The 61,210-nt window shown below is 34.0% G+C and overlaps 2 protein-coding genes across 3 annotated transcripts; both read left to right on the top strand.

Annotated features, from left to right (window-relative positions):
• Nucleotides 1-1,313: 1,313 nt before the first annotated feature.
• Nucleotides 1,314-18,490, top strand: LOC117125053 (dymeclin-like). 2 transcript variants are annotated; one of them, XM_033271422.1, is made up of 15 exons: nucleotides 1,314-1,781; nucleotides 1,898-2,115; nucleotides 2,429-2,522; nucleotides 3,230-3,439; nucleotides 3,814-3,939; nucleotides 4,527-4,660; nucleotides 5,087-5,263; nucleotides 6,614-6,798; nucleotides 7,932-8,057; nucleotides 8,323-8,436; nucleotides 9,115-9,209; nucleotides 9,630-9,729; nucleotides 10,757-10,939; nucleotides 11,933-12,052; nucleotides 15,317-18,490. In XM_033271422.1, the coding sequence occupies exons 2-15, from the start codon at nucleotides 1,923-1,925 to the stop codon at nucleotides 15,461-15,463; spliced, it is 2,004 nt and encodes a 667-aa protein (XP_033127313.1). In that variant the 5' UTR covers nucleotides 1,314-1,781; nucleotides 1,898-1,922; the 3' UTR covers nucleotides 15,464-18,490. The 2 variants fall into 2 exon arrangements, with proteins under 2 accessions (XP_033127313.1, XP_033127312.1); XM_033271421.1 differs by having other exon boundaries at nucleotides 1,314-2,115.
• Nucleotides 18,491-25,673: 7,183 nt separating this feature from the next.
• LOC117125033 (mothers against decapentaplegic homolog 6-like) lies at nucleotides 25,674-56,330 on the top strand. Its single transcript, XM_033271390.1, has 4 exons — nucleotides 25,674-26,740; nucleotides 39,878-39,943; nucleotides 41,038-41,115; nucleotides 51,168-56,330. Exons 1-4 carry the CDS (start codon nucleotides 26,299-26,301, stop codon nucleotides 51,707-51,709), a joined length of 1,128 nt encoding a protein of 375 aa, XP_033127281.1. The 5' UTR covers nucleotides 25,674-26,298; the 3' UTR covers nucleotides 51,710-56,330.
• The last annotated feature ends 4,880 nt before the right edge of the window (nucleotides 56,331-61,210 follow it).

Here is a 61,210-nt window from a genome sequence, read left to right on the forward strand (position 1 = left end):
ATATTTTCTGTGGGGGGGGGGGCTAAGTTGTCCGACAGTGCAGACTTGAGCTCGTAGGCTCGAGCTGGAGGAAGGGGATTTTTTTTTAAAGAATATCAACGTTTGGATGGCCGAAAATGGCACTCTCAGACTGTGACAGTCTTGACTTGCCCGGTGGGGGGCTTAAGCCACCCCGCTGGCGCCGCCACTGGCTGCAAGGCCTAACCATTTTATACAATAAATAAATAAATAAATAAACCCCTCCCTCATATTTATTTTCTCAACCCGGCCTTTTCAGTAATTAACGGCGCCCCGGGGCGTGGGAACGGGCGCCGCCACGGCATTTAAATAGGTTATAGTTTAAATTAAACCTCTAGATGCTGGGGATAAGTCGAGACTATTTGCATGGGTGGCCTACTATAATAAACTAAAAAAATCAACGATATAATCACCTGTGTGCCAGGTCTATGCTTATAAAAACTTAAAAACAAATACATGATTTTTTTAAATTGTTCCTGTTGAAACTTGAATGAAACATTTGTAAAACATTCCTCCACAATATAGACGTAATCAGGATATGTTTTCGTATACAAATCAGCGTAGGCCTATATAAAATAGCGTGCGTATAGGCCTATTTTTGGTACGGTAAATCAGGGAAAAAAAAAAAAAAAAAAAAAATAGGCTACTTGTTTTGATCTGTGTTTTGGAGGCTCCTCAAAATCACTTTTCAGCAATACACTCTCCGGGGTGGGGATCCACCTCTGGCGCCGCCTCTGCATTTGATGTCTATAGTTACAAAAATTAAACCCCCCTAGAAGATGCTGAGGGTAATATCTTTCGTCGAGACTATACAGAGGCTTTTATTTATCGTCTGTGAAATGCTAATTAAACTTTTAAAATAAATCAATCAATTTTTTCTTAGTTCCTGTTGAAAATTTCAATGATAAAACATTTCCTCCACAGTTAAATAGACGTATAGCCTAAATACAGTTCCTATATTTTTGCAGACTCTTAAATTTTGCTGTTAATTAAATTTTGTAAATCAGCAAAAAAAAATATATACAGTGTTTACAGTACTTGGTTAGCGTACGTGACGTTTTACTGGATGTATATATAAACAAGCTATTTAATATTGTAATTGAATTGTTGAGGTTTCCGATTTTGTGATAGACAGTTTTATCTTTAAAATGTGCATAAACACGTAGCCAAGACACGATTTATGTATAAAAATATTCATAATAGGACGTGGCGATACTCAAAATAGAGCCAAATTGCAAATTGTATGATGCATAGAAAATATATCGGTACGGTGGCGCACTCTATCTCTGGAGTAGTAAATTAGCGAATGTTTACGTTGCGTATGTCTGCTTTCGGTGGAAGATGGAAAGGCGAAGGCCTGGCTTTGGCCATAATATGTGATTCAACAAGTATTGAACTTAAAACGTGTAAATTTTCTAGTTTAACTGTATTCGAATTAAGACCTGCAACTACTTGGAACCATAACAGATAGATTTGTTGCTGGGAATAGTAATAGTATTTCATTAAATTCTAGGCCTATGCCTACTACCACCAGCAGTAGAACCACCACCACCAGCAGTAGGCTATCTCTTCACCAGTTCAGAAGCCCGAGGAACACATCAAGCTAGTGCCTTTGAATCAAGTTTTATTATGGCCCTGACCCTAGGCCTAGGCTAGCGTACAAGCAGGCCTGGGTTATTTCATGTGCATCAGATCAGCCTAGAAAGAACCAAAATACTATTGTTTTTTCAGCATAATTCGTGGATTTTGTTTTGGCTTTGACTGTAAGTGTTCTTACTGTTAGCACCATCATTATACAGTAATTATTCCATTCATTCTGCTTGTATTTTGTATGAAAATCATACAAAAGTGAGTTTCTTGACTTGTCTATATAATCTAGTTACCTCATAGACTTGCTTTCTAAGATGGGTGTGAATAGTAGCAGTATTGGTGAACTGTCTTCAAATGAAAGTTTAAAGACTCTTGCAGGGAGTAAAATAATAACAGAAGATGACCCTTTTTGGAACCAACTCTTGTCCTTCAAATTCTTGCCACCGCAAACATGCTCTGATGCGCGCCTTTTAGAGGAAGCCACAAGTTCAATTTGTAAACAGCTAGGTAAGTATATTTCTAATTATATAACATGTATAATTGTAAAAGAGTATGCTGTTTTTTTTCCCTGTTTCACAAAATATTATGTTGTGCTTGCACAAGGATGTATTATTACAAAGCTGAAAGCTTGTACTGAAAAATGCACTCAACTATATGAAACATTCATAATAGTAAATTGATACAATATTTTGGTAAAATCGTGGAAAGGATGCTGAAACGTTTATGCAAAATTTATATTTTATATTATATTTATTTTTGTTGATAACTTTAATTGTCTTTTTTAGTTAGCAATAATCTTCATTATGTTTTTTTCTTTCAGTTAACAATAATCTTCAGACTGGGAATTTCTGTGCATTAGTAAAAGTATTCTTGAGGCGAGCAAATGAATTGAAGACATCTACACAGTGCAATGAGTAAGGCAGATGTCTTAGCACCCTATATCTATATTTCAGTAGTCAGTGTAAAACTCTAGCAACACTATAACATTTTATGTGACAAATTTGTGTCTATGTGCCCATATACAGGCTCGTAGCGTGACTTAATTTGTGGGAAGTTCGTTTCAGTGGAAAGCGGACCCTTTGGCTTGTGTGATATCCGATACTCTGGAGAACATTGTAAATATACTATATCTACGAATATAAATTTTTCGTTTTTAACAGTTTTTGGACAGTTCGTTGTAACCCTCTTAACCCCCCTCCCCTCTACGGACCTCCATGTACCAGACTGATAGTAAGGCCTGTGCGGGGAATATATCTGCCGCGCACAAATTTGGCACAGATATCTGTCCACGCATTTCGAAAAATAACGGCTGATCAAAGCCGAAAATTAGGCTTTGACCAAATCTTAATATATAACCAATGCAATTATGCAACAATTACGACTCCGCACATCTAATTCCTGCGCAAATTTGTGTAGATTTTTTAGATATCCTCCGCGCAATTAAGAAACTTTACAGTTTAGCCAATATAGTCCATAGGGTCATGCTGATGTCATTACACCCAAATATGGGCATATCACAGTTAATTGTCACATAAAATTTTATATTGTAGACAAAGCTTTCAGTGAACTAGGTTATATGATGAATAAATACTTACCATATAATTTGGTTTTTTTTCCCCAGCTTTTTATTCACTTGGCAAACTTACAATGCGTTATTCATCATACGCTGTGTTTGCAAGTACATGCTAGAAAACATATCAGAGGGTCGAATCAAACAGCAATTCAGCGTTGTACAGCAAGAGGGCGCTGCCAGGCCTGATGGCAAATCAAATTACGTACTTGAAGACTTCCTAAATGCAGTTGTTAAAATTCTTATAGAAGTACCGGTGTTGTAAGTATGAATTAATTGTAATGTATGTTGTCGTTTTATTGCAATAATAAAATAATAACAAGTGGTTAATTATATTGCGATGGTATCAGGGGCGGATCCAGAGATGTCCAGTAGTGGGGCCCGAAAGTGGGGCCTATTGGGATAACACCACCCTAGGGGGTCCAGGAGCTTTCCCCCGTGAAGATTTTGTTTTCTAGACGCCCAAAAATAACATCTGAAGCATTTTGGGCTAGACAGTGGCTGTAGGCCTATCTAATCTATGCCTAGAACTCACGATACAATATTTTCAGCTACTGTATGGTATTCCCCTCGTGAATAAAATTTAGGCCGCCTGTAATATATGTAATCAGTTGTTAAACATTTTTTCTTTGCAGGGACTTTACATACATGCTTCATCTGGAAGGGGTGACGTTGTTGTTGATCATGCTGTCTGTCCAGATGTTTATTCCGCGTGTATCGCATGAAAGCATCATATTCCAGCTGTTGATGTCATCATCTTGGTTAGTACCTATCTGCTTCCTTTATAATGTAGCAAGAGGACTTTCCTAACATTGGGTATAAAGAAGGGTTGAGGTGTGGCTGTTATTTTATTTACCACCACTCTTATCACAATGGAAATTACCCTTGTACCAATAATTACAGATTTAATTAATTTATAGCCTATTAGATTACTTACTACCACCGCATGATAGCTTTACATGCCTGCTGATGATGAAATGAATTAAATTTTTAAAGTATGTCAACAAATATTTTACCTGTCACAAATAATACCAGAACAATTTTATTGAAACAAGAGTTTCAATATCAAAAACATCCCATTCTCATCGTATCCTATTTCATCTTATCAACATCCTTTCATATTTTCATATCATTTCATCTCATACTAGCTCACATCACATACATGTCATCCAATCCTTTCTCATCTTTTCTAATCACATCTCAGCTTATTTCATTTCATCTCATTCTATTCCATGTCATCAAATTGTATGGCATTACTGGTTCCCTTTATCTGTTTATCATGATTGTTTTGATGAGGTCAATAAAAGTTATTGCTATATCTACAGCAGCAATGTGTTGTTCTTTATAGTTCAAAGGATGCACATGTTTTGATCAAAACTTTGCTGGACCATTTCATTGAGCAAAAACTTTGTCCAGAAGCTCCATTTGGCTCTGGCCAATCAGGAGGCAGCTTCCTGTATGGAGTGACATCTGCTGTTGCAAGTAAGACACAATTGAATTCATGATTTTAAGTAAGATGAACTGAGAGTAGTTACTTGCTTGTCTTAAACAAGCTTTTTGAGTGGACTTGTTAATAACGATAATTTCAATTTGCCTAATTGGAAGGTGGAAGGTGGGTAGTGGGAGGACTAACTTGGTAATGATTAGAAAGGAAAAGAGACTTAAAATGTATATAGTACTAGTAGTGCAATACAAATTTGTAAGAAGACTGATCTGCTTTTTAATTTGTGTCGTAATTATTGAGTTAATCTACTTAATGCTATATTTTCACTTTGACTGTAGGTCAATCATAATTTTGTATTTTGTAGTAGGACATTTTACGGTAACTCGATATTGTTGTTTTCTTTAATGTATTTACTAAGGTGTCACAGAAGGCTGTACTAAGTTTTAAATTGTTTTGTTTTTAAGCTGGTCTCTGGACAGTAATGACATTGGGGTATGGTGCACCAGCAGTCCAGGAGGAAAGCAAACCTCTGCTAGCCAATCAGAGTCTACTATTGCTGCTGGTTTTGGGTAACCATGACGTCCACCGTGGCGCCCAGAACCCATATCGTCAGGCGTTGTGCACTTTTTCAAACTCACAAGGTAAGTGAGAAGATAATTAGTAGGTGTAATGTAGTAGGGAGTTAGAGGAAGATAGACTCCTAAACAGTGAAATGATAAGCTACTTTGATTTCATCCTTTAATTAAAGGGAATGTCTTGCTACTCAAAAAGAAAGCAATTAGAATTCGAGTTTTAAGCCAGGCACTCACTACAACGTATGGTGAATCCATCTCCGCTAACTGTGTGCGCTTGACAATGCGATGCTGTCTGCTGATTGTCAACGAATTGTTGTTAAAAAACAATCCATTGTGCGTACCTTATAATTTTGTCACCTGACAATTGTCGGCATAATGTGTGCCCATCTTTAGAGTAGAAAGCTTTGTCTACACTATCAAATTTTATGTGTGAGAGTTGGATGGCTGAGCAGTTAAGTCAGAGGCGCAGCAACCTAGAGTCATAGTATTAGTATTGGCGCGTAGGCCCAGTGTACATACTTTGGCTTGGCTTATGTGCATTTAAAAGAACCCAGTACATCTTTCGAGACAAGTAGAGGGTTAACCCGGTGTACTGGTCCATACAGACCGTGTTGTGGACAGACAAAAGTAGCTGGTTTACTGGGTAGCTCAGACATGAAGAGACACTTAGGGGAGAAGCAAGCTACTATAAGAGCTAGTCAACACCTTGAGCACTTTGAGATCGTTTTGGTATAAAGTGCTATATAAATCTTACTACATTGCGTAATGTGATGAATTTGTATACTGTAAAACCTCGAATTGAAGACCTGTGCTTATTTTTTTTTTGCGAACTTTGGATGGGCTTCTTTTCGAGGCTACTTTTGCAAAGTAAAGACGTGGAGGGGGCCTTCTTTTCAAAATGATTGCTGTAAATTTTGTGAATTTGTTCTATAAAACAATAAATAAGGCCACTGTAAAATCAATCTGTATCATGGAGTGCATTTAACTGGCATTAAGCTTATTTTTAATTTATTTTGTTTTTTGAAATTCATGTTCTGTGTACTGTATGTACTGTACTATCTCAAAAAGAAGCCTATGCTATCCTAAAAAGAAGCCCATGAGCTTTTTTTCAAGGCTAATTTTGCAAACTGAAAAGTGGGAAGGGGGATTCAATGGAATTCATCTCGATATTAAGCCAATTGGGCTTCAATTCAAGGTTTTACGGTATTGCATCCAAATATGGGCATATCATATATATTTTTCACATAAAATTGGATAGTGTGGACACAAATTTAGATAAGTTAGAAAGGGGTTAGGCCTACTGTAGTTGAGGTTGAAAGGATTATTCTGTTGTAAGGAAGAAATACCATACAGTAGATCTTATTGTTGGAGAATGTAAAAGAGATTCATGAAAACAAATAATTTTTGGTTTTTCAGATGGGGGATCAGCTAACAGTCTTACTGGTCAGCTTCCACCATTCAAACTCAACTTTTCCAACCTGTACGAAGCATTTTGTCATCATTTTGAAAGTGATCAAACGACCCTGCTATTTTATTTGCTGTTACACAGAAACACAAACTTCAGACAGTGTGTGCTATCAAAAACCAATATTGATAACCTGGTAAGTAATACAGAGCTTAAATTTGTTTTAAAATACAAAGAAATTTAACTCAATTTACATTTTTTTAAATGTAAATAGATGTAGCACAATGATGCTTTGGGCATTAAATCTAATTTTACTATAAAATCCTAAATCTATAGTGTTTAGTCATGAGAAAATTTCAATGGCAGTGGCTATTGTTACACCATTCTTGAATGAATCCCTAATTCTGATTGGATATGATTGTCCTAATACAATCCTTACTACAATAACATGCCAATTAATTAAAATTAGGGATTTCTTTAAAACTGGTATAAAGGCCTGGTCACACTTCAACGATAACGATAATGATAAAAAAGATAAAAAACGATTGTTCATGTAGAAACCAAAAGAAATAAGAAAAGTTTTTACATTAGAACGATGCGATAATGATTTATCAGTTATGCGATACCCACATATTTGGAAAAATCAAATCAGATGATGTCATAATCATGGAAAACATTAAAATCGTCGTAGTAGCAACGATTTTATCATTTGTCCATGCTTATGACGTCATCTAATTTAATATGTTAAAATATTTTGTTATTGTATACATGATAAATTGTTATCGAATCGTCCTAGTGTATAAACTTCTCTTATTTCTTTTGTTTTCTATATGAACAATCGCTTTTCAGCTTTTTTATCGTTATCGTTATCGTTATCGTTGAAGTGTGACCAGGCCTTAACAGTAGCTACTGCCTTTTTAAATACATGGGCTGCCAAGGTTCAGTTAGGGTGCTAAGCTGTTGCATCAAAATCTCTCGAAACATAGCACTTTTTTATTCCTTGTAAATTCACTGGCAGTGGTCCCAAAATATGTATTATTGCCCGAGCAGTACAGAGAAGAAATTGAAAGCAATAATCTAAAAATACATGCCATTTGTCGGTTGATGTTCCATTGATGAGAATGATGCTCATAGTGATGGCACCTTTATCCCTTGACATATTGCCAACAGCTAGAAAAAAGGCTTCTTGGCAGCCAATATGAAGGATATGAACCCAATACTCTAGGATTAGAAGACTAGTACCATAGCTATCACTACCATGATACTTTGTAGATAAAATTTCATTATTGGCATTCTGTTTTTTAAATCTTCTCATTTTTATTTTTTCAGGTCCTTCCTCTTTTAAAAATTCTGTACAATGCACCAGATAGTAACTCACATCATATTTACATGGCATTGATAGTTCTTCTTATACTCAGCGAGGATGATGCATTCAACAAATCTATTCATGAAGTAGTAAGTATATACTTTTATCAAGTAGGCATTTGAGGACCAAAGGGGGTGGAACTTATAATTGAGAGAGGAAGTGAAGATAAAGAGCTAGCCAGATCTGAAAATGATGCTAAAATAGAGTACTATAGATAAACGCGGATAATACTTAGAGATAATGCATGTCTTAATAAATCATCTTTGTGCCCCAAAACATAATCCATAATTGTAATTAAGTAAAGTATATTGCATTAAATAATGTGACTGTATTTGACTTGTTTATTTATTGCAGTCTGTGAAGACAGTTACATGGTACACAGAACGATCCATTTCAGAGATGACACTTGGAGGACTGATTGTTCTTGTGGTTATACGCACTATTCAATACAATATGACAAGAATGAGGGTAAATATTATATCAGTAATAATAGATACAGAAATATAAGAGAATGTTCCATGGGCTCAAGAGATTCCAGATTGATTTATCCACATTGCCTATAACCTAGGCCCCGGGTATTCAACCTTTTTAAGCTGGTGGCCATGGTCAAACTGTTGGGTCCAGTGACTGGCCTCATTGATATTGTCGGCAGGCCGGAATAGGCCTGTGGGTCATGGGTTGAATACCGGAGTCTAGGCCTAGTCTAGTTAGGCTCAATGCAAGCCTGGTCCATGTCATTCAAGGCAACAAAGAGACAGTTATTGGCTTACAAAGTAGTAGATCATTTTCTTATGTCATATTTTCCATAATCCTTTTTTGTTAATCATCTTGTGGTCCAAACAAAAACTTGGAAAGATGCAACAATATGATATTTTCCCAATACTACATTTACCTAAAATAATTGAATATTATACCTTCGAAAAGTTGTAGAATATGGTAAAATTGACAGATATAGTAATGTAGTTATAGTTTAAAGATGGTACAATATATTTCTCTGCCACCCCTAATTTATAAAATGATGATGTCACAATTGACTTATAAAACACAATAATTACATAAACATACTAGAATGTTTGTTAGCTGTTATATAGGCATGATGGTGGATCAGTTTTTCTATTTGTATTCTGATTTTTTTTTTATTTCCAGGACAAATACTTGCACACAAATTGTTTGGCAGCTTTGGCAAATATGTCCTCCCAATTCCACTCCCTGCATCCTTACGTAACGCAACGAATTGTAAGGTAAGCTATAAGTTTAATATTATGTAACAGGATGTCTATATATGTTTTGTGTCCATTTCATGAATACTTAACCTAGAAAAAGGAACTACATTATTGTGTTGCCATTGTTCTTTTATATTAACAGCCCTTCAAAGAAAATGGTATCATCCATTCCTAGACACTACATGACCACCCCCAATACTCGTGTACTTTTCATCATTCCTAGGAGACTGAAACCCGTACTTTTTATATGTTTTGAATTTGTTAAAAGATACAAAAAATGTATTGTCCTCATAAATGCAAATAATTCTATTATACACAGAATTCTGTAAATCATCATTATTATTATTATTGCCATTTATTATTTTTATTATTATTACAGTATTATTTTTATTTTTATTTATTATTTTAATTGTTATTGTTTTCCTTTATCTTCTGTAGTTTGTTTGAGTTGCTTAGCAGAAAACATGGCAAGATAATAGAACAGCTCTCACATGGCTCCTCAACAGTTGCCAACAGCCACATGGATGAGCAAGATTATGTAAGTACAGAAATAATGATATATGCGAGAGATGAGATATAATTTTTTCAGCATTGCGTAAAAATGTAGGTCTTTCCCTGTCTGTCGAAAGTTGAACGGCGTTCTATTTCATCCCTTTAAACTTTGCTTTTATATTGAATTTGTATTTGTTTCCATAAAATTAATAATTCATCATCTTTTCCGGTACTGTGCAGAAACCTCTATTTGTGGCAGTGCCAAGCCAAAAGAGGGATAAGTCAAACAGGCAGTTTTCCAATAATTGCACAAACGTAAAATTGGTCATTTTTTTCGATTATTTTTTATCTCAAAAACATACATATTAAACATTTAACTTTTACCTTTCTCTGATTTATAATTGATAAATGCTCTAAAAATGGTATTTAAGAGAGCTTGTCCCAGCTTACAGGCATAAAATCCTGAAATATCTAGTGTCAAGATCTCAGAGAACAGCCATTTTTCGTAGCGTTTTCTATTTCCGAAATTGCAAAAGTAGATGCTCGTCTCAGTTTGATGAAAAAATATTAATAGAACTTAATTTTGACTACAGATGCTTGCTGTAAGTCAAGGTTAGTTTTATTTAATTTATAAAAAAAAAATGGATCCAAATTTGGAATAAATACACTAATATAACAAATAAACAGTTGTGCCAAGTTTTCAACCAATTCTGTGTAGAATAAATACCCGTTGCTAAGGACAGATGTACAGGCACCTTCAAAGAACGCGATTTTTCACAGTAAACTGATAAGCGATTTTCAAAGCCAGTTTTCTCAAAATACACTTACCAAGTATCCTAAATTTGATTGCCCATAACTTTGCCATAAACTATCATATCAAAGTGATTTTTTTTGCATTTTGAAGATAATAATGTCTAGTTTCATATATGTACAAAACTCAAAAAAAAAAAAAAAAATTGAAAGTTTCGACTTATCCCTCCTTTGGCTTGGCTCTGCCACATTTATAGAGTATACTCGCACATTGTATGTATTGTTTTGTATCAATTGTAACAAATGATGTGGTTGTTTTTTAGATGGCAGATTTGGCTGTCCTAGAGGAGGTGCTGCGTATGGTACTGGAAATTATCAATTCATGTCTTACGAACACCATTCACCACAACCCTAACTTAGTATATACGCTTCTTTACAAGAAACATTTATTCATCAGCTTTAAAAGCAATTCCAAGTTTCAAGATATTATACAGAATATTGACACGGTAAGTCTTGTAAAGCCTTGTCCTCACTATCACATTTTATGTGACATTTTCATGTATTTATTGGCAAAAACAGCCCAGGGACCTGCGTCAGCAACAGCAGGCCATGAAATCACAAGTGGTGCCCGAAACCCCTGGAACAAAATATGTGGTACACTAAAACTTACTATATTAAAATCCTTACAATCTGTGTCCATATTTGGGTGTAATATGGCATTTTTATGCCCATGGGCACATCACACAAATTTGTCACATTCCACAAATTTGTCACGTCACACAAATTTGCCACGTCACACAAATTTGCCACTTCACACAAATTTGCCACGTCACACAAATTTGCCACGTCACACAAATTTGCCACGTCACCAAATTTGTCACGTCACCAAATTTGCCACGTCACACAAATTTGCCACTTCACACAAATTTGCCACGTCACACAAATTTGCCACGTCACACAAATTTGCCACGTCACCAAATTTGTCACATCACCAAATTTGCCACGTCACACAAATTTGCCACTTCACACAAATTTGCCACGTCACACAAATTTGCCACGTCACACAAATTTGCCACGTCACACAAATTTGTCACGTCACACAAATTTGTCACGTCACACAAATTTGTCACTTCACACAAATTTGTCACGTCACACAAATTTGTCACGTCACACAAATTTGTCCCATACAATTTGATAGTGTGAACAGAGCTAAAATAATATTTAAAAAAAAATTTGGTTAACAAACTTTTATATTTAAAAAGATCTTCAAAGGAGGGTGGAAAAAGAATAAGGAAAAATTGTTCTTATATATCAAAATGGTTCTATGAAAACCCCCAAGGCAGGGTGAAAATAAAAATATATGATTTTTTTACTTGAAAATAAGCAGCTTTTTGCCCTTGCTTGAGATACTATCGCCTTTTAATTTAAAGAGTGCTTTGTTGCGATGTAATAAGACTGATAAATGATGTGTATTTTTATTAAAATTGCTACAATTTCAGGTGTTGTCATACTTTTCCGCTCGTTTGGATCAGCATTCAGAAGGTAAAAACCTTTCTGTTGAGGAGGTCTTGGAAATAATAAGGCAAGGAATGATGCTGTGGAACAAAGAAAGTTTGCGGGTAAGATATTTGTTTATCAAGATTTTTTCCTTCATTATTAAATTATGTATAATATAATATTTGTAATTTTTAAAAATATTTAATATTTATTCATACAGAAATAGTATATTAAACTATTTCTATATGACTATAATGTAAAAAATAGCAATAATAATAAATAGAAAATAACTAAATATTAATGGCAAACAAGAGATTACCATTAAAGTTTGATTCCCAAAAAAGACTTTTATATTCAACTAACAATAGATAGTACAGTAGAACCCCTCATTTACGTACGGCAATGGCCCAGAGCCGTTCGTAAATGCGGGTATTCGTAAAATCGGGGTTGACCCAAATTCCTATATATTTGCACTGGTACTATTTACACTGGCATAAACTAGGCCTAGGCTAGCCTACAGGCCTACACAGCTAAGTCTGAGGGGGCCTAGGCTTACAGTAGGCAGCTTCTAAGAATTCTGATCCCACTCAGGACCTACACAAATTTGTTTTTATCGGATGTTTTTACCTTCTTAAATACCTAGATTATGGATTTTACTCCAACACAACTTCCATAGATACAATTGTTTATTATATATATTGATCTTTCAATAAAACAATCAAGCACTATGTTGACTTTTAAAGCTGAAAATGATGTTTGAAAGAGAACACTGACTTTGGAGAGGGCTGTTAGAGGGCCTCCTTCACTTGAGAATTACATAGTACTGTATAGTATGGTGTGTTGTATTGTATGCATGCTAATAACAATTACAATTCGAGTGGATTTTTTTTTTTTAATCTTTCACTTAAATTTTTTATGACGTCATCACCTTTATTTTACGTTCGTAAAATCAGGAATTCGTTAAATCGGGGTTCGTAATTGAGGATTTCTACTGTATATACATTATCACTATAAAGGTAAATCATTACCGAGCCACTAAGGCTTATGACTGAAACATATTTTTGTAGCGTAAAGGGAAAGAAAGTGTGAAGCTCCCCCTGGATGGGATGCTAGTCCATCGCAGGTACTCCCAGTAATTTGCTGGTACCTATTGATAAAGCTGGATAGACTGAAGCAAATGTAGATAAAGTGCCTTGCTCAAGCACAGTGAGGGATTGAAACCCCCGGCCTAAAAGGTTGAGAAACCAAACTGTTCACATTGCGCCAAACTTATTTTATAACATAGAATAAATTATTGAAAGATCGAATGATGTTGATTAGAATTGCTGTTAAAAATCAAATACATTATTCAATAATGTCTATTCAAATAATTAAACAAAGGTTATTATGTGTACATGAACCACCAACATACATCGCATTGCAAGTTCACTTGTACTTATATGTCTATTGTGTAAAGACAGTGTACTTTAGAATAAATTTAAATTTTGTAGAATAAATTAAATTTATGAAACTTTGTAATTATGCCTTTCGGTAATGTGCTTTGCCCTAAGGGCAGGTTTATGCTCATGGTAATGTAACATGTTCAATTCATTTATTAAACAAAATTTCAATTGATCTTCATTCATGTGAGTCCTGAAAATCAAGCAAAGAAAAAAATCACTTGGAAAATAGCCCATCTCTCTGAAATTCATGATTTTTGCATGTTTTCAATATTAATGTATTATCTATTGTCTCCCGATAAGTAATCACCATACGCTCCACAAAAAATATTAGATGTGTTAAGAAGGTTGATCTAAACAGAAATTTTAATAATTCACATTTTAATAATTCATTCATGTGAGTCCTGAAAATCAAGCAAAGAAAAAAATCACTTGGAAAATAGCTATCTCTCTGAAATTCATGATTTTTGCATGTTTTCAATATTAATGTATTATCTATTGTCTCCCGATAAGTAATCACCATACGCTCCAAAAAAATATTAGATGTGTTAAGAAAGTTGATTTAATAGAAATTTTAATAATTCACATTTGAATAATTCATTCATGTGAGTCCTGGAAATCAAGCAAAGCAAAAAATATCTTGGAAAATAGCCCATCTCTCTGAAATTCATGATTTTTTCATGTTTTCAATATTAATGTATTATCTATTGTCTCCCGATAAGTAATCACCATACGCTCCAAAAAAATATTAGATGTGTTAAGAAAGTTGATTTAAACAGAAATGTTAATAATTCACATTTGAATAATTCATTCATGTGAGTCCTGGAAATCAAGCAAAGCAAAAAATCTCTTGGAAAATGGCCATCTCTCTGAAATTCATGATTTTTGCATGTTTTCAATATTAATGTATTATCTATTGTCTCCCGATAAGTAATCATCATACGCTCCAAAAATATATTAGATGTGTTAAGAAAGTTGATTTAAACAGAAATTTTAATAATTCACATAATGATTTGTAAATATTTAATCTGTAAATTATAAAAATAAATAATTGATTTGTAGATATGATGCATAAAACTTTTACTCGTTACAAATCTTCAATATTTTTTTATCTTGTTTTTGTTTTACTCTGGCTTTTCCTTTTAATATGTGATAGAAATAGATTTGTTAATATTAACTCCTGTGAGTGGCTTTTCCAACTTGAGATCCCATTCCCATAGCTTGAGCCATCCATTCAGCATCATCTATCTATAAATGAATCCATAAAAACGGGTCTGTACCATTGTGTGCGATCGTGGGCCGGCTGCATGCGATCGTGGGCCGCATGTTGCCATATTCTTGTATTTGCATTTGATATTTGGCAATAAAAGTGAATGAAATGAAATTATATATCTACATTGTCTTTTTTTTCTATTTATTACTCTACTACTTTATTCAATTCATGCTTTAAGAGTCTATGTATACTTGCGTGCCTTTGATCATTTATTGATAATGAATGTTTGTTTAATATTATTGATATTATGGCAATTTTTAATTGAATTAAAAACCATGTGGGTGGGGCCCTATTTATATTCTTTATCTAGAAAATCCCCTTTTTGTTTAGGGCACAGGTGGGCAAGGTGAAGCTTTTGGGCCAAAAGTGGCCAGGTGGCAATTTTGTTGTGGCACGCAAAAATAAATTAAAAACCCTATGTGTATGACTCGTCTACCTTAAGGCCTGACACAGTAAATCTGTAGAAAGTAATTATTAAAATGTATAAAGCAATATGACAAGTATATAAAGGTTTTTCAAGCACATTGTAAACTTCAAATTTTCATCATAAATTTGCTTGCGGCCCTCAGTGTTAAATCAAAAATTAATTCTGTTTGCAGGCCAATTGGTTACTTATCAATAATCTTGGAAATATTTCATTTATTTTCCTTCTGTTTTAAAAAAAATTTAAACAGAAATTTCCAGATTTAAAGTTTAAATACGTGGAGGAAGAGGAACCAGAGGAATTCTTTTTGCCGTATGTCTGGTCGTTGGTGTATCATTCCTCCAACTTGTACTGGGATGCCGATCGCATTGAGCTATTCAATCTCAACTCGCAGTGATAGAAAGTTAGGCGGCAGTATTATCTAATTTGCATACCAGTATTTAAAGAACAATGTTTAAGCTCCACCAACAAGAAATGTCAACATGTTTTTTTGGAATTCGCCAATTCAGCGTCATGGGTTTTATCACGTAGTGCATTGTTTACTGCGGAGGAGGTGAGTCGGCACAAAATTAACTGTTGCGACTTTGTTTTTCAATTTCTAAATTGGATTGGTTGAAGGATAAACAGTAAACAGACTGACTGTGACACAGCATGCTTGAAACAAGACCACTGTTAAGATCTATCCGGACTATCAAATCTTATTTGACAAAACCATGTGACATGCCTGAATATCACATCATGACCATATATAGGCACATCATGACTATATATAGGCACATCATGACCATATATAGGCACATCATGACTATATATAGGCACATCATGACCATATATAGGCACATCATGACTATATATGGGCATGCAATAATTGTCAAAGTAATCTGATAGTTTGGACAGAGCATACAAAAAAAAAAAAAGTCCAGAATTTTAGATAGCATACTATAACCAATTGATATTTTTGGAAAAAAATTGTATTTGTAATTTGATTTAATCATAAATGACTAATTTATTTGAATCCATTTAAACAGATCTTATGGATTTGTAACACTTTGAATGAAATAGATAAGAAATTTTAAAATGATTTTAAGAATAAATCTCTCATAGTTGTTTCACATTTCTATGGTTTCTTATAGATAATTATTTTTATTATTTAAATATGAAAATGCATTTTACTCAATGGTAAACAGGGATTTTAATTAAGTTGATAGTTAATAAAAGTATGAAATATTAATTTTTTTGTTTTTAATCTTATTGTGATAGATATGCTTAATTATTTATATAGTGTCTTTTGCATTTCAAAGATTGTGTCAAAGTGCTTGAAACATATCACCCAGGCCCGAAACTGACTGTCCCACTCCTTGCATTGAAAATAATCAAAATGATGAATATATATAACATTTATATGCTTATTTCAACTCCCAGGCCCTCTGATCTCCCCACAGCTCTTTTTATGGACTACACCAGGGGGCCTAAGCCCTCCCTGGACACATGGCTGTCAGTAGAACCCACTTTTTAAAGATTGCTGGTTATGGGCCCCTGAATGCCTATGTCACTGAATCCATACTGACAAAGTTAGTTCAGAATCCTCCGCTTTTACCCACCGATTAATTAATCAAAATACATTTCAGCAGAAAATTGAAATGTTCAAATGTTGTAATGATTTTAGTGTGGCTAACACGAGATGTTGAATTATTTAAACAAATGTGACAGTTAAAATAATAGTGATTAACTGAGATATTGGCTCATTATGGGTTTATATGTATTTAGAATAGTCTTTAGTCGGTATTGAAGAATATGTTGATAATTAATCAAGAGAGTAAGTAATTCTTTAAGAAATATATATTTTCAGCATTTGCAACCTAGACACTCTGCTCATCGTTTAGTCGTTGAAACAACTAAATTTTGGGACAAAGTTCATTATACTCCTTTTCTACCGAAAGCACACATTTTCTTTAAAAGGTACACCGCAGAATGATTCTCCTGGTTACAAAATCAAAAATTGAGTTTATATTATATTTAGGTAAATCACATTATAAGCTTTATTTGGTCAGTGAATGGCTACCCTGGGATAAGTAAATCCGTAGATGTGAGTATTTAAAATTTAGGTGTATGAGAACCATGTCTTGAGAGAATCGGCCTCAAAGATAAACTAACCTGTACAAATAATAGGACTAGAATCATAGAATATGTGCAGAGGACATTGTTTTAACTTTTAGTATGAAAATTCACTTAAAAGTATGCAATCATAAAATATAAGTATCAAGTTATTCAAAAACATTAGAATCAAAATTTTGTAAAACTTTTTACCTTGACCTATTTTTGATGAATATCTTTATAATATGACTTCACCTCACATATGACATCATCATGCCTATATATATATGGGTGCGATATGACATCATTCAAGCTCATATATTGGTATGATATGACATGATCATGCCCATATATATGTTTGTATATGACATGATCATGCCCATATATATTTGTATGATATGACATCGTGCCCATATATGGGTGTGATATGACATGATCATGCCCATATACTGGCCATTCAGTGCATCAAATTGTAAATTATATATCTTTTTGGCCAATGTTCATTCAGATTTGAGTACAGTATGTGAACAGGTTGATACTGGAACTGTTACTCCATGGAGTGCATACCTTCGCCCTGCACCTGAATACTGAATAATACATGCAGGGCGTTTAAGGATGAGGCAGGTGGTTCCCTTATTTCTTTTTATATGTGAGGTTTGCGTTGCAAAGAATATTTTGAATTCAATCACCTCTTCCTTAGATCCAGTATGCACCACTCCACTAAACTAATTCATTAGTGCTTTTTTTTGTATAATCCTGCTTAGTAACAGCGCTGAATACATAATCTAATTGGTGGAAGTAAAAAAGAGAATGTATCATCAATTAATTAGTCCTCATTGAGTGGCTAGGGAATTTACGCAGGAGTCCCGCACCAGCCTCAGTGCTCTCAAAGAATTTGTTACTTTTGTGCCGCATGGAGCACTGGAAATATTTTTTAGGGAAAGTAGGAGAAACATATTAGCTTGTAGTAACATTATCTTGTAGTAAGCCTATGTTTTTAAATATGAATTAGAAAGTGTAATTAGAAAAACAAACTATGGGATTGTCTATTGCCAATTTTTCAAATAACTTATTTGCAAAAAAAATGTTTGTATAAACATTTTTATAAGAATGGTAATTAGGTGTTGATTGTTATTAAGATAGATTTCCTTCAGCTGGTTATAGTTTAACAATGCATCAGATATACATAAACTCATAAATATTATATGGTATATGTTATTCAGCTGTTTGTCATGGTTGGAGTTTGTAAAGTTCCAAAGAGGAATAAATGGAAGATGTCCACATACATAATGTTGAATATTATCAGAAAATAAAATTTGGTAAAATATAATGCTGTTTATTATTGTACATATATTTGTACTGTTCACATATGAGGCATGTCATGGCGAAATTGGTTAAGGCCAGTATTGAGTAAATGAGCTATAAAATATGGGAGCTCAAAAAATTGCCTAAAAATCCAAATTTGTTTTTCACTATAGATCAATAGTTTAATGTCTTAGTAATCATGTCCCAAAGTATTAGTTCTGGAAGTGGTCAACAAATCGTTTATTTAACGTTACTTTGATAGTTAATTCTATTAAACAGTGTATGCACAAATAACTTTGAAAGGCAATTACTCAAAATCATGTTTATCTTGACTCTAAGAGTGCTGTATTTCACTTTACAATAATTAAGGCTTGAAATGTCCAATTTCAATGAATGGCCCCTCATTTTAAAGATCACATACACTGGTATCTGAAAATGTCAATAACTTGAATTTCAATTTTTGCTAAAACAACCATTTTGCCACATGCCTCATAGATTAGTCCCTTCACCATCTGTTGAATTCATTCATTTTTGTATTCATATGAGATGACTAGTTGTCCCCTTAAATTCTTAGTAATCGGCACTTGGTGTTTGAACCTACTTACTGACAGTGGCGTATCTAGAAGTCTTGAAATGAGGGTGCTGATGGGGGGGGGGGAGATTGATGATCAGTTGAGGGGTGATTTTAGGTGATTTTTAAATATTTGCAAGTGATCTATATATCTGATATATATATACCTTCGCTCATAATACTCACTTTTCCATATACTGTACCGTCTCTCTTCTGTATTGTACCTTCCCTTTATGTTTTTCCCTATAGTCTGTTTTCTTTATTGTACCATCCGTAGTGTCTTTAATTTCCCTTCATGCTGTATGTTCTCCATTTTGGGATTCCACCCTTTCCTCAAATAACAATCCAACTGCAATGTCATACTACAGATGTGACGAATTTCGAACTCGCAGAGGAACTGTGGGAATGAGTTTGTTTTGAAGATGACAGTGATGCAAGTGAAAGTTTAAAAAAATGATACGAAACACATTGGTTAGCGTTTGTGTAACAGATAATTTGAAAGTTCCTCTGGGAGACGAACATGTGGTTAGAGGACGTGCTAAATTGTACTTCCTATGTTGCTTTACTAAAAACCGTTTAGAATCGAAATATATTTCAATCAGATAATATAATACGGTAATGATAATGGTAATTAAAATCATAATGATAATGATATTTGCAATATATTAAACAAAAGCCCGTATTATTATAGCTTGCTATTATAGGCGCCAGTCCGAAAAGAATGTTTATTTGTTGTTCCTCACGATCGCATTTTATATAAAGGTATACCATCTGCCTATAGCTCTATCCAGTTTATAACTTTTCTTGGACAAAAAAAAAAACAAAAAACAAACAAACAAATAACAAAAAAAAAAAAAAAAAAGCGGCTGTATGCCCAAAAAAAAAAAAAAAAAAAAAAAAAAAAAAAAAGCGGCTGTATGCCCATATTATACCGGTAGTCATGATATCATCATGACCATATTTGGGCATGACACTTTTTTAAAAACTCATCTATTTTCATCCATTTAGTTCATATCTACATTGTCTTTTTACGTTTCTATTTGATCTCCACTAATTCATGCTCTACGTAAAAAGACAATGTAGATATTGTCTTTTAACGTTTCTATTTCATCTTTACTAATTCATGCTCTACGTATACTTTCGCGCCTTTGATAATTAATTTTGAAATTGGCGCATAACAAATATTTGTTTAGTATTATTATTATTGTCAAATAGAATTATGATAGTCTGGACTGGACTTTAAATAAACACCTCGATAAACACCTCGTGAAAAAGTCATTGAAAGTTTGAATAGCTTGTTTAAAAAAGGGGGTAAAAATATGTTATTAACTTATAACTTAACCAAATAACTTTTCACTGAGTTACTGAATTTTTACGAAAAAAAGCCATAAGTTGGTTACCAGTCTATGCATTATTATTTGTACGTCTGCTGTAAGGGGGTGGGGATCTAAAGGGAGGGAAACGGTGGAATGTTAACCCACCGGTCTTGCCACTGGCGTCTGTTTTTTAACAGAGAAAATACAAAGAGGCATACTCTAAATTTTACAATATTTCATAAAAGCATATCGTACTGAATACGACTCATATTATTAGTGGATATACTTCTTTTTTTTTTCTTTTTTTACCTCCCAAAAGGGGGGCCGGGGCCGGGCCGGCCCCCCCCTAAATCCGCCCCTGTTTATTAATGAAGATTATATACAGTACTTAGCAACGTACACAAATATAAAGGATAGTATAAGCAATTTGATTGTTGTTTATAGGCCTATGCTTTTACCTTCACTAAAGTCACGCGCAGTTGGAATCACGAGGAAGTATTATTTGCGCGTACAGTATTATTATTGAATGTCTTCCAGCAGAATACACTATCAAGTAACTAAATGCAAAATGCTGTATAAAATGTTTTTCTTCAGCTAGCGGAAACGGGCAACTACGCCCTCTGTTGTTCAAAAAGTTTTCCATTTGTTGGCTGAGGTACCGTACCGTACATGTTCTACGTGAAATATTCTTGTGATAAGTTATCAATATTTTATCATCGAGTTATTGCTCTTATTCTAGACACTGGAATAATTGCTAAAACTAATGAAGTCTGATCATTTCAGAGTCGTTAATGTAAAATAAATGTTGCATCAAGTTAATCGGATTATCTAATCAGACGTTAAATTTATGTTGACGACACAAGAATATATATAATGCATTTACCTTATCCCGAATTTATCTGTAATTGAAATAAAACCGAATATCACTTTGAAATCAGTTGCGCTAATGGCAACATCAATTTCACATCTGAATAATGGTTCTCCCAGTCTATAAAAATTAGCCATTCGTATGTTTTCCTTACCATGTGCTTTTCTCCCCCACCCCCGTTATAAATATAGGTTTATGATTCAGTGCTGTGTACTTCCGCATTTGTGACGACTCAATTCTTGAAGTTGAGTTGAGTATATTTAAATTTTTGGCACTGTATTATCGCGTGGTTTTCTTATGATGTGTTATATACCTACCTCTTCGATGATTTAACAACTTGCTCACGTCATATCATCCTTATATAATTGTATGTATAATTGTATGAATTAAAAAATACCCTTTTCAAAACGCCTTAACCGATCGATTGAGAATGACAGAAAACGCGCCATATCCGTTTCTCGGCTGTTCACAATGTCTGGTATTTCAATTGTTCAATTATGATTTGTGTCAGATGATAATTAATGCTTCATTTTGCCTTCATGAAATACTAAGAATATATTCATTTATAGGCCGTTAAAAAAGACATGAAGTTAGCTTTTGAATACCGGATCAAAGACTTGAATGAAAAAATGGAGGATGAGAGAAAACCCGGCGCGAACGATGGGAAGCGAGGCGCCTGGTGGACTACGAGTCGTCCTTGAGTTCAAGCTAAACGCTCTTATAACTTGACTCATTCATTAACCATTAACAGTAAGCAACTAGCTGTTGTTATTATTTCTAATTCCCGACCAACTTGAGGCCTTTGTTAGTGGCGCCGTAACTGTGTAACACGGTAGCCCGCTGCGATACACGTTTCATTCGACCGGAACACAAATCGTCAAGTCTTTTCACAAAGATTCAAAGCCTATGCGCGCGTCAACAACACTTTATGCAAATGATGTTGGATTTCAATTAAATGTCCAAAACAAAACGACTGTTGTTGGTGAAATCAAATTTGATAATCAGACTCACCCTAATGTATGGTCAGTCTGGCAACGTGGAAACCGATAAGCTATTAGTTATTAGAATAAAAACCGTGGTGCCATTACATTTACAGCAAAGAGACTGTCTTAATACTTTCATTAATTGGCAAGTAACAGATTATCAAAACATGTTTCTGGGAGTATTAATTAGGTTGGGTACCCGCAAGGCAATTTTAGTTATTGATTTTTGTCATTACGTTTTGCATTTTAATACGCCTTGATTGGTATTGTAACTTTTGATAAAGGAGAATGATATAAACTTACGATAATGATACGACAACGTTTATTGCAATTTTTATTAAAACTATAATCAAATGCATTTAAGCTCTTGAAAATATACTACCTTCTTTGATGAGCTAAAGGATCTTGAACAAATATAATTCAAAATAAAAATGTAGCTCGGACACGAACAACAATCATCACCACTACGAATAGTAAACACGCCACCACGTACAGGCAGACGACCATGAGTGTGAACGGTCTTTCAAGAATTAGTGTTAGGCGCTCTCCTGTCACACAGGCGCAATTATATTGGTCATATATTTGGCTCCCCTCTCTGGCCATTTTAAAGATTTTTCTTATGTGTGCCGAATATAGTACAGTACATAAATAGATAAAAATAAATTTTGTCAAGAAACTAAGTTTCTAAAGTAAATTCATTTGGATCAGATGTATTATTTTTATTTTTGTTTCACCATTATCATTGGACTGATGCCTTACGTTCGATGGGATAAATGAACATGTAGTTGGAATAATTTTCCCCCAAACCCAAGCACACAATTTAAGAACCCTCAAGTCCCCGTTACTCCTCTCATGATCCTATCCCCATTGATATAAATACGTTTGTGACCATGACCATTGTATTTGATCGGCTTTCGAGTCGAGTCAGCTTTGTGATAAATGAAAGACTCTCCCTGTATGCCTATGCATTTCCATTGAGTCTCTTGGCTTTACCTCATTGAAATTCATTTTTTGTACCTGACAACATATATTTTTTATCAGGAAAGTATAATCATAGAGAAAATAGAACAGTGTGTGTTCTATTTTCTCTATGGTATAATATTCCTATTTGAATATTAATTCCTTCTACAATAGACACGGATATTTAAATCAATTTTTTAAAATTTTATTTTAAATATGTATAGGCCTATATTCGTACCTAATTCTTCTTTAGTTAACCAATTGGAAAGATTTGTATAGTTCACTGTACTGTATTAATTTTTCATCCCGGGGAGGGTAAGGGACAGCATAAGCCCTGGTCCTCCTGCAGATCCCAGCAAAAAATAACAGACAGAGAAATATTTACGTCAAAACCAAAATGGGAGTAGGCGTAGGGTCCTTCGATTATAACTGCTACTTACTATATTTAATCTAACCTTCTGGTTTATGGTCAATCAAAAATAATATAAGTTCAACTAAGTTTTATCTGCTGACCAAGGAGGCGCTTCGTTGACTATTAATATTGTGTGAATTTGGCAAGTTATCAATTTTGTATTATCAGCGAGGCGCTATCCTGGTTCTATCAAAAGCAGAACGTGAGAAAGTTCCGAGACCAAGACTGAAACTGTTTCGTCGTATGTATCGCGGGTATAGATACATTTTCGCCGCAAAAAACAATCGGCAAAAGTCTACTCGACTCCTCCTTTTCAGAATCACAAAAGAGCGTTATGGAACTTGGGCTTTGCACTCCGACAACTGACTCCATTTGGATATTTAGCACAGAAGGGGCAAGGGTCAAAAGTTAAGCAAGCTATTTACCTACTGTTTGCCAAAGTATTTGTCATTGTGTACGATTGCGTTGCGGCCAATAATTGTCGTATGCCAGGCGCCAATGTTCTGCATACCAACAATAGCCGGGGGATTTGTCCGCTATCTGGCTTCGTTGCTTGTGACGTCATGGCGCTAGTTTGGATTGGCATCCTCCATTATTGAACGGGGGTAACTTTTGCTATATTGATGTAAACCGAATTTGCATTATTTACGTTTTTCAGACGCTTTGGCTTTAGGCCATGGGGTGAAGCTCAAAAGACGTCTAGAAAACGAATTCCGTTCCGATTTTTTCATTATAAAAAATTTAGGCCTACAATAGTTAAGTAATATGTCTTAAATCAAATATAAAAAGTTCGACAAAAATATCTTCTGCAATTTTAAGATAATTACCGTTTTATTACGTTCCTAGGCTGCTGGTCGTCGGAAAACACACCGCGAACGTATTCTGCTCACAACGAATGAAGTTGAAGTATAATTAAATTTTTAGCCAGTAGCAGTAAACAATGTTATCATCATTATAATCACGCTACCTCATTGACATTATTTTAACAGAGTATTGATTTTATTTTTTTTAATTATTCTTATTAGGCCTATTCATTATTATTATTATTATTATTAGTAGTAGTAATTATATATAATTTATCATAGGGCTATAAGCCTGTATATAGGCTAAATATACTACCTATAGGCCTATCGTTATATTATTATTTTTCCATTATTATAATTATTATTATTGGGTGATAGGCATGTAAATTGATTGATTGATTTAAATAATTGTATCAGGTGTATTGTAAAGTTTTATTACGAATAATATAATTAATATGAATTTAAATTGAAAAGCGTTTTGATTTGAAATAATGATGAGGGTTGATAATGCTACACAAGATAATATTTTTTTCATTTTTAGCGAATCGTAATCAATGTCATTAACCGTAGGCCTATTCGAAAGGAAACTAGTTTCTAATCTGATTAAAAAAGATGGGCTGCGAAACTCGATAAAAATAAGCGACTGTATATATGTAGTTTAGTGTTTAAGAAATAAAACGCCAAATGAGGAATAAGACCCTCTAATGCCGACGCACTGTCCAGTAATTCGGAGACGTGGAAATTGCTAACCCTACTCCAATAAGTAATGGCTTGTCAGTATAATATCAATTACTAAATGATTCATTATAGCGATAGCCTTGCTGACTGGATTCCGCGAAGAAACGTTCTATCCTTTGCATCTCTTACAGGAAGCCAGGCGCTAGCGCCAATTCACCCGACCATCGCAGAGTGTAAAGTGGCGAGCCAGTGTGGCGGGTCTTCCATAAAGCGGGCTCCGTGTCATTTACGCGTAATTTGATCCTTATAATGTGTAGGTCGAGTTTCCTCTGATCGCCTATCTCGGCCAATGAGAACTTCGCTAGAGGACTGTTACATTTACCACCAGCTACCATTTAAGTACTTCATAACAAATAAAAATAACTTTCAGTAAAATATTGTTTTGGAAATTTATTTTATACTGAATCTCTTTGATATAAATTATGCACTTAAAAAGAATCTTATATACGTTTATTACCTTTATAGTAATAGTCATTTTACAAATTATTTTTGCTTTAGAGGGGGTGATCTACACAAGATGTAAGAGTCCATCGTATTTCGTGAACAATCGTTTTAGATCGAGCCGCGCCACGGTGTCTAGACGGGCACATGACCAACAATCGACCAATGAATGGCTAGGAAAATCTAAGCAAGCTGATGAATGTTGTGATGGTTGTGAATTGAAAAATCGCGAGCTCTTCTAGGCTAGGCAGCATATAGCAAGTTCGGAGGGGTTATATTGCCGTTTTACTTATTTATTTAATAAGGAAACATTACCATATTGCAAAATTGTTGAATTGTTTTTGTATTTTTATCCATATCCAAGGATTTACAGCGAAAGTCGGCTTAAGTGTCAACTTAAATAGAAAATTGGTTCGGATGCTTAAGCCTTCAAACACACATGCTACCGTGGAATCTTTGATTTTTCAAGCGGGGATGTACACATACTTAGGGCCTAGCCGTGAGTACGAAGAAAATTCGTAAGCCAGGAATCTTTATATTTTAGTTTGTTGTGGTGAATAGTGCCAGTTGTGCCTTAATATTGCAATCCTGAATACTACACGGGATTTTGCGTGCATTTCCTGTGCCGAATGCGATAGTCTAAGTGCATACTCCGAAGCCCAGCCTGCGTCAGCCGTGTTATCATCAGCTGGCGTCGAGTATGCGGAGTTAATCTATGGGCGTTTGTGCAGTAAATGTCGCATGTTCAGGTCGAAGCGTACTAACTATGTCCGTCGCCTTTGGCGAAATCGTGCTACATCTTCTACGGATAGTGAGGAGCAAAGACCATCTAAATTAGTTGATACTCAAAGTAGTGATTTTGAACGGGATTTGAGAGCAGCTTCACATGTATTTTTAAAAAGGTTAAAAGAAAAGCAATTGGAATTACTTTTAGAAGCAGTGGAGAGTAAAGGCGGCGCGGCCACGGCCTGTGCTCTTTTACCCCGTGGCGAACTTAAAATCGGTCATACAACATTATCGCCGGAAATTTTATGTTGTTTACTTTTCCGCTGGCCAGATTTGCAAAATGGCTCGGAATTACGAAGACTTACACATACATGCAAATTCAACAAAGACTCGCCGGAATCGGCAGGGTATGTGTGCTGTAACCCATATCACCTTAGCAGACTTGCCAAAACACCAGGTAAGCAACAAATATTGTGCAAATAATAATCCTATTTTTGTTTGATATTTTAACACAACAATAGCCTTTATTTAAAAAAAAATTATTTAGCAAGCTTTATTGTAATCGATACATTAGCTTACTGTCATGCATAGAATTGACAAATGGTAAGTGACAACATAATAATGTCATCTTATTGTAATCTTATTGCGCTCAATGTTTTAATGATGAATTAATTGATATTTATGATGGTCAATATATCGTAAACAACAATGTAAGTATGCATCACTCCGATGTCGTATTAATTATTGATAAGTAAATAAACGAGTATTGTCATTCTAACACAAGTTCTAATAATAGTACAGTAAGTACTGTGTGGGTTGCACATACACGCAAGTTTTACTGATATTGGGGATCTCCCTTAGCCGTGAGTCGTGCGTGAGGAGTAACCGGGATATTGGTATGGTTTCCTCACTTTCGTAAGCAAGCAAAAATACCCACAAGAAAGTAAAAATCAAGTAAGTAAACAACAAGAGGGTGGGGTGGGTACAGTTTTAACATTTTGCAGGAAAAACTAACAAACTCATTCGGTTTCCCTGCTGTTGAACCACTGAAACTGGCTATTCTTGAACAGCTTCAAAACAACCAATCACTTCATAAAACATTAAAGTTATTTGTTTTTTTTCCTTAAAGATATTTGCCTGTTTTTTAACCAGAAAATAATTACTGCATACTGGTACTTTTGTTTAATTTTATTTTTCCGTATTTATTCAATTGAGGGTAGTTCAAAAACTGGATCATTTTAGACCTTCAGATACGATGATTATACTCCACTTCTTAATTATGAAATATACAATCCAATTTTACTGGTTCTCCATAAAAAAATATATGGAACAAAATTTATGAAAAGAAAAAAAAAATATATGTAAAATATAAAATTACTTAAACAAAGTTAATACTCTCCAAGACGAAAATAAGATGGACATTATGATCGGGTACAAAGGACGTTGAACTAGTGAGTGTAATCCGGGCAATCAATGCGACATATATTTGGAGAGCCCACAGGCAAACTCCAGTACTGTTGCATTAATATGCATGTGCATGCACGTAGACATTGTACTTGGTGATGGGCATACACTTAAAAGCAATCGTTATTTTTGACCACTTGGTTTTTATTGATGGATAACTTGCTTATTGTTTGCAATCATCACTGAGTAACTTTTTAAAAATCAATTAATGAATTAGACTTGCAAATTTAGTAAAGATGGTTTTCTACATAATAATATTTAATATAAATTATTAATTTTCTATTGATTTTTGCTGTAGTATACAGAATTTATGTACATTTTGTATCATTAGTGTGATTAATAAAATTTTGTTTTCTGTAGGTGTAGTAGTAACTGTATTTAACTGTGATTGCTGTCACAGACTTACCAATGTAATAATGAAAGCTTTGTTCCAAAATAAAATATTAGATATTTTATACCAAGTTTATTACATAATACTCGCATACATTAAAGACAAATACTTAGCGCAGTGTAATTTTATAAGATGGAGACACTTATAGGAGTGATGTTTTGCCCTATACCTGACATATTTTCGTACCAAATACTCAGTACGTTCCCAAATACTCACGATTCGGATTGGAATTGAACCCACAAATTCCAGATAACTAGCCTGCTGCCATAAACACTGTACTACCGAGCTTGTAACCACTGTACTACCGTAGCTAGTGTTGAATCTGATCCCGAAGCGGGAACGGGGTACAGCAAATGCGAGTATTGGAAACATACTGAGTATTCGGTACGAAAACAGGTTACGTAGGGCAAAACATCACTCCACATCGAAATGGAGAAACTCTTTATATTATTGGTGCCTAAATCAAACAAACATGTCCTGACTGTTTAAATTTATTTATGTTTTACTCATGTTCTGTCAGGCCTAATTTTACCTAATATACATGAATCAGTGTCTGCTTAATTACATTTAAGCTTAATGGTTTCTTGTGTCAATTGTCATCAGCAACCTCGCATATTTGTATCGTGTGGATTACTTTTTCATGTTGAAGTCTGCTATGACACGGAATTGAGTCCTACATATTCTTGGTTATTATTAGTAGTAGTGTATATTAATATGTTACGCAATTAGTGTTACTCAAGGTATTATGTTCTAAACCCTGGTAAGATGAAGAATAAGTTGCAATTTGATTTCGGAGGTTTTATTACTTAAACATTATAAATTGTGCACGTGCATTGCTTTGCAATTCTTTATTTAAATAACCTATCATTCTGTATTTGTGTGGAATATTTCATTGGTTTTCCACATATGTGTGTCTAACATGATGCCTGCAAACAAAATACATTTTTATTCCTGTTGATGACATATTGATGTAGAAATATTCAATTCCGACACGATGGCGTGCATTTCAATACTTAGAGTATGTAGCTTAAATACATTGATACAGTAGTATATTTTTTACAACTAAAAAATTGTAGCCTTCACTGCCTTGAAGGTACAATGTACTGTAATATTAAAGATTTGTGAAAAAATTATATAATGACGATATTGTATCTCTCCGCTTTACCGTAACGATATCAATTGAAGCTTGGGGGTGTTTTTTTTTTGTTTGACACAAGAAATTTCCTGATATTCATTCTCAAGATTGAACCAAGAGCTTTGTATTTGGTAGGTTAGGAAATTAACTGGCATATCACAGCTTCATCCTGCAGTGTACTGTATCTGCATTTAAATGTGAATACATTGAGAATAGCTTTTGATTGACAAGTCATATTTGACAGCTTGTTCCATGTTATGGTTTCATAATTGTAAATATCCTACAATTGAAGTAAACAGTAATAAATATATTTGATGTGAAATTCTTGAAAATGAACAGCTGTCTGTCGTAGACTACTGTGTACTGTAGCTGTTTGAATATTGTATTGGTAGTTTCCATGGATACAGAAAACTTATTAATTCATATGCTGAAGTCTTAAATCTGTATAACAAACACAGCAGAATTAATAGCTATGACGTGTATAGAAATTTGATTTATATGTTGACATGCAGTAGCGATACTATCCTATCAGCCTCTATAAAAATATAGAGTAATATTTAACACAGACAATTTGAAGTCTTGAAGAAGATGATGAATGTTTCCTCAGCAGCAATGTTGTGCGATTTGCTGATTATCCAATCTTCCATCACTCCGGCTTCATCCAGGTAAAGATTGCGAAAGATTTTTTGCGTTAGATTCATAAATTGACAGATACTGTAAATGTGGCAGGTCTGCATTAAAGTGAAGCGAAGGAATGTAAAATTGTGCTGTGTGAAATGATGAGCAATTGTAAAAAAGAGAAGTACTGTATCAATTCTGCCAGTTTCAGTTTGCACTGGACAGTATCCACTACTATATACTTGATTGTTAGATTACTGTAAATATTTTATGTTTATTTTTGGCCAGCATCAGTCAGATCAAAACAACAAATTTGACTTCTTAATATATTCATACGCTCCACATTATAACCTTTAAGTTGATAGATCATTTGCTGGAATTAACTATTTCCAAAGATGAGTAAAAGTATTACAGCTTTTCTGTACTAAGGTATACAATACTGCCACATTATTGTTTAACATTTAGCGACAGAGTTGCCTTATTAATGAAATCTCTTAAAAACAATAACTTGAGACATAACAGAGTACCTACTTAGAATAGTTCAGTTTTTTTTCTATATACATAGTTCATTTTAGTACTGTATCATAGGTTTAAATTAAGTAGGGAAAGGGAAGGAACACCTGCCTCTATCGTTTGACTGAAAATTGCCAATTTCCTAACTGAAATAGTTGGAAAAACTAAAACCTTGCTCATTTCCCAACTTTAATTTTTTCCGTGATCCGTTTGCTTATCAACTGGCCACTGTCTTTAGGTGGGAACACATAAGCAAAATAAAATGTTTGTTTATATAGCAAATTTTACAGACAGTGTTGATATTTTGCTTCATATCATTTCTAAGTACAATGTGATACAAGAATCTCTTCCTTTTTACGTTACAGAATTGTCCTATCTTCTGCTATATAGCACTCCACCATCCCAGAATATAGTACCTACTGTATCAACCAGGGGAAAATGTACGAAAGTAGGGCCACCTGGGCCCACACATCTCTGGAATTAACTATTTCCAAAGATGAGTAAAAGTATTACAGCTTTTCTGTACTAAGGTATACAATACTGCCACATTTTATTCCATAACCTTTTATCCTCTTTTACCATCTCTTTTTCACTTCACCATCCTGTTCATTAGCTCTACTGTATCTTTTCTTCTTTCTCCACCATCTTATTTCTCCGTCACTCTCTCTTTTCTCCACTATCCTCTTTTTCTGTTGAAACCGTTTCTTTCCCCACTGTCCTCTTTCACAGTACCTCAGATCCCTCTTTCCCACCATCCTATTTTCTGTCATCTTCTCTTCCACCACCATCTCGCTCTTCTTTTTCTCATTGTTTGCTCAAGCATTTTTTTTTTTTTTAGTGTCTACTCTTCTATTTGAAAATAAGTCAATTTACCAAATTTGAGACGGAAATACTAGTTTGCCATCCAGGTCCTGCATTGTGTGTTGAGAACTACCTGCTGCAAGCCCCACACTCTAGTTGACCCCACAACTGCACTTACTATACCAACATCACAAACTGATGTTTATTGTATATGCACAGTTTATAGTGTTATTATTAAAGGCAGTTTCTATTTCGAGGAAGTGCATTTGGCATCATACCTTACTGTATGCTCTGTATGGACACATTTTGTGCTAATAACTGATATTTGTGACCCAAGCTCGCAAAAGGGCTGTAAACTCGCCCCGCACTGTATTGAGAAACAAGCCTCCATAGCCAGAATAATGCGTAGAACGTGAATTTTGTGTGAATTAGGTTTTTGTGTAATAAATAAAGTATAGCATTTAATCTTACTATTCCTGAAATTTTAGTTTAAAATTATAAATAAGATGTAAGAAATTTAGCCATTTTCGGATGGGAGCTAGTGAAAAATTAATAGAAACCTGCCAAAAATAAAAGCATTATTCTCAAAACTTGATTTAAGAAAGTTGATAAGATGACAATTATTCCAATGGTCATAACTTTGATTCCAGACACCTGATTGAGTTCATTTAACTGTCATTTTAAAGTAAATGATATGTTCTATGCCATTATAACTCATTTTGGCCTGAGGACGAGTTTACAGCGTTTTTGTGAGCTTGGGTCACCTAAATTCGTGGTTGTCAGCGCAGTGGGCACACAACGTTAATTCAACGTTAAATCAACGTTGAAATGTGAGAAGTTGAAATCATTTTGACAACATACACTCAACATTGAATCAACCGCTCTTCTTTTTCTCAATGTTTGCTCAAGCATTTTTTTTTTTAGTGTCTACTCTTCTATTTGAAAATAAGTCAATTTACCAAATTTGAGACGGAAATACTAGTTTGCCATCCAGGTCCTGCATTGTGTGTTGAGAACTACCTGCTGTTAGCCCCACACTCTAGTTCACCCCACAACTGCACTTACTATACCAACATCACAAACTGATGTTTATTGTATATGCACAGTTTATAGTGTTATTATTAAAGGCAGTTTCTATTTCGAGGAAGTGCATTTAGCATCATACCTTACTGTATGCCCTGTATGGACACATTTTGTGCTAATAACTGATATTTGTGACCCAAGCTCGCAAAAGGGCTGTAAACTCGCACCGCACTGTATTGAGAAACAAGCCTCCATAGCCAGAATAAGGCGTAGAATGTGAATTTTGTGTGAATTGGGTTTTTGTGTAATAAATAATGTATAACTTTTAATATTACTATTCCTGAAGTTTGAGTTTAAAATTCCAAATATAAGAGTAAAATTTAGCCATTTTCGGATGGGAGCTAGTGAAAAATGAATAGAAACCTGCTAAAATAAAAGCATTTTTCTCAAAACTTGATTTAAGAAAGTTGATAAGATGACAATTATTCAAACGATCATAACTTTGCTTCCAGACACCGATTGAGTTCATTTAACTGTCATTTTACAGTAATAATGTTCTATGCCATTATAACAAAAACTTATTTTGGCCTAAGAACGAGTTTACAGCCCTTTTGTGAGCTTGGGTCACATTTATCACGCAGTTTAAAGAAGAGGAAGTACTAGAGAGGCAGGATGGGAAGGGTCAAGTTTACATTTTAAAGACTGGTATACCACCGAGCGGCTGGAGAAATGCCTATTGATTCGAAACCAAAAGAGGGCGCAGTATAGTTATCGGAGTATGGTTTGCAGTATGTGTTTTTGTGGCGGTACTGTTGCCTATGATTGTAAATGCAACTTACATAATACAGTAATATGCTAATTGGATGTGGATGTCATGTAATATTTTATTTATATATGTTTTAATTTTTTAAATTATTTTTAGGTATCTTTCAATTGTTTGTGTCCTTTTGTACTTATGGGTGCACCATACATAATGTGTCATTGTATCAACAGTTATTACAATAAATTGATTGATTGATTGATAGGTGATTATTAGAGTATAATGAGTTTGGTCAATTGAAATGGTTTATGTTGAATGTTTTTACAGTAAGGGTGTTGTAATTTCCAACTTGTCAATCAAACTGTAGTACTGTACTTAAGAAGCTATGATGAAAAAATAATGAAAACCTGTATTTTGTATAATATATTATATATATTGAACTTTATTCAAAAATTAAAATTTTATATATCATTTCGTTTTCTGGTCTCTCACTGGACTAGTGAAAAAAAACATATCTGACCACCTTTTTATATTTAAAGCAATCTCCCTTAACATTACGATATGATCATACGTGTTAAAATCATATCCTCAACATGTGAGGTCATATTTGATAAGATTCAACAAATTCATTTTGTGTCAACCAGGACGAAATTTAGAGCTATACTGCAAATGTAAAAGCAGTCATTTGCAGTGCATTTTCTTAGTGTGTGTCCTATTGGAATATACAGTATTTATACTAATCTGAAAGCCTGAATTGTAACTGATTTGCATGAATTTAGGCAAACAGAAGAGATGAACGATAATAAGGCCTGAACAGGACTGGTTCAAGAAAAAAAAAACCACTGTTCTTTTTTTTTTCATAGAATTTAGCATATTTCAGACCCATCAGTTATGAATGATCTGAATTGGGTGGGTGTATGCGTATGATTATGAAAAACTGACAGGTGATGGACAAACAGATGTACACAGTTGATAGGGCGACAGGGAGAGCAGACAGCCATTGTTGGCAGCCATAAGGCCTGAATAAGACTGGTTCAAGGTCACTCAGTAAAAAGAAAAAAAAAACTACTGTTCATTTTTTTTTTCATAGAATTTAGCATATTTCAGACCCATCAGTTATGAATGAACTGAATTTGGTGGAATGAAAAACTGACAGGTGATGGACAAACAGATGGACACAGTTGATAGGGCGACAGGGACGAGCAGGCAGCCATTGTTGGCAGCCATTTTGTTTTAAAGTGTTATAGTACACTGCATTGATACTGTGCGTGTGCAGGTTGAGGTATTTGATAGATTTCCGAGCTTGAAAAAATTGCAAGGTTAAATTTGTATACTGTATGACGGTAAGAAAAAAAAAATTTAAATGAAAAAAAATCTATGACACGTGCCAAACATGATATTGTGACGATATTGAAATGAGTATCCTTTACACAAATAGAATAGTGACTCTGAAGAATGACAAATGTGAGACCATACTGTAATTGATTCTACCACAGACCTATTATATAGGGTCTGTGATTCTACGTTTCGTTCTTTATTAATATTAGAACATTGTCAAGAATGAATACAGTTTTAGTCCTGATAGTAACATACTGTACTAACATAGTGTACTTACAGATTTAAGCAATTAACAAAATACCAGTTGTTTTTTTAGTATTAATGAAGGTAAATAGTTTGAGTGTGTTACACTTTATACATTGTTCTGTTCTGTAAATTCTGGTTCCTTGTGAAAATGCATGAACATAGTAAAAATTCAGTGAAGTGAAAACTCTAGGCTGGTGTCAAATCCAGCATCTTGGCTTAAGTGCTCCACTGGTGGTGCATAAAAAGGGATGTTTGTGGAGTAGTGCCATGGAAGAGATTGCCCTAGGCTTGTAAGGTTAGCCTTGTAGTAGGGTGTAGAATTTCTCAGTGCTTGGAATGCTGGCCAGTCACTTGGGCACCAGGGAATTAAACTGTCAAAAGAGTTACATTCAACCTTCTTCACACCTTCCCCTCTAGCTTAGCATGTTTGCTTAAATCAAGGATGAATAACGAAAACTTATGAAATTATTTAACCATCTAGAAATTCGGTGACACCTAAATGTAATTATAATAAATTGGTGTATATTCTTGACTTTAATATTTATATTATTAAAGTATTATCTGTTCTTTATGTTTTTATATAAAATGCTTTTATATAAAATGATGTAATTAGAATAAATTGATGTATATTCCTAACTACACTATGATATTTATATTATTATATTATCTGTTCTTTATTAATCACTCTTATGAATGATGTAATTAGAATAAATTGATGCATATTTTTATCTATCATAATGTTTAGATTATTAAATTAAATATCTATTCTTTAATTCATTTTATAATTTCTCTTGAAAAGAATGATGTAATTACTGTAGAATGAATTTATGCATAATCCTATCTGTATAATGGATAATATTATTAAATTATTATCTTCTCTAATTCATTTGTATTAATTTACTCTTAAAAAGAATGAACATAATTATAATAAATTTATGCCATCTTATCTGAATGCATATTTATATTGTCAAATTATTATATGTTTTTTCAGTATATATATTACTCTTCTATGAGTGATATTACGTACTCATTTATGAATTAAAAAGTAAACAATATGTCCGTTTTTGAATAAATGATATGTTTGAATTAGAAATTCTGTATTTATAAGGATCTATCAGTAACCTGTTTCCGCCAAAAGGTTTCAGTAGAAAACTATTTGAACATTATATCAATATGATGAATGTGTTTGGTTCAATGGATTGTTTGCCAATGAAGCTACTTGTGTGCAAACTTAAAAGTAGCACATTTAATGTTTTAATTTTTGAAGCAAATTAATTTAACATTTTAAATGGCCACGGATTACACATACTGAAGATAAACAATCTTTAAAAAAAAAACAGCCTAGGCTCAAAATTCCAACTATTTCAATGTTTTTTTTATTGATTTTAATTATTCCAATATATCGTAAAACGGATATTTTACAAGCATTGATTAAACAATTTAATGTAGTCGTCGTTGAGTTCTAGAGCTATGTGTAGGGCAAGACCTGGAAAGGTCATGTTTGCAAAACCATAACATCCGCATACATTAAATATTCATATTACTGCATCGATGATGTCTGCTCGTCTCATTTAAAAATACATTTCAAAGCTTGGAGTACAGCCATGAGTTAAGCGATCTGTGCATTATGGATGCTAAATAAGCTCAAATATATTTACACTGAATGATATTTTATGTGGTACATTATGAGCAATTGCCTTGAACTATGAGCAACTATGATGAGCGATTGTGGTGAAGTACAGTATGAGCATGGAGGTATAATACCTCCATGGTATGAGCAATGCCATGAGCTTGCTTTTCCTGCTGTGAGATTCAATGCAACACAAATGCTAATTACCAACCATCACCATGCAATGCTAGTAGTATTGTACCAATAACTCAACACATTGAAGATGATAAATGCAGACTTAGGGCCCGTTCGAGCAGAAAACGCCAACCGTATACTTTTAAAACGGGCACACATCAAAGATGGTGGGGCTACAAACAGTTTAGATGGGACCAAATGAAAATAGCCGTATTATGCATTTGAGCAATTTTTCACTCTCTCTTACTTAGGCCATGCTTAGGCACTGAGTTATATTGTTCCTAGCCTTTACCTTGTGAAAAACCAAGCAGTTGTTTCAATTCCTCCAGTCCAGTTGGAAGTCAAATTCTCGTGCATTTTCCTGATTTTCAGGATTTAAAATTCCTCCTTCCCCAAACCCCCCTCCCCCTTCACCAAAAAATAAACAAACCGCTATAAGTATGCTTCTCTTTCTGTACTGAATTTTCTTTGTGTGCTGACTTTATAAATGAGGCCATTGTACTTTGTAAAATAATAAAAACCCATAATATTTGAATAGTAGGCCTACAAAGCTAACTGTTGCAAAACTGAGACTCTAAATTATGCTTATAAGTGCTATTACTAAAAGCTTAGCATAAATAAAAAAAATCTCAGAATTTTGGTGGTGGAAGTGCCCTTCAACTGCCCAATTCTGATCTGAAATTTTGAGTTCCAGAGTTTGGAATACAGTATCTGTATCTTGCTTCAACCTCAAATATTTTTTACCCTACAATCTTAAAGTAGCCTCAGTTCTGTAGTATTCTTAGCTTCTCTGTAGCCTGGATTCTTAGCCTTATTTTATTGCTAATATAATAAATATAATTAGCCTTGCTTAGTCAGTTCTGTATAACTATTATTAGCATCCCTGTAGCCAGTGTTCTTTTAGGCTGGCTGCAGTCTGTTCTTAGCCTTGCTGTAGTCTGTATTCTTGCATGTGATTCCAGTGTATTAGATATGCATCCTTGAGTCTGCATCTGTGGCGCCTGTTAGCATAAATTTAAAAAATATTAGAATTTTGATGGTGGAAATGCCCTTCAACAGCCCAATTCTGATCTGAAATTTTGAGTTCCAGGGTTTGGAATATCTGTATCTTACTTCAACCTCAAATATTTTTTACCCTACAATCTTAAAGTAGCCTCAGTTCTGTAGTATTCTTAGCTTCTCTGTAGCCTGGATTCTTAGCCTTATTTTATTGCTAATATAATAAATATAATTAGCCTTGCTTAGTCAGTTCTGTATAACTATTATTAGCATCCCTGTAGCCAGTGTTCTTTTAGGCTGGCTGCAGTCTGTTCTTAGCCTTGCTGTAGTCTGTATTCTTGCATGTGATTCCAGTGTATTAGATATGCATCCTTGAGTCTGCATCTGTGGCGCCTGCCTCTATTTCTGACACTCCTTTCAACCTTGAATGTGTACACACTGGAACTAGCTGTTTAAAATCTGGGATGACCTCTTAGCTAGGCTGAGTAATTGATGATCAGTCAACAGTTATTGGTAAAAAAGAAATGAAGTCACTGAACATAGAGTAATACTGCCCATAAAGTGCAACCATTGGAATGTTTTAATGAAATTCCCTCTAGTACAGTAGTAGGCTAGTAGTAGTTCATTTTGCTACAGCCCCGTTTCAGAGCTTTGCTAATCCATACATACAGTACCTGTAATACTTAGTCTAGGTACAGTATAATATTTAACTGGTTAAGTATCTCTCTGTTTTTATATCTCTTTTTATTTTTTTAATTTGATCAAAACATTTACAAAACAAAATAAGAATAGTAATAAATACTACATTATTTGAAAATGCTACGACAGGTAGCATTTCAATCATATTAACTGTAAGTAGCTGTGACTTTAATTAGTTGACAGCTACAGTATCTGTCAATAAAGTAGGGTATTGCTAAACCCCGCAAACATCCAAAAAAAACACCGCAAACCCCATCCAAACCCTGTGATAATGATTGAATCACATAGTATAGGACTCAATTTGGTATCTCAATAAAATAAATCATAATTTAATGTTCATCACAACCTACTTTTGGGGTAAAATCTTAATTTTCAAAATATTTTGGGGGTAAAAATAAGTATACATTTTTGTATAAAAACATTGCTAAACCCCGCAAACCCCCCAAAACACAGTGCAAACCCAGTGATAGTGATTGATGATTGAATCACACAGTATAGGACTCGACTTGGTATCTCAATATAAAAAAATCATAATTTTATGTTCTTCACAACCTATTTTTGGGGTAAAAAGGCAGTTTTTTGTATAAAAATTATTTCTTTATTTTCAAAATATTTTACTAGACATTTAAACTAATAATATTAAAAGATGCATTAATCTGTGAAATCATTTTGGTATCTTTGGTCATTTTAAGTTTGTAAGTGTAGTTTAGGTTATACAGTACTCCTATATTATTCAAATGGATCTTTTTGGTCATTGTTTGATGATAAATTTGAAAATTATATATTTACAAATTGAAATTTAAAAGCATTAGTCATAAACAAAATTTAATTATATACAGTAGAAAGACATTGTACTGTAAATATATTTATACAAGTGCTCATTGTGGATTGGTGACATTGTGTTGAGTCTTGTTATTTATACTCTTAATTTAGTTACGATAATTGTTGTGAATTTAATGTAATGAAACCTTTTAGGATATTCAACCCTTTCTGGTGTAACCAGCGATGCAAATTGAACAAAAACCCGAGCTTAGGCAGTGTTGTGTTAAGACCCTGCTCCATTAAGCACAGTCAAACAACCAGACATTCTTAATCGATCAATGAAAATGATTACTTGAATTGATGTGTACACTACGCCTAACCAAACACATATCTGCCTTTGGTTGACTTTTATGTAGGACAATAACAAAAGATTGTACCAAATAAAAATTAAAGGAGCTTAACATATTTACATGTTATTAAACTGAGTGAAAGGCAGAAGATGGTTTATTTATACAATACTAGCTGACAAGTGTTTGTTAACAATTGAAATAATGCCAAAAATTGTATTGTATGCAGAAAGAGGGAAATGTAGCATATTGTAGGTTTTGGAGCATTCAGTAAATTATTACTAGTTAAGTATTTTTGTGTGGTTATTCTTTTTGATGGGAACATACCCCCCACCACTTTTCCCCTCCCTCAAAAAAAAAAAAAAAAGGAAAATTAGAAAAAGTCCATATTTTTAAGACAGTTAAGAACTGAATGTAATTTTTTTTTTCTTTAATCAATAATTTTTAAATCTAGATTTTTACATTTCAACCATTAATCTAGTGTTAAAATAGGTATTTGGGTGCTTGATACCCTAAAATACTGAAGCATCTCTGACCGCTATCCCCGCAAGAGTTTCTACTCAACCCCATGTATTTTCACACTCTGCACCTCCTCAATGGCAATCCTGATTACAGCCCTGGTATATTCTTATGTCAGTATTTTTTGAGAGATTTGATATTAATTAATTATTTTAATTGTTTATTTCTGTGACAGAATCTGCTGCTCCACCACCATACAGTGAAGTGGCGTGGGACTGGAAGGCATTACAACACACGTCAAGTAAGTGACATTTTATTTTACAAAAACATGTAAAATGCATAAATATGGTCTTCATGACTCAGAACATGACCATAGTTATAGGCTAAACATGAATATATATGGGCATATATATACAACAGTTTCTTGTCAAAGAAAATTTGATAATCTGGGAGCTTTATATATATATTTTGAATTATGCTTGTGTAAACAGTGGCTCATAATGTGAATCTGGAATATTATAGATTAAAGAAAATCATGCATGTTTTTTTCCATTTAAAAATGACTGGTTTCTTTAAAAAAAAAAATGCAGTGACTGTGAATTGTAAAGTGATATTTCATTAGTTAGGTATGACCGTGCATGTTTAATACGTGGTTTGCAATCTTTATTGAAAATTCCAATCGGAAATACTGTACGGTGTTATTTACTGTGCAGTGTGTGATGTACTGTACTGCATACAATGAGACAGATCTTAATATCCAGATTGCTTGATATAAAATTTCTCACACTTATGGGCCATTATGACTCATTTCTAGTATTTCCCACTTAATTTTCCGACATATGAAATGAACAAAAAGCGTTACCATATAGAAAAGTAATATAAACACTAGCATTGACATACTGTTCCCAACATTACGATTCCCAGCATCGTTATTCTGTGCATAACAAATGATTTCCAGTAGATCAGCATTTATTTCATCAACATTCTTAGCATCGGCATTCCCTGTGTTTCCTCCTTTGTCATTTTTACTACCATTCTATAATCAATCAGTTTATATTCAATCAGTCAACAGACCCACAATTTGATTATTAACAGACATTTGTAAAGTTCCATATCAATGGCTAAATGCAAAAGATGTTAACATTATAAATAAGGCCTACATTTTATTGAAAAAGTTTAATTCATTACTGGATTTTAGCATGGATATGTACTGTATTTGGAGATTTAAATATAACATTAAATGTAATATTTAAAAAAAAACATTCAAACTTAAAAAATATTCTATATGACTTTTTACTCAAATTACTTTTCAACACCATAAATTCAAACATAGTTATTCTTTTTACTCCACTAATGTAATGTCTTCCTATTTTTTGATTGTTTCTGAATCTGCAGGATTACTACCACTCAGAACATGCAGTACAGAAACTGGAAACACCCCCACCTCACGACTTCACCACTGGCCTCAGTCAGGTAAGCTGGTTTTAAGCTTGTATAATAATTGCTTTTAACATCAACACATCATCCACACTAATGCTAAACCCTTTTCTAGACAGCAGACACATGAACATTAATGTTGACCTAAAAAATGACCAATTCTGGACCAAGAAGAGTAAAATTACATCTGTTAATATCTGCAGATCAGAATCTAATTTAATATAATAATTCCATGTGTGTACTTAACATTTTATATGTACTCTATACAGTAGATATATAATTTTTTTTTTTGACTTAACATATAATATGTACAAGACGATATATAGCAAATATCAGTGAATTTTTTATTTCTTTGTGTCTGTTATTTCCTGTATCTTAAAATTTGTTATGTTCTTCATTTACCTTTTGTTTTTTTCATTTTTCATATTATGGTGTGTATATATATATATATTTTTTTTAAAGAAAATTAATTTTTGACTTAATGAGCATATACTGTACAATACACTAATGTGCCCCTTTAAAAATTGAGGTGAATTGTACCCCTTTAATTTGATGTGGGTTTACAAAGAGGGAAGAATAAATCTTGTGCGGGTCGCAAAAGTGACAAGTAAAAACAACAGTGGGAGAAGATAAAACCTTTATTTATTTATACCACATTCCAGTGACAACTCAGTATAATTTCTGCATTAACAACTAAAATCTATTACTGTAATACAATAGTTAACTATCATACCAAACTAGTAATATCCACGAGAACTAGTTGCTCTTTAAAATCGCAAAAATATTAAGTAGCGGTGTTTATGAAGTAGTTCTTTTATCTAGTGGTATGGTCAATGAAATATTTTAAAGTTTAACTTTCAGAGAATTTGTTAGCCTGGTTATTTTTTGTGGCATGTGTGTGGTTAATAATTCTCTGGTAATTATAGATGAGTTATTGAGATTGGTGTTAGCTGATGTTGGTTGGATCACAAAGGTAAAGTTTGATGAGATGAATTTGGTACAGTATATAGTACTTTTGAGACAAAAGTGGATTCCTCTTTAAAATACTAAAAAATTTAAACTTCAGAACACTACAGGTGAAAATGAGGGTGGTATATTTCATATGGGTCAGCATGAGGTCTCTGGTACTGTAGGCCTACTGTACTGTTTGTTGTCATTAACATATGCATTCTAAATGTTAAGGATGAGTTTAGTTTGGAGAAGCTCAGTGTAAGGGGAGATTGGTTTAATTGAGGGTGGTATCCCTACAGTCTGCATATTTTCACTACGGTAACCCAGAATAGTTTAGCTTTTTTTTTTATAAATTATAAATCTTTGAATTAGTATAAAGAGAGTAGGGTTTGGTGAATTACAAGTGTGGGTTTGGTGCCATAAATTTAAGCTTAGTATAGTAGCTGATAATGGATTAGTTTTCTTTAGTTGAGGGTAAGTTGGTGTTTGGTGTAGCGAAATGTGTGTTGTACAAAATTATAGCCAAGAATGAGTTGTCAGTGAGGGTTAGTTAAGGTTGGTTAACTGAGCATATGATGAGGTTTGAGTATCTGAGTTAAAGCCAGTGTAGCTAAGCAGAACGAGGTAGACGACCTGTGCCAGATTCACCTTCAACCTATTAAAACAGTTATTACCAGCCTAACTGTCGCCTAGTATTATTCACATCAAAAGGAGAAAAACAGTTGCTATAAGCTTCTGTCTAAAGGACTGAATCTGCCTTTTTGTAAATTTTGTATCGTAGGATCTGCATCAATGGTTCTTACCCCTATCTGTTTTTCAAGATGCTTAAATCTTTTATGTGGCAATTGTGTGGTTTTAAACAGTTTTGATTTCAATCTGTCCTCGCAAAGTTGAGCGACTTGTATTAGCAGATATTATCCTATCTTTGGCCGTGGGGGGAAAATCGACTCCTAAAAACACAGCGTGAGATTGCAGTGAGGAAATTAAATTTGCTAAAGAAGATGGGTTGTTGAACCAAACATTCAAGAATTGTCATTGATTGGTAGACCTACAGTAAATTAGCAACAAAAAAAGTTATAAGTAATTAATGTAATAGGCCTACATAATAATAATATTATTTATAAGTAATACAGTACATAGAATATATAAATTTTGTCTTTTTGTTCCATATCTTATGTTCACTTAGTTTGTTTTAAAAACAACATTTTTTTCTTGAGGCAGAATAAAAACAATAAAATAAATCCTCTTTAAACATTAGAGTGCCTTTGATTTGGTGACAAACATATTAATAAAAGATATTATAAGTAGATTTTGAGGAAATGGTGAAGGTTGTTGAACCTATACTTTCTAGGTTGCTTCCTTGCTCCATGATAATTTGTCAAGAAAATATATTTATATAAACATATTCTAAAAATGATACGATATTAGGATATGATTAAGCACTTTGGGCTCCAAGTTGAATTAATGCTAAATTTAGATTTTAGCTAGAAGTGATAAACAAGACAAGGGGGAAATTAAAAAGGAGTCCTGGATAAGGGAAGAAGGGAATTATAAGTTGTCATGTTGAGTGCTCTGGCAACATTTCTGGCTCCTGTTACAGCTCTTAGCTAACTACAAAATACTTTAGCAGACTGCAATTTCAAACAAATTGCAAAGATTATAACCACACAGTAAACTCCTTGTGTGCTGTGGACTGGTTTATAAGTGCCTCTTCGAATGAACTTGCCAGTGAGTTTATTTTTTCTCTTGATAATTACCACAAATGTACACACATTGAAAAACCCTTTTTTGGAAATGAGATTTTAATTCTAATTGTAATGTAAACTGCGATTAATTTTTTGTGGGAAAGTGTGTAAAAATGGTTTCATTGTTGGTCTTTATTATCATCATTGTCGGTCTTTATTATCATCAACGTTAAATTTTAGGTGGCCCAACCTGACACCGCCTCATATAATATCAATAGTACTTAGGTTCTGAAAGGTATTGTTACCTCGCTACAGATAAATATGTATCCAGAGGCAACTTGTACACTAGCAGTGTTTCAAATATAAGCCTTTGGGACCAGTGACTGGTATGTGTTGTTGGTGGTTTCAGACCTTGTACATTGGTGAAGCATTTTGAGAAGGAAGTACCAGGTGCCATGTTGAAAAAAAAACAGGTGTAATGATGCTTATGTCACCCAAGTTTTTTTTTTTTGTTTTTTTTTGCATTATTCCTCCTAATTCTCTTTTCAGATGAGTTCATAGAATTACAGTCATTCCATTTCAAAGACTGAAGACTGATGTGGTAATTCATTTGTAAAATATAATTGCCCGGCCCTGTTAATATTGTTGTTATCACAACTGCAGAGAACTATTGCTTTATCCTTTGTGAATATTTTTTAATCAATAACAGGGAAACATGTGAAATTGGGTATGCCTCTAATTAGCAAAGATGTTTGCACATGTGCAGTTTGTGCTAACACTAAATTCCCCGATCACCAGGGAAGCCCTTTGAGAAATGGTGTACAGTATTTTTTGTTGTTGATTATTTAATAAATAATTTATTGGATTTGGTTAAAACTGACAATATAACCAGCCTATGTTTGTTCATTGTGTTATAGCATTAATACAGCATATTATCGCTTTTTATGATGGCAAATCATTATATAAAAGACTAAAGCCTTGAATCGAAATGAACTTTTCTTCCAGGTTGTTCTAGAATATCTGAACTTTTCTACAGTTGCCCTCTTGTCCCCGATTCACTATCCAAGTTCAAAAAAGTTATCAGCAGATATCCTATCTATATCCACAATTATTATCTATAACAGTAAAATTTATTTTGCTACTGTTCAATACTCCCAAATCAAATGACTCAAAGTGTGCGCACTGTTTCACAGTGATCAAAATTCCCTAATCACTCACAGGATGTGATTGAATATAAAAAATTATTTTTTTTAATGTGTTTAAGTTTTCATATTTATTTGATATGAGAATGTAAATTTTAGGAATTCTTAATTATATTTTTCATAATTTTGTTTATATAATTAATATGAAATTTGTTTAACTACATACCATATTTCCTCCGGTATAAGCCCACATTTTTTCCACAGTACGAGTGGAAATACGGTACAGTAGGTAGTAATGTAAAATGCATTAAAAATCATGATTAGGCTATACAGTTTGTGTTTATTGTTACCCTTAAGTCTAACCTTATTTAATCAATTATTAAAATAATATTTAAAATAATGAGGAAAATATGTTGAAAATACTGTACTGTAATTAATGAGATGATTTTGAGGGCCATGATTTATTATGTGCCATGTAGTCTGGCAGCAATACTGTATTCATGAAGCATCAAGTTCAAAACTACTTGTGGTCATTTCAAATGCCAGATTTGTTTGTTCAATAAGTGGACATACGAAGAAAAAGCAATGATGATGACCGCCCCCTCAGTACTAGTTGACAATACCATAATACCAGTTAGAAACTAAAATTTAAAATTAATGAAGAAATTTTTGAAAGCATTGTGGACTGGGTAAAAAATATAAAAATTTTAGAAATTAAGCATACATTTTTCTTGTTAAAGAAGCAACATACAAAAAGAAATTTTCATTGTGAGAAAAGTGCGAATATCTGACAAAATTTGACTAGATTTTAATGTTCTTTTTAAAAAATTTATTTTCCCTTCTTGTATTCCTGTCATCATGATAGGTACCATTTAGATTGATAGAATTGTAGTTTTATGTACAGTAAAGTATTTGTCGATACTGTTTTTGCACATCAGTTATCAACAGTTGACCCACAAAGTGAACTATACCGTACAATGCTATAATAGTTCCAGTATGGAAATACAATATTTAGTAGTCGTGTACAATCCAATCCCTACTTAAGTGTGTTTTTCTAACTGTTTCTTTCTTCTAGCCAGAGAACTCTTAAGTTGTAATGAAATGGGTCTTTTCTTTGCTTGCATATCTTTCAGGATTACCAGAATACACAAGACCCATTCACTCGTTAAGTACACAATAAACACTAAAGTTTGAACAAGTTTTGGGCCCTTACTATTATTTTGTATGCCAATTATTTGAAATTTAATAAATTAACTCATCTTATACCCACCCCTGATAATTGATATAACTGTTAAATTACTTACAAAATATTTTCCAGAAGTAATTAAATAATTATGGTTTGATAATTGAATATTCAACGGAAGGAGCAATTCTTTGTTCCTCATTACAGAAAGTTTGCTATTCCCATTACTTGGACTTATTGCACTAATAAAAATGTTCCTATTTTTTATGTAAAATGTTTTGCGGTCAGTGGTTTCATAAGTGCTGTCGTAAAACTTTTTTTTCTTTACTTTATGACGAGAAGGTTGGTTACACAGTGGTAATGAGGTTAGATAATTCATTCATACAGTAGATGGAAGGGCCACCGGCAGAACATGGACAATCTGTCTATTTCTATTTGCCAGCCTCCAATAGAGAATCTAATGGTATTTCGCTAAGGATGAAATACTTCCCTGCTGATGAACAGGAATGCATCAGCATTAAAAAGGCCACTTTTACGCTTTGACACTTTAACTTTTGGCCCAATCCAAATTTACTTGTCAAAATACATGGGATAAATGGTTGGTAATAGGCTCTATCCTTCTTTAGGAATGTTAACTATCCTGGAATTATAAATAAAATATGCCCAAAAAAATGTCCTGCTTGTTCTGGCTATGCTTGATCAAAAGCCATTTTTTCGCTTAATAATTATTTTTGTGTCACCACTTCAGGAATTACTATTTTTTATTGTTTTTATTGTAAATATGTACTAAATAATTAAAAATAATGATGAAATTGCAATGACGTAAGAAATCGGCTGATATTAATGAAAAATTGTAGGAAGTACAAACTAAATGACGTTGCCTGATAGGACTCTTGTTTAATTTGTACAAAGTCAAGGTCCCGAGCAACAGTGTCTACTCAAAAGTGTCCATGTTCGTTAATGGTTCCTGTTTTTCTAAGAAGTGAGATGTTGTACACGAGAAAAGTATAAAGAGCAGAAATGGGAAGTGAACACGCAGGCGGTCCTTGATAATTACAAAGGATTGTAGGAGGTGGACATGAGTTTTACGTTGGCTAGGACCAATGCGGACTAGCACGCTACCAGTTCTCCATCAATCTGGCAGCAGGGAGTGGAGACAGGATCTCCTGGATTCAATTATCAGTCAGCTAGGCCTCCATTGGCCCATAAAACCAAGAGCCTAGCTAGAGTAAAGAAAATATTAATCTTGTGTGGGGATCTGATCTGAAGGAAGGTAGCATCCCCACATAATGAATGTTGTATTGACCTCTGCTTGGGAGTCAAAGCTTCATTCTTAAATGAACTGCTAAGTGAATGACTGTAGGCCAACCATCTCCTGTTTAAAAATAAATTCTACATAAAATTTTCTTTCTAAATTTCTTTTTTTTTCTGATATTGCTAGCAGCGTTGTAGCTACGCCAGTCGGCACTGGCCGAGTATGACCAGCACTATCATTTGGTAACTAGAACTGAGAGCAAATATTTAAAATCCGACTTTAACAAAATTTGTGTAAACTAATTAATTAAAATATCAGTTAAATATGTCACTCACAAATAATATACCATATATACGCCATAATAGCCGGCACTCAAATCCTGCTAGCTACAACACTGATTGCTAGTATCATAGACTATTGTTTCTATTTTTTGCATTATAGGTATACAGTAGTTTAGTTTTCACTTATCATGAGTACTATAAAAAGTTCTACATACAGTACTGTACTTTAAATTTAAAACAATTATTTATATTTTAAAAAAATATATAAAACACTAAAGTTAGCACTGTCGACCAAAGTACACACTCGTGCACACGCTGAACAGGCGATGAGGAGCACCAGAATAGAAAATATAGACTAACTGATAAATATTTGTCAACAAATACTGTAATCATAAGCACAATTTTGTGATTCTAAAAAGAATGATAAATTCAACTTTTGAATTATGGCTATATATTTGTTGATTTTCATTACTGTAGTAATGTCATATACTGTAATCAGTTGTGTCTGTTAATTTAGATTTGTTTTAGGCCAAAGCATTGGGATGAAAATATTTCTTTGTATACAGAATCAGTGAATAAGAAGCCTTTGTGTAGCTATTGCCTGCCTACTGTGTCTGCCTGGTGGAGCTTGGGTGTAACTCTGTCACCTTGTCATCGATATAAAAAGGAACTAGTAAAAAATTGTCACGAGAGACACAAACTTGTTTAGGTTCATTGCTTTAGAGGACAAGAAGCAGGCAATCTGAATAAATGGCTAACATTGTTGCGTAGTAGTTGTCTAACAGTAACCGAACTTCCCTTTTAATTTTACACATATATTCAGTGAGAAGTTAACAATAGCATTTTATTGGAGTACATTAAAGTCAGTTAATGGATACATAAAACTAACAGGTTTTGTGGTCTATTCAAAATATACAATAGTTAAACAAACAGTTAGAATTTACTGTCAATTCTGGGTTATTTATATAGGCCTAAACTTTTCTAAAACTATATATAATTTTTTGGAGCCAGTTCATTGTACTGATTATCCATCTAAAGTTAAAGCTTGTGTCTAAAATATGAAAACCATGCTTTTTACATAGTTGAAATTGATTTCTGTTGCATTCAAATCCATTTAAAAACACTATCTTTTTAATTTTCTTCCATAGTGTGCATCGGTCTATATTTTGTAACTTTACATTATATGGCAGTAAATCGTGATTTAGTCTCGTGAGCCATTTGAACTTCTCTAAACTTGGTCACTGACAGGTCATGGCTGACATGTTAAATAAGGTTACAAACAAATATTATTTCTGAAAAATACGGATTAGCTGTACTTTGCAAACTATAGTGTTAAAAAAAATAATTTTACAAACACATTTTTGGGAGTCACTGTTTTATGCTGTGCAACATATCTGTGTTGTTTTTATTAGCCATATTGTAACATAATTATTTGGTAGAGCAAGGGCCGGTTTCTTTAATGGTCAAGTCGTTGTGTGCCCTTTGCTGTTGTGAGTGTAAAATTAATTAAATCGGGAAAAAACAACAAAAAGGATGCATAAATAAAAATATTATTGTCATGTAAAAAAATAGGATCCCTGTGGGAGCGTGTGTCTACTGCTTGTTATAGGTGTTTTTTTTACTTGCTTTTACTGTAACTCATAAACTGTCCACGCTTTCTGTTTTGGCAATTTACATGAATAACTGTACAATTTATTAACAGATTGTTGACTTTTTAGTTCTTTAGGACAGGTCTAGGCATGGCATCATATATCGTGGCTTATTTTTGGAAGAATTTTCATTTCTATCTTTAGCTTATTATGATACATCCCATTATCCCTCCAACCGGATGTACTCTTACAACATTTGGAAAAGATGATAGCAAAGTGTCTACTTGCTCGCAAGTGGGCAGTAGACACAAAAACAAGTTGTAGCTCCAAATAATGACAAACTCTTTCAGTTTTATATGATTTTTTTTCAAGAAATATTTCAGTAGTCTTAAAAACAGTCATCAAATCTCAACATTTAATCCCACAATGTCTCTTGTCATTATTTGAAGTTGCTATCTTTTTATTTTATTATCTAAAGTTTAATAGATCATTTGGTTTAGTAGGTCATTAATTTCAATATTATCATCATAAAGGCCATCTTTGTTTGTTAAATACACATTGCATTGGCTATATTAGAGTATTTGTAATTTTTGAGATCCTTTATAACCACTCGCCACCAACAACTTCCCTCCAAGACACTATCGGTACTTTAAATTGTGAGCAAGAATTGCTTCCTGATAAGGTAGAGAATAGCTTCTGTCAGGAGTTCTTAGATAGTATATAGGTTTATTTTATAGTGAATATCACTTGCTAATGAGATTCAACCCTTAGAACCTATAGAGTTAATTTTATGATACTACAACTTATACAAGCATGAAATAAGGTTATTGATAATAGACAATTTACTACAGTAAATGTCCATATATTCTCCATATTTTGTTTCTTATATTGTGTATTTTTTTGTGGTGTCTCTAATTAACTCAGCAGTTTTTTGCATGGTAAATTTAATGTCATTGTACTGCCTTTACAGTAAAGTGGTACAACTTATTTCCTGGATAATCTGTTAAAACAATTTATAAATTTCGAAAAAATCTCCAAGAAACACAAATTTTAAATCAAGTTGTGAGGCCAAGCTGGAATACTCCTTTGGGTTCTGCCCGCAAGGACACATTTTTTTACAACGTCGCGTCGCGTATGATTAAAAAAAAATCAATTTAATCTATACTGTTAAAGTGTAGGCCTACTGTTAAGTAAATTATTTAAACAATGACATGGTATAAAGTTAAAAAATAATCAGAAAATACTGTATTTATCATTGAGTGTTTGCGAATTTTCTTTAATCTTAAATGTTGCATTATTTGGCATAAGGATAATGCATCTTTCAACTCTTGTTGTTTAGTGGTAGAGTGGAAAAAATAAACTTATTTTGACAAATCATTTCTGGATTAAACATAATTAAAGCGTAGTTAAAACTGTTATAGTTGTTTATCAAAACAGCTTTACTGTACCTTCTATATAAGGTTTTTGATTTAGTGTCTGAACTAGATACTAAATGCCAGTCTTCAGTNNNNCCCCCCCACCCCTTGTTAAGCTTTTGTTGTTTAAATTTAAATCCTCTTTATTCATCTCTAATAAAATGCAGACTATTAAATTGCCACCTGTAAACTTGGGTGGCACAATCATGCACAAAGGAAAACACTTTTTTAATACTTTATTTTAGAAATATCTGTTTTTTAAAGGTCATCAGATGAGCGTACAAAAAAAAATTTTTTTAGAAATAAGTAGAAAGAGACAAATAAAAGAATGTGAGGAAAAAAGTAAATGAGTGCGCCCTGTAGGCTGTGCTTAAGATCTAATTGCATGTTCGTAAAGAGTGCAATGTTGTAATAAACAGTTCTTCAGGATCAGATTGATAATAAATGCCTTATATTTGTTTATCTGTGAGGAAGAATTAAAGATTTTTTATTGGAAAATATAAGAAAATTTTATTATTACACAAATTTCCATGATAAATGTTTTTATTACATGTTTTGATAAACTTATTCCCTTTTGTACTTTTTAGATGTTTCGGCATTGGATGGAGAACCACTGAGTCCTTGGTGTAGCATTGCTTACTGGGAGAATCGTACACGAGTTGGCCGGATGTTTTCAGTATTGCCGGACTTTGTAAATATATTCTACGAGCTACCTCATGGGGACGGGTTCTGTCTGGGCCAACTGCAAACAGAATCTCGTTCAGAAAATGTTATAAGAACAAGGACTAAGATTGGGTATGGATTAGTACTCAGTAAAGATAGGGATGGTGTGTGGATTTATAATCGCAGTAACTACGCACTTTTTATCAATTCTCCGACGCTAGACGACCCTCAATCACGAACGTTGACCGTTGTGAAATTATTACCAGGATTTTCCATAAAAGCGTTTGATTACACATTAGCAGAAATTTTGGAAGTAACACGGACAGAACCGGACGTTCCGATTGGTCCAACTGATTCAAACTCGCTCAGAATAAGCTTTGTGAAAGGCTGGGGAGGACGCTATTCACGGCAGCATATTACGTCTTGTCCGTGTTGGGTTGAAATTATACTCAGCGTACCGAGATAGCATTTGTGAAATCCATGGCCTTATTCATGTGAGATCCATGGTTTTTTTTTTCACTGAGATCTATGGACTTTGTGCCGAACAACTTCTCATGAAGTTTATATCTCATACAGTTTAGGTGATAAGCAACAATAAAGCAATTTATCAAGTCTTATAGTTTTTATTATAGTCATATTGTATTTACTGTAATTTTATTTTCAAATGTTAATGTTTTTTAAAAAGGCATACATACTGTATATCAGGGAAAGAACATGGTGATTTGAGCTACACAGTGTTGAAATATATGCTATGTTTTGTAAGAGTTGATCTATTATATGAAGACTTCTAAAGCCTTATTCTACATACAGACTAGAAAGTGTTAGTTAATTCATTTGATATAATCTGTAGATGTCAAGAAATATATTTGTATAGAAATTTCTAAGAAAACAAACCTTAGTTGGAAATATTCTGATGTTTATTTTATCCATTTCTTAATTTAAATTATTTATTGTATTATTGAAATAAACCATTTAGTTGTGTAAATGTAATCTTTATAATGATGAGACAGTTGATATAACAACAAAGCTATAATTAATCTACGAAGATGGGTATTTTTTTTAATTGCATTAAAATAATGTTGCTAACTGTAAAAATACACAAGACTACATAGTTTGATATATTGTCAAAGAAATAGTAACAGAGTATCAGGGTCTTCCCACTCTTAAATCAATAATGATGCTACTGCAACAATGCCTTGAAAAATATAATGCTTTATATTAACTTATGTTCACAAAAATAGTCTGCCTAGTGTATGTCAGATAACATGTAAAATATGGTCACAATTACTAATTTAGAGCATGGTGATGCAAGAAGAAACCTCTTGTTTATTATATTATTATTACTAGCAAAGACGAATGCTGCCTACAAAGCAGATGGCTTATTTCCCATGATATAAGCGTCTGTTTTTTGTAGACTTTGCTTCGACATTTAAAAACAGAAGGGAAAAAAAAAGCCATTTTAGCATTGGCTGTCAGTGTTGTGTTGATAGAGTGAATGGCATAGTAGACAAGCTTATTGTGTTCGTAAGCCAAGTAGGCTTTTGCAGATGCCTTAAGGGATTCATAACACAGTGTATAGCTCTATTATAATACTCAGCCTTTAGTAGTTTACTGATAAGTATGCAATATAGTCCTTTCATACTAATCAGTGTAAGGTAAAGATCTTTGAAAAGCAGCATTCACCTAAACAAACATACATAACTGTAGAGGCCATGGAAGCTAACTCCCTTGATTATAACAGCCTTCACCCTATCACTCAAAGTACACCCAACATCCTTTATATTTATATATATATATATTTAATTATTATTCTCTTTTTTTCATCTGTTACAGTGATTCATTGATAAGTCACATACCCTTAGATATTGTATGTCTGAAGTATGATACTTCATGTGAAATTTAAGTTGATAAATGCCACAAATGAATTCCCATAAAATATCGCCTCGATATTATTGCCAGTAACTTGACAGTTTCGCTGTCACTGTATCTTATAATATTAACCACAATAAGATGAATAATTTTAAGAACACTACTAATTTAATTCATTAAACCGTAATTGTGTATTTAAATTTACCTAATAATTGTACAAATATCATTTATAACAGACCATAAACAGTATATAGCTTTTATACATTATCCAGATTTAAAATGCTTCCATGTATAAACACAGTTCATGATATGCACACCCCGACCCCACCTCCCAACAAATCCTCATCCAGTCAGTGAGAAGGATGTGTTTGGCATTCCATTTTTTGAAGCATCATCACATATTATTTCCAGTGTGTCAGCACTTGAAACCTGGTCTGTTCAAACATTTTGAAATCTACTAGGATAAATCAAGCTGACTTGTCAGCAGCAGTAGTATGTTGACAGGGCAGTCAGCTAAACATCTAATCACTACTGGTTACTTCTCAAAGCCTAATACTCCATTACCATCATTCACACACATTCAGACAAGCATAAATTCCAGTCTTCAACATCTTGTTTCAGAAATTGTCGCAAATACATTTTACTGTTTTGCATTGTGTAGTGAAAGAATAGGATGGTTTTGTTTTCATCATGAAAATGTTGGGATGGTATCATCCATGTATTTATTATGGTATTATTGACCATCTATTAATTTACCGTTGTATAGACCATGTATTTACCACAGTACCATATTTACCATGGTATTGACCATGAATTACCATTTATAGACCATGTATTGACCATTGTATTTACCATGGTACTGTACTGTATTGACCAGGATATTAACCATAATTGTTCATGTATTAATGAACCATGGTATTACTATTTACTATGTATTTGCTATGGTGTTGACCATGTATTTATCATGGTATTGACAATATATGGTTTTGACCATGTATTTACCAAAGTATACTGTGGTTTTTACCATGTATTTACTATGGTTTTGACCATGTATTGGCCATAGTATTTACTATGGTTTTGACCATGTATTTACCATGGTATTTACTATGCTTTTGACCATGTATATACCATGGTATTTACCATGGTGTTGACCATGTATTTTGTTTTTACCATGGTGTTGTATGACCATGTACTTACTGTATTTAATATGGTATAATAAACAGGCTGGTATTATGTTATTCACATATTTTACCTACCTGCATTTATTGGTATGCAATCATCATTATTATTATTTACAAATGGTTACCCTTATTTGGCATTGCCTGTTTTTTTTTTTCTCATCTGTCATTGTGATCATAACACTATCATTAGATTGCCATGCTCGATTGTATTTTGTTTGTATGTTTTACTTGCCAATTTAACAATTATGCAAGTGTGCTAGGTTTTTGTGTGTTCAATTATACATCTCAATTTGTTATGGTATCCCATTGGTTGCATCCATTAGTGTGGGTTGCGGCTCAGTCTGGTTGGTTGGTTGCCACTGGCGTGGGTTAGTGGTGTTGGTAAGAGCTCAATCATGTTGGTAGCCGTGCAGAGGTGTGGTTGCAGTTGAGTCCCGTTGGTAGCTGTCCAGTGGCTGCAGCTCAGCACTTATGGTGGCAACTTAACCCATCTGGTTGCAACTCAGCATTTTGGGTTGCAACTCAACCTTAGTGGATTTCAAGAGGCATTACATTACTTTACATTGTACAGTAATGACTGTCATACTAATTTTACACTCACTGTTGTGTTATTGATATATTAATGGTGTTAATTTTGCATATTAAAAAAAAAGATAATAAATAGGGTAAGAATAGAACAACAGGAGGCAATGTCATTTTGCTTTCAGCAGTTAGCCAAATAAAAAAAATATTGCTTGATTTTCACATCTAGAAAAACGTCTGTTATATCATTATTTTATTAAAAATGATATTATTATTGCTATGTGTATGGCGCTCCTGCTTTGCATTTAGAATCAGTTGTACGACAGAAAGTATCAAAATATTTGTACTGAAGGTAACAAATTTGAACACGGCCATTTATACTATACACTAAACGTAATAGACATTGATTTCTATATATTTCTATCACTGCCATTAATTAAGATCTCACTCCATTAACACTGTTAGTTTTCTACCACAGTTTGCCATTCAATTTGAGACCTCTTAATGTTCGATACCCTTCTTATTTGAGACCACTATTGCAAAGTCTCTAATAGGCGTCTGAACCTTAAGACCACCCTAAATTTTCAGGTTCCAAATATGGTCTTAAATTGGAAGGCAAAATTTACTGTAGTTGTCAACAAATAGCAAATGTTAATAGTTGTGTACATGCAAGTGGTAGTACATGCAAGGCAAATTTGCATATATTAACACTGTTGATTCCTTTTCATAACTCGACTATGCATGTCAAAAAGAGGGATATATTTGGGGGGAATGGGTAGCAAATTTCCATATTAATAGGTTATTAAACTGGGTAATGTCCCTGGTCCTTTTCTTTTTGAAGACAGCCACTGAAATTTCTGAATTATTTGTACATGATGTTGAAATTTTCTAGTCAATATTAATTCGGTAGCATTTATAATGTCAAACATGCTGATGAACAAGAGGTGTGTGGGGGAGGGGGGTTGGTGGTAATATCACAAATTTTGCATTTTACTTTTGACTAAATAAATAAATAAATGCCTTGTGATACAATAGGGTTTGGTAAATTGCAAATAAGGTTTCAATCAAAATACGCAATACTTATGAAGAGTATTTTGTGACAGGGTACTTTGAGTAATAATATTAATAATGAATCAACCGTATATGATATATAAACTGGGATATTGTATATTACATATTAGTATTGTCTAATCTTTAGTAAGTAAAGATGATACTTTTTTTTATGTCCTTTGAATCTGTATTTTTTTTATTTTTATTAAATTATTATACTGTACTGTAATGTGATGAATTATTGATAATTGCTTTGTTGTTGTTGCTAGTGGTAACGACGCAGCCATGTCTACGTGTTTGTTTATACAGTATAAGAATGGTGCCGAACAGGTTGTAAAGAACAAATCGCCTACTGGTCTAATCCACTTGTATAGGTTCTACTACAACTTTTTTTTATTGAAATCTTACAAACATAACACGAAAATTGTTCTAAAATAAACAATAAAGACATTGTATTTGAACAGAGCACATTTCGATTGGTTTTTATTGTTTTACTCTCATGCTAACAATAATAAAATAAATAATTTATAGAGTTTCGATAACAAATATTATTAACTGATTATTGTAACAATTTTAAGATTTTCGACAACTATGCACGTAGACTGTGTGACGACTGTGTCGTCCGATTGAGGGCGCTATATGGAAATTTAACAGCAGCAGTCGGCGATTTGCGACTGTGTCAGCTTTTATGTGGACAGCATCAGTAATACTGGGGATTCACAGATCCTGTTTTTCTGAAAGAAAGTAATTTCCAACTATAAAGTACAGTATAAAAGACATCCGTTTTCGTGAGCGAATATTTAATATCCGTAACGAGCAGTGAATTACGGGTATTTCCTATATAGTGTTTAGCCAGCGTGTTGACTTCTTTATTTCTTTGTTGACATTTTGACCGGTCAAACGGAGTCAATTGGCTGACCGGTTAAAGTTAATTTACTGTCGTCCGTTTATAATTTGAAAACGTAAACAATATTCTTGTAGTTCGTACTAAATTGTTTTTTGTGCAGTAAATATTCTGAAATGGATATTAATTATTGATTAGTTGGTAGAGTATGTGTGTGTATAACTGTTAGCCCCCGCCAGTGACAAAATGTCATTATGTATTTATGAGCCCGGTGCAAAAGCGTATTTAAAATATGTTCATGTGTATGATTCGTCTGGTCGTTTGTGAGCAAATTGTAAGACTGTACATTACCATCAAGTAGGCCTACCAACTACCGCAGAAGATAAAATGAAAGTCTAGTCATAGATCTTAAGTGTGGTGCGTATCCTTACGACTTGTGATGGAATTGAACTACGTGACAATTGTGATGAAGCAGGAGACAAAGAGTTGGAATTGAAGAGCGACGTCATTGCGGCGGCGGCGATCGCATCTATCTAAATTGCCTACGCTCTCTCCCATAATTTACGTCCTCTTGTTCTGTCGGACGCGTTGACTAACTTCTTTATGCATTCGCGACGGTGTTCTGTTGTTATGCCGACCTGTGCCCTGACACCCATTCATCACCACCGTCTGCGAATACTCGCGTACGTGTGAACAGACTACGTGCAGACGCATACTTTAAAACAGATGCGAGCACGCAATACGAGCTTAAGCAGATGCTTTTAATATAGTCGACTAGAATGAGTTCTATGCCTCGATGAGACGATGTATTGATCGCCTCGTATAACCACAGCAATTAATAACCGCGACGACACCGTACTCAGATCTCTCAACACACCAGCTATGGAATAACTTGGAACTTCATGATGAGTTTTATCACGGTATACTATCGATTTATATTTTGCATTCTCAAATTCCATAAATCATTCTTATCATTCTTATCATCATCATCATCATCATCATCATCATCATCATCATCATCATCATCATAATCATCATCATCATCATAATTATCGTCATACGGTAACCATGCATCATTATCATCGATCAAATCCGGTGTCGTCGTTTATTTATCGTCATCATCATCATCATCATATCCGGTGTCGTCACTATATTCACTGTCATCGTCATCATTGAAAATTATCATTATCATCATCAATTGTCACCATCCTCGTCGTCGTTATATTTGTTTACTTATTTATTGACACTTCATCTCTAGAACGGTGGCACACACAACTCGTGTGGTGCGGTCAGATAACAATAACAAATAAAATACAAAAGAAAAGAAAACAAACTGATACTGAAGTTGATATTGTCGGGCCTATTTTAGTGAATTCATATTATCACTTCATCATTATTTTCACCGTGTCTTCTCCCCAATCGCCTACCCCTTTCTGCATTGAAATCCATCAATGCATGTTATGAGTTTAATACATTGAATAGTTCAATTCCATATTTGAATTGCTTAATTTGAAGGCTTATCAGGTACATTATTAGGGGCGCAGCCAGAATGGTCATGGGAGTCCTAAACTCCCCTCAAATTTCTATAAAAAAATTAAAAATTGGAAAACCTAGAAAAAAGATAGTAGGCCTATGTTCGTTAACTGCCAGGGATTTCTAATCAGTAATTAAAAGTTACTTAAGTAAACATACCGCCTCCGCAGCAGTTTTAATTTTGAATTTTGTTTTTTTATTATCACTGTAAAAATCTTTTGCTTTACAGGCCCGTCGGCAGATGGTGTGGAACGCAAGCTAGGTCTTGTGTTCCGTAAAATACCTTTCTGTCTTGTAGCACGTAAAATAAAGCAAATTTTTCCTGGGCCCTCGGCTCCTGGACCCCAAACGGGCACTTGCCTTCCCCCAATCTAAGTTGCGAGCAACTTACCCCCTCCCCACCTTGCATGCCGTCCTGGCTGTGCCCCACGTGCTTATTAACAATTAAACATTTGAAGGAGAAAACACTTTGCCCATCAGTTAGCAGACAGATAAACATAAACACTAACTGCTGTATTCATTTTTCATAGGTCCTTAAAATTTGCTGGTAATCGATTCAAAGATTTTTTATAGTAAAATGTAACGTATGGTAAAATGTCTGTCAATCAGCGGAAAGTACAGTATTTTCCCTGGTTGGTTTGTGCATTTCGATTTTTCAGGTAGTCACTTTGGAAGGACTGCAGCTCGAAAGACCATATCTGTAGCCAGACCATCGAATAATCGTGACATGTGTGCACGTCATAATGTTGGACGCGCGCGCGATTGAGGCATGATGTCCTTTAAAAACCACAATTATAAACCACTGATAGTATATCTGTGATTTAACGATCGAGACAGGTACTATTGGACTTGGACGCCGCCATGGCGCCTTGCGTTTTTATTTCACACTTCCGTAAAATAATGTTTGTGGTTCGCCAACAAGTTCAATAAACTTGCCGATCGAGATTTAGATGGAAGTAGGCCTACGGGCAACGAAAGACAGTAACCGCTTGCTTTAAATTATTCATGAATAACTATTAAGTACAATCTAACGCCGGCAATTACAATCACCGCCAACCAGACAGATACAGTAGGCCTATCAATAACATGCATTTTTATGATTTTAAGAAAAATGGACTTTTGCAAGGAATTGGTCTGCATATGCAGTAGGCCAAGGCCCAGAACAAGGATTCTGTCGCAGGTTTTTACGTGTATGTGCGGACGACGGGATGTGTCCCGAGGCACTGCCTGGCGTGAAATTATATACTTATTCGATTAAAAAAATACGATTAGATGTAGAAATGTAAGTGTCACTAAAGCAGAAACAGGATTCCCTTTTGAAATGAACGTTCGGGTTACTCAGCAGGAAAGTGGAATTTAAAAAGTTGGTTTTATCGGTTATTTCCTCTGCACTGCGCCAGCCAACAGATTACGGAATCCAATTGAATGGTGCATCGTCATTTCCCCTCATCCCTTACGTATCTGTCCTGTAATTGGCCATAATAAGTATAATACTCAAGTTCATGTTGTTGGTGGCTGCTGGTATTATATGTGGATGTGTTTGTGGTTATAATTCTTGCCTTCCGATCGCCGGGAATCACAGGATTCAAATCATTTTATTGTTTTTTTTTTCCACCAAAACATAGGCCTAGCTCTAACAAAGCACAGTGCTCCAATAGGCCTATATAAACAAATGTGAGGCAGGTGTGTCGTCAAGATTTGCCCGACGGGGAGTCCGAGGTTCCCGACGAGTGTGCCGATGCAGGGGTCCCCAGTCTCCCAGAGGAGTCTCCCGGAAATCGGTATGGTGTCCCGCATTTCCGCAAGGAGCAAAAATCTCCCGGAAATTCACTTATCTTCAGCAAATTCAGTAAAAAACAAATCTTTTTCTTTTATTTACGCCTAAATTTTAGTTGCCGATTATTTTTTGCAGTCTGACAGTGCCATTTCCGGGCTTTTAAAGGTGCCTATCTAAAAAACGTCACCAACTCAACCACATGGTGGGCCTGAGGTGGGCGTGGCCCTTCGTTTGGTACCTACACTTTTTCCTCATAGAACATATAGCGCCCCTCAATGTCATTGAACGAATCTCCCTGGAAATAAGTTCTTCCAACTTGGAACCCCTGGCCGATGTCTCCGACGAGATCAAAGTTGGCGTGGTCGGGCGTCGCTCAACATACTCGAAATTGGTCCAGGAGGCGAAGCCCCGACAATTTTGACAATGTGGGGTTTCAAAGGCTTATTTAATGGATTTTAGAGTCTACTAATATGTATAATTTCTTTTCTCCCGACTAATTGTGGTTTTTTTTCCCGACAGGGGGGGGGGGGGATCTCTCCCCGACAGGGGTTCTGGATCCCCCAGTTGCCCACTGGCGTCACCCCAGATGTGAGGACAATTTTTTCAGTTGTGAGAGAGATTTTGTTGTTGGCGGAATTTGGATTTGCAATATACCAATAGGTTCTTGTGGTCTAGCGATATGAAACTCGCCTTGATAGCAAGAGGTGGTAGGCTCTATTCCCACTGAAGACACGTGCTGCGCATCAAGAGAACAGCACAAGTTCTCGATGCATCGTAAATAGCGGAGATCAATTGGCCTATGAAATTTCATCTTAAATTTCTGAACAACGAAATTGGATTTCCAAAATACTTTTTGAATTAATCATGGTACAATGAGAAGAAAAACTCTAAACCGTCCTGCTGTGATATTATACATACATTTGAAACATATTAAAGAAGAGGAATCTCTGCAAGTGTAAAAAGTCTCACCAAACGGGTTCGAACATGGGACCTTCTGCTGCCTATACAGAGGCCCCATAGAGGCTTCGCTGGGAATTTTCAAACTGATTAAAGTGACTCGTGATCTTCAACACTCTTTTACACATGTAATAGCACTATGATACATCCTAATCTCATATGCCTATATTATGCATTTATATCTATAGACACAAATACCCACACACGCCCACACACGCCCACACCCCTCCACAC

Source organism: Anneissia japonica, unplaced genomic scaffold, assembly GCF_011630105.1.
Source record: "Anneissia japonica isolate Jap-2015-1 unplaced genomic scaffold, ASM1163010v1 scaffold9_len2422644_cov172, whole genome shotgun sequence".
Classification (NCBI taxonomy): Eukaryota; Metazoa; Echinodermata; class Crinoidea; order Comatulida; family Comatulidae; genus Anneissia; species Anneissia japonica.

Excerpts from the sequence above, each read along its gene's own strand:
- LOC117125053 (XM_033271421.1), top strand. The coding sequence starts at position 1,923 with ATGGGTGTGAATAGTAGCAGTATTGGTGAACTGTCTTCAAATGAAAGT. Across the intron at positions 2,523-3,229 it reads ACATCTACACAGTGCAATGA|CTTTTTATTCACTTGGCAAA; the intron begins GTAAGGCAGATG and ends TTTTTTCCCCAG. Across the intron at positions 3,940-4,526 it reads CTGTTGATGTCATCATCTTG|TTCAAAGGATGCACATGTTT; the intron begins GTTAGTACCTAT and ends TGTTCTTTATAG.
- LOC117125033 (XM_033271390.1), top strand. The coding sequence starts at position 26,299 with ATGTTCAGGTCGAAGCGTACTAACTATGTCCGTCGCCTTTGGCGAAAT. Across the intron at positions 26,741-39,877 it reads CAGACTTGCCAAAACACCAG|AATCTGCTGCTCCACCACCA; the intron begins GTAAGCAACAAA and ends TTTCTGTGACAG. Across the intron at positions 39,944-41,037 it reads GGCATTACAACACACGTCAA|GATTACTACCACTCAGAACA; the intron begins GTAAGTGACATT and ends CTGAATCTGCAG.